This window comes from Ascidia mentula, chromosome 3, assembly GCF_947561715.1.
Source record: "Ascidia mentula chromosome 3, kaAscMent1.1, whole genome shotgun sequence".
NCBI lineage: Eukaryota > Metazoa > Chordata > Ascidiacea > Phlebobranchia > Ascidiidae > Ascidia > Ascidia mentula.
Window position 1 is genome coordinate 7,315,236 of NC_138568.1, and position 67,397 is coordinate 7,382,632.

The 67,397-nt window shown below is 38.8% G+C and overlaps 11 protein-coding genes and 1 pseudogene across 11 annotated transcripts in view; 4 read left to right on the forward strand and 8 right to left on the reverse strand.

The window, feature by feature from the left end:
- The first annotated feature begins 385 nt into the window (after positions 1-385).
- Positions 386-9,043, forward strand: LOC145894816 (follistatin-related protein 5-like). The gene is made up of 17 exons (XM_082983465.1): positions 386-518; positions 1,826-2,023; positions 2,179-2,293; positions 2,386-2,942; positions 3,059-3,176; positions 4,569-4,729; positions 5,048-5,179; positions 5,263-5,404; positions 5,658-5,795; positions 5,943-6,073; positions 6,486-6,692; positions 6,977-7,192; positions 7,366-7,567; positions 7,828-7,952; positions 8,109-8,205; positions 8,323-8,446; positions 8,738-9,043. The coding sequence occupies exons 1-17, from the start codon at positions 396-398 to the stop codon at positions 8,868-8,870; spliced, it is 2,919 nt and encodes a 972-aa protein (XP_082839591.1). The 5' UTR covers positions 386-395; the 3' UTR covers positions 8,871-9,043.
- A 1,912-nt stretch (positions 9,044-10,955) lies between these two features.
- On the reverse strand, positions 10,956-11,992 carry LOC145895345 (uncharacterized). Its single transcript, XM_082984133.1, has 3 exons — positions 11,781-11,992; positions 11,280-11,418; positions 10,956-11,215 (listed from the first exon to the last, which is right to left on the reverse strand). The coding sequence occupies exons 1-3, from the start codon at positions 11,974-11,976 to the stop codon at positions 11,170-11,172; spliced, it is 381 nt and encodes a 126-aa protein (XP_082840259.1). The 5' UTR covers positions 11,977-11,992; the 3' UTR covers positions 10,956-11,169.
- Positions 11,993-12,979: 987 nt separating this feature from the next.
- Positions 12,980-14,620, reverse strand: LOC145895274 (uncharacterized). The gene is made up of 3 exons (XM_082984051.1): positions 14,382-14,620; positions 13,806-13,938; positions 12,980-13,432 (listed from the first exon to the last, which is right to left on the reverse strand). The coding sequence occupies exons 1-3, from the start codon at positions 14,596-14,598 to the stop codon at positions 13,120-13,122; spliced, it is 663 nt and encodes a 220-aa protein (XP_082840177.1). The 5' UTR covers positions 14,599-14,620; the 3' UTR covers positions 12,980-13,119.
- Positions 14,621-17,078: 2,458 nt separating this feature from the next.
- On the reverse strand, positions 17,079-18,267 carry LOC145895324 (uncharacterized). The gene is made up of 3 exons (XM_082984117.1): positions 18,035-18,267; positions 17,576-17,726; positions 17,079-17,372 (listed from the first exon to the last, which is right to left on the reverse strand). The coding sequence occupies exons 1-3, from the start codon at positions 18,243-18,245 to the stop codon at positions 17,126-17,128; spliced, it is 609 nt and encodes a 202-aa protein (XP_082840243.1). The 5' UTR covers positions 18,246-18,267; the 3' UTR covers positions 17,079-17,125.
- A 2,358-nt stretch (positions 18,268-20,625) lies between these two features.
- LOC145895323 (uncharacterized) lies at positions 20,626-21,912 on the reverse strand. Its single transcript, XM_082984115.1, has 3 exons — positions 21,666-21,912; positions 21,338-21,482; positions 20,626-21,064 (listed from the first exon to the last, which is right to left on the reverse strand). Exons 1-3 carry the CDS (start codon positions 21,883-21,885, stop codon positions 20,854-20,856), a joined length of 576 nt encoding a protein of 191 aa, XP_082840241.1. The 5' UTR covers positions 21,886-21,912; the 3' UTR covers positions 20,626-20,853.
- Positions 21,913-22,445: 533 nt separating this feature from the next.
- LOC145895235 (uncharacterized) lies at positions 22,446-23,689 on the reverse strand. Its single transcript, XM_082984006.1, has 3 exons — positions 23,464-23,689; positions 23,254-23,392; positions 22,446-23,109 (listed from the first exon to the last, which is right to left on the reverse strand). Exons 1-3 carry the CDS (start codon positions 23,669-23,671, stop codon positions 22,635-22,637), a joined length of 822 nt encoding a protein of 273 aa, XP_082840132.1. The 5' UTR covers positions 23,672-23,689; the 3' UTR covers positions 22,446-22,634.
- Positions 23,690-24,720: 1,031 nt separating this feature from the next.
- LOC145895289 (uncharacterized) lies at positions 24,721-26,731 on the reverse strand. The gene is made up of 3 exons (XM_082984068.1): positions 26,485-26,731; positions 26,029-26,173; positions 24,721-25,201 (listed from the first exon to the last, which is right to left on the reverse strand). Exons 1-3 carry the CDS (start codon positions 26,693-26,695, stop codon positions 24,961-24,963), a joined length of 597 nt encoding a protein of 198 aa, XP_082840194.1. The 5' UTR covers positions 26,696-26,731; the 3' UTR covers positions 24,721-24,960.
- Positions 26,732-29,234: 2,503 nt separating this feature from the next.
- LOC145894218 (uracil-DNA glycosylase-like) lies at positions 29,235-32,613 on the reverse strand. The gene is made up of 7 exons (XM_082982727.1): positions 32,440-32,613; positions 32,089-32,141; positions 31,920-31,992; positions 31,501-31,671; positions 31,178-31,289; positions 30,810-30,988; positions 29,235-30,634 (listed from the first exon to the last, which is right to left on the reverse strand). The coding sequence occupies exons 1-7, from the start codon at positions 32,515-32,517 to the stop codon at positions 30,491-30,493; spliced, it is 810 nt and encodes a 269-aa protein (XP_082838853.1). The 5' UTR covers positions 32,518-32,613; the 3' UTR covers positions 29,235-30,490.
- Positions 32,614-38,619: 6,006 nt separating this feature from the next.
- Positions 38,620-41,945, forward strand: LOC145895478 (uncharacterized; annotated as a pseudogene).
- A 13,104-nt stretch (positions 41,946-55,049) lies between these two features.
- Positions 55,050-56,515, reverse strand: LOC145895360 (uncharacterized). Its single transcript, XM_082984155.1, has 4 exons — positions 56,195-56,515; positions 55,863-55,994; positions 55,304-55,478; positions 55,050-55,241 (listed from the first exon to the last, which is right to left on the reverse strand). Exons 1-3 carry the CDS (start codon positions 56,508-56,510, stop codon positions 55,459-55,461), a joined length of 468 nt encoding a protein of 155 aa, XP_082840281.1. The 5' UTR covers positions 56,511-56,515; the 3' UTR covers positions 55,050-55,241; positions 55,304-55,458.
- Positions 56,516-59,657: 3,142 nt separating this feature from the next.
- Positions 59,658-61,235, forward strand: LOC145895479 (uncharacterized). The gene is made up of 4 exons (XM_082984286.1): positions 59,658-59,721; positions 59,777-59,943; positions 60,445-60,580; positions 60,928-61,235. Exons 1-4 carry the CDS (start codon positions 59,658-59,660, stop codon positions 61,233-61,235), a joined length of 675 nt encoding a protein of 224 aa, XP_082840412.1.
- Positions 61,236-63,334: 2,099 nt separating this feature from the next.
- Positions 63,335-67,397, forward strand: part of LOC145895480 (allene oxide synthase-lipoxygenase protein-like) — a 4,797-nt gene continuing 734 nt past the window's right edge. The window contains exons 1-12 of the mRNA XM_082984287.1: positions 63,335-63,457; positions 63,671-63,857; positions 64,184-64,318; positions 64,463-64,717; positions 64,988-65,081; positions 65,213-65,369; positions 65,515-65,769; positions 65,867-66,059; positions 66,117-66,197; positions 66,353-66,471; positions 66,703-66,822; positions 67,114-67,248. Of these exons, the coding sequence (XP_082840413.1) occupies positions 63,428-63,457; positions 63,671-63,857; positions 64,184-64,318; positions 64,463-64,717; positions 64,988-65,081; positions 65,213-65,369; positions 65,515-65,769; positions 65,867-66,059; positions 66,117-66,197; positions 66,353-66,471; positions 66,703-66,822; positions 67,114-67,248 (1,761 nt within the window). The 5' untranslated portion in view covers positions 63,335-63,427. The remainder of the gene's footprint in view (positions 63,458-63,670; positions 63,858-64,183; positions 64,319-64,462; positions 64,718-64,987; positions 65,082-65,212; positions 65,370-65,514; positions 65,770-65,866; positions 66,060-66,116; positions 66,198-66,352; positions 66,472-66,702; positions 66,823-67,113; positions 67,249-67,397) is intronic.

The following is a 67,397-nucleotide window of genomic DNA, read 5'->3' on the forward strand; positions in this document are numbered from 1 at the left end:
TGTGGCACTAATTTGGTTGTTTTTGTATGATTTTACACTGAAAAATTAGTTCTTTTTGAAGTTATGAAGCGAATTGGAGGCGTTTTGTTTGCAGGCAATTGCTGTATTTGCGCTGAAACTCGAGTTAGCTTTTTTCTTGTGACGCTGGTGCTAAATAATATTTGCCTGCAAATTAACACAAAAAAGGCTTATGGCTCTTGCAAAAGAAACAATATTCGTATTTTTGAGAACAAGAGCTTTGGGGATAAAAAATGTATGACCAAACAACTTTTTTCGAAGAAAACAAGATTCTAAATGAAGGATTTGCCACGTTTTTACTTGCAAATAGTTTTAACTGGGTTATTCTGTGTTCTGTTTCCCATGCAATTTTACGATTTCAGTTTAGGTATAATAATATGGTTTGTAACGCTTTGTTGAAGTTTCTGGCTCTTCTGGTGACGGTGGTCGCGGTCATCCATGGTCTGCCATCCACGCAAAGAGCCAAAAAGCAAAAGAGCGACGACGATTTTTCGCAGAATGTAAGTATTTAAGTCTTAATGTCTTCCAGTGATGGTTGAGGTTTTTCAAGTAACCTGTTCCTAAACTCGTATTTGTTAGGGTTAATGTGTTTTTGTTATACCTCCGAGGTGCTTGAGCCATTCGTGTATAAGTAGGTTTCAATGCTTCTAATATCGGCATTGCATGGTTGTTAACGAACTGACGATTTTTTTAACCATTGGTTTTGGTATTCCGTGGAATTTTCCGGTTATACGCAACGTGTCTTTCGGCCGTTTATTACAGGATCAAAATGTCGAATAAACAACATCCCTACCTGCAGGAAAACCGAATGCATTTACCTCGCGTTTAAATCGATTAAATGACAAATAATAACTTTCGGCAACATGTTCAAGCACTATATGAGTAAAGGCAATGAAAATAAATTAACGATTCCACGGCATCTGCTGTGCAATACACCAATCCCTTAAAACGATCTCAAAGGCCTCACATCATGCATAATAGAAAGGTGCCCGTATTTCGCTTGGAAGTTCCCTGCATTTTTTATGAAGCCGTCAAAGAATTTACAACCCACCTGATGAGCTCAAGAGGGCAAAAACAGCTGTTGCATGTAGACTGACGAAAGGCGTTCTTTCTGCTAAAGCACAAAGTTGTATGCTTTGCTTAGCACATAGAAAAATGACCTTGAATCTTAGTTACAATAATACAGCAAGATTCGCAAAGGTTTTTACTTAATTTTAAGATTGGTTATTCCCATTGTAGAACGCATAGCTCCAAGTGCGTTTGCGTGTTTCATCTCTTTCATCACTCAAACCTCTTAAAATCGTAACGATTATCCTGACATAATGGGAGGGCCGTGTTTTGCTACGAGACCAATAAATCGATTTTATTTTCTTCGTTGCTGAGTCACCCTTATTTGCCTCCCATTAAAAACCAAAATAATTGTTGTACATGAATGGGAAAACGTTCAACGACAATCACAGGAATGAACAAAACATATTAGAAATAAAAGGACGTCAATAAAACGAACCGCACGCACTTAGGTTTAAGTGCCCAAAACAGACCAAATTAGGTATCCAAAATCGGGGCGTTTCAAACTTTTTTGTTCTGCTACCCCATTTCAAAAGAGTATTTTTAGTGCGACCCCTAGTAAACACCTAAAAGCGTGATATACGGAAATGTCCCTGCAAAAGCCAATGAGCTCCGCAGCCACAAAAAGTTATTTGGGGACACCAAGTGGTGTTACAAGCCAAAGTTTGAGAAGCGCTAACTTGTATCATGTTTTAGTTTTTAAGCAATGTATCTTGTTTTGCTTCTGGACGCGTTTTAGGTACATGTAAGCACAGAGGGACGTCGGAAAACCATTGCCCACCGACAAAGCTTCGCCAAATCACATCACTGGGGAATCTCTCACCAGACAAAGGGCGATCTCTGCCGGTTCAAACGGTGCTTCCCCGGCCAGAAGTGTGTTGTGGAGGGTACCCGAGCGAAATGCGTGTGCAGAGTCCATTGCAAACCTATGAAAAAAGTGAGAACCGGCCTGACTGTCAATAAGAAATATAGGAAATTATATTTGTATCGTGAAAGATGAAATAATTTAATTAGCTTTTGAAAGAGTCGCTGGTAAGAATATTATGAAGTATTAAAAACAACTAGCTTTTAAATTTGTTTTGTTTACAACAGCCTGTGTGCGGAATCGATGGGAACTATTACCCGAACCGATGTGAAATGCACAAAGCTGCGTGCCTCTCGTCACGTGACATCTACGACGCCCGAAACCGCGATTGCTTTTACAAACGTAATGAACTAGTAGGCAACCACGTTAAGAGAATAAACGTCCCGGTCATACCAAGAAAATCACAGATTTTCAGACAAGTTTGTTTTTTGCAGAATCCGAATGTGGAGCTGATGATTTCCGAGAAATGCAAGCGTCCCTTTTGGCAAACGTTGCTGAAAATCAGCCTGTTGGTTCCGTGCGGCGACAGAAGCGCAGTCGGCAGAGCAAACCTCAACACCACCACAAGAAAAATTCGCCTGCGATGAAGGATTTCGCTTCCACCCCTCACCCAATAGACGAGGCTTTCATGCCAAACCTCCAGGCTACGTTGGACGTTGAACGCATTGACAAGATTGACCATTTTGCCGACCAGGACCCATTGGCCAGCTTGGCCTCCGTACCTGCCATATTCGATGAAGTAGTACCGGTTGTCGATGACGCAATACCTGATGACGACACATTTAAGCGCGTGCGCAGTGAGGTAACTTTTGAAACCACGGAGAAAACCGCCTCGAACAGCCTAAACCAAGAAGGAGTTTCAATCCAAAGCAGTCGGGCGCTCTGGGATGATATCATCACCAGTGACGGAAGGGGTGATGACGTCAAGCGCTTATTTCGTTCGTTGGACCTCGACTTGGACGGCTTCATCGGCAGTGAGGAAATTCACGAGGTTTGAGTTGAAGTCTTAGTTTTTTTAATTATTTAATGATGTGCAATATTGTGCTCCATAAGTTTTCACAAAATAATTTAAATTGAAACAAAAATTGAAACGATATTAATTTCCAGGTCACTTTGATGGAAGGAATTGAAGAAGGGAGCACATGTACTCTTTATCATCTTCTCCATTATGCTGATGGAAATGAAGATAAATCGATAGATATCATGGAACTTCTATCCATATTTAGTAAGTGTGGAGCCATAATAAATAACATCAAAATAGGAAAGTCATACTGAAACCCCAGTACTTTTGGAAAACTGTTGAAACATGTACTTCGGGGTTTCAACAAGCTGTTAAATCAATTGCATTTCATATGCAGGCGTTTCGTTCTTGTCAAGAAAATGTCTCAATTTTTGAAGGGTATTGCCTGTATACGACCGATTCAGATGAAACTTTATAAATTCATTTAAAATTGGAAATTGACATGCAAAATTTGCACCTATCATAAGACAAAAGCCATTATTTTAAACGCAATGTTGCACTTACTAAATTTGTTTCACGTAACTCAAAAACTGAACGCAAATCTCAAAAGTGCCAATTACTTCCTATAGTCTCGATAAAAAACCTCACAATAATGTCCGCCCAACCGAATCCAAGTTAATTATTCATAAACATCGGCACCCAAATGAGCTTTCGCCAATCGAATGTATTGATTGTTCGTAAGGGTTCGTCCAATCTTTTCCGCGGATTCATTTCAGGAACAAGATTGCACGGCACAACACATGGCGATGACAAAAAGCGTTAATCAACGCAATTGGTAACGATCGCCGGCATGCCCACATCTGGTTATGAACTTCGAGCCATATTAGGCTTCGGTTTATTAGCATTCTAGCGAAATTAAACCAGACCACCCGTGACTGTAGGCTATACTGATGGAAACAATTGACTAACATTAAGTCAAACTCTACATTTCAGATCAAACGCTTTATTTATAAACAAATAAATTCAGTTGCCCTTGGTAGAATGATTTGTCCTTGATTTGTACAGGTATTTTAAACTTTGCATTAAAGCGTAGTAAAGTTTTTAATTTTTATTTCCCTTCGTAGTGCGAAAACAAATTACATAAAAAAAGACATTCTTAAAGTACAAATGTCTCGGTTTCACTATCAAGTTGCTTGCATTCTCCTGCGCTCGTTCGGTAGGAAGCATTACGTCACGTTTTCGCAAAGCTACGTTCAATTATTCATGGGAAACTAAATAGAGTTTTCCATCGTGACGTCATGCAATCTTTTGCCCTGCCTCCAAGTTCGCGGTTTCGTGTTTCTGGAACCCGAACGTCGAAGCGGAGGTTTTGATGGAGTTTATTAATTTAATTGCTGATCAATCATCTATTTAAATTCGTGGACATGTTGGCATGCGTATTTAGCTTTTTGTCATTCATGAATATCCCTGATATTGTGAAAGAATTTAAAGCCCAAGAAATGATTGCTTCCGTGCAACTTTTAAAATATAAATACGTTGTTGCAACACGATGTGTGATCGACACACCGGACGGCTTGTCTTGGTTTACATTGACATAAATCCGGTATTGCTGTCGTGGTGTTGCTGCATATTACAAGGAGGTTTACGTTCGCGCAGATGTAACGGTTCTACATTTGGATGAAGACAAGCGAGTGTTGGACGTTTGTTCCAATCACGGCGAACGTTTGACTATCCAGTGCGACATTCAAGGCGAGAACAGTCCTGTTTGGAGACGTTACAATTATGACCTGAGACTCTATGGGGATGACGGAATCACTGTGAGTTTATGTTTCAAATCATCCCTATACAGGAAACGAAACTTCGTGTTAATAGCGTTTGGCAAACAGCCCTGAATTGGCTTCGTTGACTGTATAGCGTTATATATCCTTTTTTGCGACTGGTTGCTTGGTTTAGAGAGCATCACGTTACAAATTATTTGACGATAATTTTGTCGCCAGTAAATTTGATTGGATGCAAGTTTTGCAAGCCGGTTTTCACGTTTCTTTGATCAAACGTTATGGTTTTTAAATGATGCTATTACGATTTGAACCGCCTCAATAACGTTGGTGCAGTTATTTACCGTCATTTTGAAATAGGTGGATGGAAGCCTTGTTTACTTTGCATCGGTGAGTTCGTGGGCCGCAGGAAACTACACTTGCAGCGCACGAAACCGTCCGGATATATTCCAAGTCATTCGCATGTCTGTTTTTTCTCCGCCAAATATTCAGGTAAAAATTTTCTCCAGCCTGCTTGGGTTCCAGTATTTTTTTTCCAACTCTCCAAACAGCTACAAAAGTGTGCAACTTCATAGGTGTTTCCCCGAACCCAACACAGGCTTGTGGGCGACAGTGTCACCGTCGCGTGTCACGTGACTGGAATGCCACCGCCTCACATCACGTGGCTCATCAACGGCGAGGGAATGATCGAAAGCAACGATCGATACAAAGTACTAGGTAATGGCATTGGAATTACTGAATCCCTTTTAGGGCTTGATTGACAATAAAGAAGAAAAACGGGGTATTGATTGTACACAATTTGTACAAAAAATGTACATTTTAACAAGATGGAAGTTTGTACTCCCTAAATACTTTCCCAGGTTGAGAATCACTGCTCAAGGAGTATCTGTGGCAATAAATCCAATGCATGTAGAACACATGTGAGTTGAAAATGTTTTGCTTGAATTTACATGGGTTGTTACAATTTTAGGCAACCACACGGAAATGCACATCAACAGCGCCGTGGTGTCGGACAGTGCCGCATACAGCTGTTTCGCGAGCAACGATGCCGGCAACAGCGAAGAGATTGCCGCAGTATTTATTGAAGAAGAAAATGACAGAACTCCAGGTTTGAATGATTTTAAAGTTTTTTTTTAACATTTTTCATGTTGCATTCTGTACCAGTCGTTGCTATGCAAGGTCCTGCAAAGTGCACCAAAATCAATGAAGCACAACCCGATTTACTGCTATAATTTGCAAAAACTATTCTTTGCAGTGATTGGTGCTCACTCAAGCGGAGCTTACTTCATTTTCCATGACGGCGGTTTTCTGATTGTAGCCCCGAGGTCGTGCGATGTCACACGACGTGTTTCGGCTGCTGAAGAAGTCCCAGGCTTGCTAAGACAGGTTGGCTTACTTGCTCATTTGTTAACCATTGCGTGCATGTTAAGTATTTGTTTTTTTATATTTCCTCTACAAAAGCAATTATTTTTAAATAATTTGGGTATTGTGTGTGCGGATATCAAAATCCACAACTGCCAATGATAACCTGAACATCATTGTCCTTTCAACTTTTAACAAATTACCGACGATGTCCATAGGGCGAAATAAACTTTCCTGAACTTAACTGCAGGCCGACCCTGTTTGAACGTGCTTTGCGTGCAATAGTTTTTCATAAACTTTTCCATTAATACTACCGATCAGAAAACTTTTCATAACATGAATGACAGAAGCAACTTGAAACGCATAGACAACCGTTTGGAAGTCAAACATATCCTTAGAATTCACGTCTAACATAAATATATATTCTATTTCTCAGAACAAATTGTGCCGGGCGAGCTTTACGGATGGCACACGGCGATGTAGGTGGTCGTCCGCAGTATCAGTCGGTGCCAGGTTTGTGTACGCAGCCCAACCCTTGGAAAACCGTATTGTGGTCGTTGATGCTGTGCTGCAAAGAGTGGCTGAAGTCATCGCCACCGATCCGTTACCAGTCACGATGCATTATGTTGCTTCAACGGAACAGGTTTGAGGAATAACTGCATTCAACCACTAAGCCAATATACTTTTGTGTTGAAACGAACTGACGTTTGTATATCTTTATTTAATTGATGTACATGAGTACCTACAAAATTTCGATTCACATTTTATCGAGCATAATGGCAACATTTTCTTTAATTCCGTTGACTTATAGGCAACATCTTTTATTGTATCGTACTATACTAATCCAATTAATTCATTTATATTTCCAACTGATATACGTTAGAATGTGGTAGGGCTTCGGTTTAACTGAGTACATATGTTTGTTAGTTATTTGTCCTGTGCTGGGTCGACGAAATGCGCGATCGTTCTGCTCTGCAAGTAATCCACGCAGCAAATGTTCCCGGAACACACTCGGCGACTCAAATCCAACCGCTGGATGGCGGTAGTCGCTCTGATTTCTCCGTCTTTGCTTTTTTCGTGCCGCCAGAGGGCGATTTTAACACCGTTTCGCGACACGGATACGTAGCGCATAAAAATCAACAGGTATTTGATGTTTATTGATATAAATCATAGACTCCAAGTGTGGTCAAAAAACTACAACAACAAATTTAAATGCATATTACCTGAAATTACTATTTATCGACTTCAATCGTTTCGAGAATTTTCTAAAAGATTTTAACTTGGAATCCTATATCAAAATATATCAAACAATTCAGTCAATCCACAAACTGGACCTTTCAACGTTGGTCTACGATACTGATGTCATCGATCTGCAAATATACGGCTGTGTGCCGGATGGATTCTCGTATCAGCCAATCGGCGGCCAGCTCCACGTCACGTGCGCCTGGGGAGAAAATGAAGATCCACGCAGTCTAACAGTCGATCCTTCCACCAACATGGTTGTGGAAATAGATCATGGTAACGTTTCTTTTTCGTATGTTTTTCTTCGCTTTGCATGGGGAGACAGTAACGCAATGCAACTATTTCAATGTTAGACTTCGACAAATCATAAGGGTTTTCTTTTATTTAGATTTGCATTGACATGCGAATAATTTTATATAATTTTATTACAACACTAAACAAAGTATAAAAGTTGTACTGTGGCCTGTAGTCTTGCTAACTACATTTGTTTAAACAATTACTATTCCTTGTAATAACAGAATTCTCTTTGCGTACAGAACTCGGAGATTTCAGTCAGGAATTTGTGTCCAAACATGCCCGTCACGTGGTTCGGGTGTTTCCCCATCAACAGGAACTGATCGTTTTCAACGTCACAGCCGCGGGTGAAATGGTGCAAGATGTGGTAAGTATGGTTATAACTGTACGCGGGTATTAGCGGGGTAGGACCAGGTGTAGAGGTAATTATATGCGGCTGAGGATAACAGTGTATAAGGGACAATAGTTTAAGCATGCTACATTGACCACTGGCATGAAAATAACTTTGCACTGTGACGTACAGGTTCTTCACACAAACTTTCACGTAGCCGACGTGGCTTTCGAAGAAAGTAGCCGAAACGGTAACGCCGCAACTGTGTACGTTTCTTCCAAACATCAAGGTGCGATTTCAAAAGATATTTGCACATAATAATTATTTAGTAAATAACATTTTAGATTAAAATTAAGCGCAAGGTCACGTTTTTAATTTAGTAACGAATTTTATTGATGTACTGCAGCCGATATCATGTACTTGAACGCCGCCACCGGTTCAGTGGAAATTATCGACAACCTTTCGGAACCAGATACTCAGCAAACTCAAGCCTATTTAAACAACATCCGTGCGCTTGTACCTAGTTCTTGGTGAGAACGATACTAATAATCGTGTGTGCATTATATGGGGCTTGTAAAAATATATGGCATTCTCAGCTAATATAAAAAACTGTTGAGTGATTGAAAAGTCCTTCACCGAATCATATTAATGCATAGTTCAAACGACCGAAATGCTAACGAAACCTCAACCTTTTGAATGCCATTAGCTAGCATCTGTTTTGACATTTGAGTAAAGCAATTGTCTGATCGCCACGTGTTCGAATGTCAATGTTGAAACTGTGTTAACGTTGGAACGTTTTTGACACCACAGTTTTCTGACAGGTATAACCGTCACATTGCTGTTGCGGGACGAAACGGTGTCGACATTATAACCGTCGACGGCAATGAAGTAGTTTGTCGTCTCAACGAGGTCGTGGGCACGTCAACAATCGCCTGGAACGCCGGGGAAAATTAAAAGTCTCCGCCGCATAACTGGCAATAGCAAACAATTTACAAGCAAGTGGAAGTCGTTTTGCGAATGTGTTTTTGTTTTGTCGTTCGGTAAATTGATATTGCTCACTTATCCGGTATCACTATTATAATTTTGTACACATCAACTCTAAGTTATCTTTGTTATATGGTTTTAAACGTGCGGCTCACCGCCGAAATCGACGGCAAAGCTATGCTATTGTGAATACAAATGATGTGATGACTGCCGAGTATGGGGCTTTATTGAAAAAGTTTGTGTGCAGGCAATATCTTCTGTGGTTGCTTAAATATCTCAACAACTACTTCTGTTCATTTCGCGTAACTGCGGTCTGAGATAAATCTTATTTTCAACAATCACAAGGTTATTCTAACTTTTAGGCGGGATTTATATTGGTATGTTTCCTGCAAACAATAAAGTAACTTAACTTATTGTCTATGGAACACAACACGATGCACAGTTTGACAAGGAAAATGGAATCGCCTTTTCAAATAACAGCAGTTGTGTATTCTGGACGGGAAACGACCTGCTTTTAATATCCGCTTATATTTTTACACATCACCTTCAGATGTACAGCTGATATATGAAAGCCTTTCAACGTAGTGAATATACGACGAAGTCTGCGGATCAGTTGTTGCACATAGTGCTGTTACAGCAATCAATCGAACAAGACCTACACGGAAACGTAATCCATTCATCAGTCAAGGGAATTATAGTGATCAAGGACGCGATATACTTAAGATATGGTCACGTTGCTGACAGAACGTGACATAAAGTTGTACTTATTGCTGTCCCACAGTTCGTCATAGGAACTATCACACGTTTCATCATCACACTTCATGTCATATCGCTTGCACATGCCAACGTGAAGATCTGCTGGAACTAAAAAAAACAAACGTTTCTGTTTGGGTTCTGCGGACATTTTCCCGTTTATACCGTGTAAGGTCTCACATATCCATATCCCATATTTGTTACTGCATGTCGGAACATTTGTATTGGATTGTAACCTTAGTACCAACTACACCAAGATGTATACTACAATACAATACATGTGAAACTTGTTACTGACGCTGCTAGGTATTCAGTTAACTTAAAAGCTCTTCCAGCAAATACTGTTTGTTGCATATCGACGTGTATATACATACGAGTGAAAACCGACAAGGCAGTCATATAAATTTGATCCACGCCAAGACATTCATGGCTGGTTGTGCATTCCACATTGTACAACTTTTCTTTGCTGTCAAATACGTAGTTGATGCTATGTATAAACCCCACTTTGCACTCAACAGTGAATGCAACGCACATGCTGTTACCAAAACGGGGAGCACTTATGTTCGCATGGTTGTGACTTGAATCGAAAACCTGCTGAAACACCAAACGTTGATAGAGTTTTCGCAAAACTTTACATTTCCTGCCCTTACTAAGAAAACATACAGATTTATTCAAGTTCTTTTGAAGCACATGCACTGCTGGTGCCGAAACAGTTAGTCTTAAATTTTACTTTGTTGATCCATGAAGACTATATGAGAGCACGGTATCTCCAACAAAAAGCGACGTGCTGCAGTGCATGCATACAACTATCCACTTATACGTTCTATTGAGTTGGCCATTTCCGGAAAGGATGCCAACAGTGTATAATTTGCTCTCGGGAAACGCCTTCTCAATCAACGAAAGAGAAGCCATCGAACTGCTTTTTTCTGGGACAGACAAGGCGGTGAAGTAAGAGAACTTCGTCTAAAAAGCCATGTTGTGCTTAAAGACGCAGTTTTGCTGTAAAGTGCATTTACACAGTAATAACTTTTGCAATAGGCCCCAACACGTTACTGTGATGAAGTATGCCAGTTCTTTTTGGGGGGCTTTGGATAGGATACGTATGGTTTGTATGCATGCAAAATCTCCTGCGAATGTTTATATGAAAGATTTTTTTTTGATTATATAATCCGATCAGGCTTTTATTTGGTTCATGGTTTGTGTGGTTTTCGCGTGAAAGCCCTCAGAGATAAATTTTCGACAATCTCCTAACCTACACAGTGATATTCCAACGTTTTGGTGACATTTATTAGCATTGCCTTTTTTGCAACAATAAAAAAACTCAAGCGAGTCTATGGAACACAGCACGATACACGTTTGGCAAGGAAATGGAAACGCCATTTCAAATAACAATTGTGTGTTCTGGACAGGGAACGGCCGGTAGTGAATATCCGATTATATTTTCACACGTCTCTTTTTTATATACAGCGGAGAAATGAAAACCTCCTAATGAACGATTGAACGGCGAAGCCAGGCATCAGTTGTTGCACATGGTCGTGTTGCAACATTCAAACGAACAGGACCTACACGGATACGAAATCCATCGTTAAAGCGGGATGCACAAATTAAGGGACGCGATATACTTACGACACACTCAAGCTGTTGACTCCATGTGACGTAAACTTCGACTTGTATTTGTTCCACAGTTCGTCGTACAAACTATCACACGTTTCATCACTGCACTGGTCGTTTCTTTTGCACATGCCAACGTGAAGATCAGCTGGAACTGGAATGCAAATATATTTTATTTCAATTTGATTCTGATTACATATTTCCGTTTGTATCGAATATGGTCCCTTATGTGACATATCCCATATTAGTCAAACATATATTCCAATGCCGAATTGTAATATTTTCGGTTTGAACTGGCTTAAAGCCTTACTGCTATAACACATGAAAATGCAGGGGTGCAGTGCTGGCGAAGCTTGCCGCAGCTCCGTTTCGGTATCTCTAACAAGTGGATGATTGCTCATAAGCATGGCGCACTTCGTTTATTCATACAGTTTTTTTATGGCGCGGCACTCGGACATGTATAAAATTACCACTACACCACTGCTAAGATGTATACAATACGACACATATTCTTACGAGTTATAAACGACCAGACAGTCATGTCAATTTCAGCTTCCCCGCCAAGACATTCAGAGTTGCTTGTGCATTCCACATTGTACCATTTTTCGCTTTTGCCAAATACATAGCTGATACTATAGCCCACTTTGCATTCAACACTGAATGCCACTGACACACATGCCAGGATAAAAGCAAGGAAAACTAGTGTTGTCATAGTTGAACCTTGTATCGAAAACCTGCTTATAAAAGTTGAGTTTCGCAAGACAGTAAATTTCCTCTTTTTTAAGAACAAAACTAACACCTTACATGAGTTTAATAAAGTTTTGTTATGCAATAAATCGCCAACTAAACACTAAGCTTAAATTTACATTTCTTTTTCACATCCTTGCTAACAAGCTTGAAGCCAGGCTTGCGTAGACTTTGTGGGTTCAAAGAAGACAATGAATGCAACGTATCTCCGACATAAGTATAGGCGTGCTGCAGTGAATACCATTATCCACTTTTAAGTTCTATTGAGTTGGCTGTTTGCGGAAAGGATGCCAACAGTGTATGAATTGCTCTCGGGAAACGCCTGCTCAATCAACGCAAGAGAAGCTGTCGCGAACTGCTGTTTCTGGGACAGACGAGGCGGAAAAGTAAGAGAACTTCGTGTAGGAAGCCCTGCTGGTGGCTAAAATGCGCAGTTTTGATGTAACGAGCTTTTGCATGCAGTAAACTCAGTGCTTTCAATCAAGGTGTTTTTTAAAGGATCCTAAAATGTTACTATAATGAAGCACGTTAATTGTTTCCTATGTTAGCATGCAACCACACGAAATTTCATTGCTTTCTAATGATGTCAACCGCTACTTGTAATCTGCTTGGAGCTATTCCTCACATCAGATGTAGTTGTAAAGCCTTATACTATGCTGCATTTCCACCAACAAAATATCGTGCACTGTAAGCTTAGACTAATCTACAACGCGGTTAAATATGAAGCAGCCCCATGGTAATGTATCCAAAATGTCCCACAAGATTCTCGTTAAACCGTTTCTTGAATGTTATTATTTTAATGAGACAGTCACATTTAACTAGAACTTGTCAAGCTAATGAGTTGTGGCTCAAAGCATACCAACGATAAACTTTAACTAGGCACACAAAACCGGCAATAAAGCATGTTTTATTGTCCCAAAACTAATACAGTATCATGTTGGTGAAATGCATACTATGTTTATGTACAGTATAATGAAAGGTAAACAAGAGTCAGTATAGAAATACATTCGAATACAGTGAATCATACGCAAATTCACCCAATATTACACAACAGTTTTATATTTGGCAAAAGGTCTTGAATTCAGATTTTGAAACTGTGTTGAATGCGTTACAATATCCACCAGAAAATTGCAAGACTCCATACGGAACTGGCAAACGTTGCACGACATGAGAAAGATGTCCCAGATGTTGTACTTGGGACTTTTTGAATGGGCGTTGGCGTAGGAGTGGATGAACTGATATTGTAAGTTACAGCATTTGGTGACGTTATGATGTTTCCATTAGTGCTAGATTGAGTTGATGAAGCACGGTTCGTGTTCGTGAAGCACGGTTCGTGTCCTTTCTTGGAAACGATGACGGCAAAGTCATCTAAATTGCAGAAGTCCGAGCTACAGCTGGTTATGTTGCACTCCGAGGCAGAACTGTACAAGTGAAGGAATTTACGATACACAAGTTTATAGTCTCGTCGTTAAGGGTGACGAAGGGCTGTTAAATGAAAACACTAACAGCAGAATCAATGACCTTCATAAACTCGGGTGTAACAATATACATGTATGATGAGAAAGTGGCCGCATAGCTTAACATAATTAAAGTAGAAAAACTTAACTCTAAATGCGTTAGGTGAATAAAGGAATTTATTTTTAGATTCGGAATCAAGAAAATCCTTAATTAAAGCCATCATAACTTCCGAAGACGTGTTTGTGTGACGTAATGCAGTTTTGAGTGACAGTTTGACAAATTTCGACATTTTGTTGTGTTCCAGGCTTATTTTTGAATTTCCTTGCATAAACTTACCTAATTTCCAAGCTATCAAGTATTCCGGACGAATCATTTTTTAATCCCGATTTCCTGAAAAGATCTGTGCAGGTTAGTGAGGAACATAAGTGGGCGTCAGCGCACGATGACAGGACGACTTTACTTTTTCCACCTTAAAAAAAGTATTGTTACGTTCGTTTCAAGCACTATTAAAATCGGGTTCGCGATGGTTTTTCGAGATGTACGCTTGCATAAGGAATATCAAATTTACAGTGATCGCTATTTTTTATGTCTGGTCTGCTATACGTGTAGATGGGTACAAAATGCCCAGAGCATTAATGAGTTTGACATCCCGCTACAAAGCATTATGTACATTGTAAAACTCAACAAAAATAATGTCATTAGCTCAAAGTTTTTTAGCTTATCGGTGGACTGTCATTTTTTGGTATAAATTGTCCATGAAGCTTTTCATTTAGATATAATCCTGGGTGTGATCACCAAAATTGCGCCGCCACCCAATTGCGCTAGGGGTCATTGGAATTTCTTAGTCAAATTTATGTCTGTATGGTTATGTATATTGCAGCGCAAGCATTAGATCTGAGCATTTCAACATACTTATTGTTCGCCCAAACGACACAAGAGAGTAATTAAGATTCGTCTCGGCCTTGATACAAATTTGATTGCTTCCGCATTCGTTGCTTTCCAAAGTATCATAGCTGAATTGGATGTGTGCCTCGTAGCCGGTCTGGCAAGTTAGATTGGCCGCTTTGCAGGCAAGGAAGGCGCCGTTAAGTGAAAAAAACAGAAACCACATTAGGTTAGGAAGTTTCATTGTTACTGAAGTTAGTTAATTGCAACCTGTACCGATAAAAACATATCCTTGTCTTTGCATGCTGTGATATCAAATTCTGCACATAATTTTGTTCCTAAAATTTAGGTACCAAGATTGCCTTTAATGGTACTTATGGATTCTGTAAAGAAGTCCAACCGTACTGTTCCGTGAGTATCTTTTATTATACTGGTATCTGCTGTACGTTAACACCAGCGTGACGACCAGACGGACGTAGCTTAGGGTTTATTAATCACTTTACTATAATGTAAGTTACTTCCCTTAGATTTGATCTCAGATGCCAACAGAAACTGCCTGGTTCTTCACTGACCATTAACAAACTGCTCGTTTCGGTCTTTAATCTCAGTACCTATGGAGCTCTTGCTCTTGCTTGAAATACGCTTTTGAACCGGCCATGAACGTATGGAATTTTTTTTCTGATATGGACGTTTACATCTACCCGAGAAAGCAGTGATGTTACGCACGTTTCCATTTTTCTTCGAGATCGGTCGGAAATAGCGTCATAACATGGGGGGGGGAATTTGCGCAGTACTTTTCTGTCTGCAATGCACGAGTTGTTTCGGTTTGATCTTCCTTTCACGGGGTAACTTTAGGGCACCAGATTTTCGGCCACTCTTCATTGAGAGTGTTAAATCCATGGCCAACGGTCAAGTTTTAAGTGGCCCAAAGGACAATTTCCGAAATGACTCGAAACGTATTCATCAACGGTGTTTATATTTACACGGAATTGCACTGCGTGAAATTAGCAACTGATTTCTATGGGGTTTAAAACCCGCACTTGACAGTATTTAGGCTCTGTGCATAAACATTCATACTTTATCACTGCATGGTCACAAACCCAAATAATCCACTCCGGGCTGGGCACGATCAGATTCTCATTTTACAACAGGCGACAAAATCTTTCCATTCCATGTTTGGTCAGAGATAAGGTAAGTAAATCGGTGAGCGAACTCCATTGCCGTAGCAAAATGCTTGGTTTAATCCACAATTAGTCAACCGCTCCAACGTTTCCCACCTTCTGTTTCAGTTTTAAATTAGTGCCAACGACCAGCACACACAGTCAGGAAGTGACTTTACAATATGACAAATCACAAGGCACGCATAATTATAACAAATAAAATTTAACCGCAGTGTTAGGTATATCTTAGGCATAAATTCTCACTCACAAGACGGTTTTTCGGTCACGTCACTATACTCTGGTGTTGTCATGGCGAGGGCATAAACGATTGATCACATTCGGGATTTACCAGATAGGCCCACAATGATGATACTAAACCACCACACGACCATGGCAATAACTTCACGGTGAACTACAGGTAAACCCCTGGTCACGAATTCCTTGATACAGGAAACATGCGGATCATCGAGATACTTCCACACAGGTCAAACGTTGGACACGATAAAAATAAAAATTACGATTGCGCCACCGGGAAGTATCGCGGAAACAAGCGCGGTCCAATTAAATACGTTTGCTGCGCGTCATCGGTTTCTAGCTGCCTTCTCTGATGCAAAAAATAAGCACAAAAGCAAAATTTACAACGTCGGTTTGACATATTTCTGCTTGGAATGAATTTAGATATTGTATTTTTTGTTTATACACCTTCACACGCTACCATAACAGCCTTTAAAACGGTATTGTGCAATAAATTTAAGAGCAGCCTTTTTTTATTTTTTTTTATGAATTTGTAAGGTGTCTTATGGCGAAGGTCACGGTGGCATTGTCGCAGAAGGGTGAAGCACGGCCATCAAATCTTCAGCTTCACTTACAAAATAAACATAGTATCAGTTTTGGCTTCGTATTGAAAGGTTATATTAATATGATGCTGCTTGTGAGAGCAAAACCCATTAAATTAGCTTGCTAGTGTTTAGTATTGCGACAGCAGTGTCTTTATAAGCCGAAAGTCACAGCCATTTGTATCATATTACGTGGATAATCCACTGATCTAAACTTACCTTCCATTCCTGCTTCCATAAGGGCGTAGTCCAGCTTCGCCTCCACTCGAACGCATACGTTATCGTATAGATTAATGAACATGGACGTTGTCTTATCTTGAAACGTTAACTTATACCAAGTTAAAGTTAAAGAGTCTATCACGACTGATCCAGTAAACACAAAAGCAAAAATACTTATTACAGGAACAGCACAACTCGGCAAGCTTCCATTCTATTGCTAACTTGTCCTGTTCATGCACACACACTGTATATCACCGATGCACAGCAGTAGCTAAGATTGGTTTTAGCTATGTCGCAAATTTCAGTGGATTGCAACATTCTGTCGACTACATTTGTAATCTTCTTACCTTGCCACAGATTAACACGGTTTCTACGCTTGTGCTGTAGTATAGTCTAAAGTTTTGTCGAAAGGCATCATCTAGATTTGATGTTTGTCATCGTGTGAATTCGTTTCAGCGTAATGAGATTTAAAACTTTCACTTGATTAACTTTGACCAAGGTGCTGGGTATGCAAGAATTGTTTATTTATTTGCAAGGAATCGAAAGCTTTCATTGTTTATCCCATCCTGGAAACAGCAAAATGCCTCAAAACATTTAAAGTAGACACAAGCAGCAAAAACAGGTTGATGGAATTGCTTTCGGTTGATCCGCTTGTCGTACTCGGTAACGCGGTTTGTGTCAACGTCGGGTTGTTGGTCGAAGGGTTGTCGTACGGCGAGGTTGTGTCATTTGGAAGACTTCTGATCACCTCCACTGTGTTGTTATTGCAGTTGCTCCATCCACAACAAGTCGCCCGGCAGTTCCTGCAAGCGGAAGGCGGTGCTTCAGGTTTATTGGAATTAACCTTGAATAATTGGATATTTGGGGATGTCATATTGTATGGCGTTTTTACGAAACCGGGGAGTGGTAGCCAAGCCCGTGTAAAAGTTGTTGCCTATTTTCACTGTTATATTGCATGTTTCCCTGGGGAAATTTTCTGATGATTCGCACTATACAATACACTTACCTAACTGTAACGTTTGTGTAGGGACTGCCGACCTCTAAAAGATTTGCAATCTGAACACGGAACTGATTGTAAACGTACGGACAGGATTCCGAGCATACCTTTGGATCCTTCGCACAATTTGCAACCATAGCAGTGCCATTTTTAGTTAGATCTGCAAGGCAACTCGTTTAAATTAGCTTGTCAGCGCACAAGTGATTTGCAAACACAAAGCTTATTTTGCTGACGAAATAAAAAACGTCAACAAGTAGAAATCAAAAGTACAATAGCATGTGATTATTAGAGGTGTGATGATTATAGTAAGGTTATAATCTGTACTTTAATTTAATATTTAACTTAAGGCTGGCGACTACAAAGACTCATATAAAATGCTACCAGCATCTCAATGTAAATGCTACTATATGTTTTTCAAAGCAGACATCTGTTTGTACCTAAACCAACTTCCAAAGCATTAAAACTTACTGTTGGGTCCAGTGTAGGTCGCATCGATTTCAAGACGGATGCACTTAGTAATTTCAGCACTACACGTCCGCGTGTTGTCAAAACCCATTCCTTCTACAAGAGCGGAATTAATGCATTTTAAGCAGCTACCATGCTCCATGAATGCAAACAAGGCAAGAAACAGAAAAAGGCCACTACTGATGTTCATCATCAAATCCCTCTTATACAGCATGCAACCCAGACTGTAATGTTTAGTTCCTGAATAATGCATGGTAAACAGTGTAAGCAATTCTGAACACACTCGCCTGACGCCTAACAAACGTGCTTCCGTTGTTGGTACGCCAGGCGCAACACGAAAAGTTGTATGTCTCTGAACTACCATCTTGTCTGGAAAAGTTTTTTGTTGGTGCTTTCTCTAGCATTATATGCTTATAAAGTTGCATTACATAACAGAGATACAGACCATCGCTGCTGTCGGGAGCACTTAACGCAATTCATAATAACTATGATGTAAGCACTTGCTTGAAACAATGGCAAATCACTTCGATTTATCAGCTTTGAAGCTCTCATATTTTGCCTGTCTGCTATGATGTAAACTGTAGGCAATGGACACACAGTTACATTCCAACCAACCTTCGAGCTCGTGACTAGTCGCCGGAAGGCGTATTGCCTTGACACAAGTGACGCGAGGGAAAGTTATGTACGTTTTGGCCCAACGGCGTTATGAAATTTTTGGCATCACTCTTGCTGTATGAGAAGCACAACAAAGCAGACACATAAGTTCACTTTTTTGTAATATATTTGAACAAGGTTTCATTCCGTTGTTCTACTGTATAGCAATAGTGCTACAAACAAAGGTTGGCAAAAATTATTGATAAAAAAACCATACTTTTAAAAAATGATCCACAAATTTTCGAGCAGTGTTTTTGGAGTTTAGTAACCTTATGTAACGCCTCGTTTCCACACTTTTTATTGTCTGTAAATCGTCCCATCCACATTTCTCTTGAAACACAACCACCCCATATGCGCGAAAAAAATATCTTGATTTGAAGTAGTATAGCTACACAAAAAATAAATATGCTGCGCGTATTGTCTCAATGCTTCATAGAGAGCTTCGATAGTCATTCAGTTAAGAGCAGAGAGGTGGATATGGACCAACCGCTTGTGTGGTTCTCTGGAAGTGTGTTGTGGGTTTGTAAACCACTTCCGTTTGCATTAATCTTTGTCGCTTAATCGTCGGCCAAATTGGGGATTAATTTAATTTCCTCACGTGCAATGGATCACGATTTATGTTGTCTAAACAAACGATACATCAAAGACAACATGGCAATATGGAACACACAAAACATACAACGAAACACCACGCCTGTATATATTGCATAATAAGGTTTAGAAAATACACCGATTGGAACACAGAAAAAGCTATGCTGTGCTAGCATAGCGGACACACTGAGTAATTTCGGCACTGCATGTCTAAATGCTTCCATGCCAACCAATACCGTCATGTATAATAGCGGAATTTATGCATTCCAAGCAGTTACCAGAAAAAGGGCAGACGGCAAGAAAGGCCACTTCGAATATGCATCCTAAAGACTTTCTTACACAGCAATCATCACAGAATGACCAGTTCCTGAATTATGCTCGGTAGAAAGGTGTTCTAAACAATTTCGAACACGTTCGACTTCCGCCCAAAAACGTGCTTCCGTTGTTGTTACTTCACCAACAAACTGCTTCTGCAGACGTCTATCTTGTCTGAAAATAGATTTTATCAATTCGATTCTCATTCTGTTGACACTTCCCCAGAAAGCGTGCTGTTGCCTTGGTGATAAGTGACGTCTAATTTGAAATAGTTATTTGACAAGTGTTCGACAATTTAGGGATAATTTGCACAAGACAAACTCTTAAGCGAAAGAAAAACGCCAGAACTAATATGCAATTCTGATCGGTATTAATAAAACACAGTAGTTGTTCAAAAAGTTTGCTCTTATCATAGATAACATATTAGTTCTGGTGTTTCTCTTCTGCGTAATTAACTCCAAGCTCCCTAAATGCAGCAATAGTATTTTGAGACAAACATTGGGTCAAGGGTTAATTAACAAAAATATTGGTAAAATAAAAAAAGATTTTAAATCGGTTTACAAATGATTTTGTAATTATTACATAACACCCCATCTGTGCAAGTTCCAATGCTTGGAACTTCCCAAATTCCCTTCAAAGCAACCGAATGTTTTCCATTTAGATAAACCAACTCTGAGTTGATAAATGTAACCAATCACCGAGAACTAAACAAAATTCGCTGTGTGGAAATGTGCAATCGATTAAATTACATATTCAATTAAAAACGGAACTCTTTAGGAGACAATGTAACAAAAGCGCAAAACTTCGTGCTTTAGAATCAGGATACAGTTGCGTGTTCGGTGTCTGTATTATGAGCCACTTCCGTTATAATAAACTTTATTGCACTTTAAACCTGTCCAAGGGGAGATTAACTTCATTTCCTTACATCCCCACGTGCAATGGATCACTATTACATAAACTAGCGATGCGTGAGCACAACACGTCACTTGGTAACACAACACACGTATACACCAATATCCTGAGTGTATTGCGGAAATAAGGTTTAAAAAATATACCAATTGGCACATCAAGAATGCTTTCAATGTACAACGCTATACATTTCATGCTGCGCGTACCATTTTTGTGGACCATTGGTTGTATAGTTATTCAGGTAAATCTTTGAAAGAAACTTGCTTGACAAGGCGTTGCTGATGGCATAGTTTGTAGTTGTACCGTAAAACCAATCACGCCGTGTTACAGTGTCAATTGTTTTTCACCAATTCCTAATTAGCGCATATAAGCATCCGAACCGTGATCGCAACGCCAGCAAACCACACCCACATTCCAGTCAAAGCGTGTTCTGGGGAATTTGATGTCGACTTAATGGTCATCGGAGTCACGTTTTCGATCGATTTCAGAAAATCTCCACTGCGGATGTCTTCAACTGTGTTGTTGTTACACCAGTTCCAATCGCAGCAAGTTGAAGTACAGTTTCTGCGAACGATAAGGAAAGTTTGAGGTATACAAACCATATAGTACAGAGCTTCAAACAGTGCACACTATTTGCAGCTTTAAAGAATATAGTCCAACTTGCAGCGGTCTTGTTTTGCACAATTCTCCCGAGGTTGCTAGGAAAGTGAATTGTACACGTAATGCAACATTTTCACCAAATGCTCCCACATTTTTTCAAGTTTACACAACTCAAAAAATGTTGTTAACGTTTCATAAAGTTTATTAAATCATGCTTAATGGAAAGGTTGCTTTTACGTGAGAAGGAATTCGTCGAAGATGCCGGCAGTGGCCCCCTGGAGTTTCGTGTTGAATGAGTTGAAGACTGCCTCGCAAGTACCCGAGCAAAGTTTGGACGAAATGCTGACGCACTGACCTAACACGGCTGTGCCATTATCTCGTTCTGTAACAGAAAACAAATTTTTTCAATGCATTCTCTGCAAAGCTTTTAGTGACACAAAACTAAGCTAAAAATCTTTTGAAAATCAAGACCTACACACCGTAGGTCTTTTAACACGTTCACTCGCATAAGGAATTACATAAGCCTACAACATCAAGCTTTGCGCATATACAACGCATTACTTACCCATAAAAAAATTGTAACTGACATTGACCTCAAGTCGAATGCATTGTTGCTCTGGTAAACAAGTCTGGTAGGTTGTATACCCAAAGCCAGACAGACTGACCATGTCCGTGCAATTCAAAGGCCGCGCAATCGCACTAGTATTTCCTTTTCCGAAAACACAGAGCAACAGAATAATCTCAACCAAGGTGCATAAACTCATGGTACTACCGTATCTATGCATTTGGAGTAAACAAAGGCCTAGCAAGACAATCACTCAAACTAAGGCTCTGCTGTCGTGATAAATGTAAGCGAGTTTGAGTAACTTCGGCGCGTGTAGGTTGAAAATTGACACATCATTGAGGATGTGGACGTAAACGTGCTTCCGGCGTTTTTCCTCAGATCCTGACAGGAATCTGTCTGCTGTTGCCAAACACGCTTCGTCAAGTGAAGCTTGCTAAGACAACGCACAGGTGGTTTTTCTAATAAACCGCAGCAATCGTTACACGACGAACACGTTATTTTTATTTCGGCGTATTTTTTCGGCAACCAAAAAAACGTGATCATCTATAGCTTAGCAGGGTTTTTTAAATCGTTTGAGTCCGTGGGTCAGTGTGGACCCAATTATCTTTGAATTGGTTTAATCTGGCACCCACGAGAGGGAGATGCAGACGGGTTGTTTCGAAGGGTCACTGTGGATCCCTAGAGTCCAACATGGACCCTCAGATGAGAAACCCTTCAGTCCACTACAAATATTTTGTTGTTTAAAGCCAAACATTTTATAGCACACTCGAAAACTCCCATAGACATTCTGTTTATTACATAAGCTGCATAAAAAAAGCAAAGTAACGTTCACAAGCGTTTTCCTCTGTGAATTGGAATTATTTTACACAATTCCAAATCAATCAACGGGAGAGCGGTTGCAGTGGGTATACTGTAAAATTATTTTTGCACATTTCGAAGTCAGTGAATTATTAACGCGGTACCATATGTTTATTGTTGGAAACAAACCAACGCTGCCAAAAGAAAACAAAGAAGAAATCTTGGGCATATCATGGTCGGGTCGGTTCCGCTTGTTGTCGGTATGCTGCCGAGGGTTGTCTTTACCAAAGGTACAGTAGTGCTATTGGTCCCATTGCCACCAACCGTTGCAGGCCTTATGGTAGTTCCCATGGAAACAACAGGAAGCGTGCTTGGAGATTGGGTGGTGACGCCGGATGGAGTCGACGAGCTAGTGGGGGAGTTGTTTAGTGTTGAAACGGTCGGGGTAGCTGTGGCGCCAGCCTGGGTAGACGTTGAACCTCCGGAAGTGCTGCTTGATGCGGAATTAGGCAGAGGAGTGATATCGCTGGTTGTGGATTGAACCCCGGTAGACAACGTTAGGTTTCTAATCTTCTTTTCCTCGATAATGAGCGAGATCGGGTTTAATCCGCAGTTATCCCACGAGCAACATGTAACCCGGCACGCTCTGCGACAAAGTATTGATAGACAGCTTAGAAGAGTGCTCGTGGTCAGTGGGGATTCCGAAAACAAATTATTTAGCAGCAGTATTACATTTGCAGCAAACGCTGTGGTTAGAAATAAACGTCGAGCTTTAAATAATAGAACTTACGTCATGTTCAACTGGGTAATTGGCAAGTTGTTCACGATTGCCATTTTCTGTTGCAAAAAATCGTTGTAGGTAGTCTCACACGGCTGGCTACACAGACTCTGGTTGGTGCAACTCCCAAAGTAAACATCCCCACGCTGAACTGAAAAAAGAAAAAAGCTTCCCGTTGTGGAAACGAAAATCTCTAACAATTTTCCATGTGATAAAACCCACCAACGCCTGTAAACTGAGGTACGTAGTTCACGTCTGCTTCGAGTCGAAAGCATTGCTCCATAGGTGCACATTTCTGTTCAACTCGTGATCCTGCAAAAGCAATGGAGTAGACATTCGAGCAGGTGAGTTCCGTGGTCCCTGCTTGGGTTACTTGGCACGACGCCACGTGCAACAGGAAAATAAAACAAAATCCAATCTTTACTTCCATTTTTACGTTATCTAGTAAATATCTATTATAATAATAATGTGAATTTTTATATTGAAAATATGGCTCGCTTGAAATATTTGTTTCATTGAATTATTAATGACGTCCAAACACAAATTAGACGATTTTTATTTTGCCTGATATGAACATGAAATTCCATTTTGCAAAAACCACAAGGGTTATCGAGTCATTCGTAATGTGCAGATAGGAAACAAAAAATATGCAAATCTTTCCAAACATCCACCAGAAAGTAAAAAAAAAATTTGTTACCAACGACAAAGATACTATGAGTGTTTACATCAATCGTGCGCGGGGTTAACAGACAAATACAGTTTTTTTCTTTCCGAGTTTCTTACTATAACCACCGTGTAAATTGTCTGACTGACACAACAACATATCTGTGAAACTAAGACAACCCACAAATCTTACTAATAAACACCAAGCTCAAAGCGTTTCCGATGAAAGCTAAAAAATCGTTAAAGTTTTTAATGTAGTACTAATATGGGGAGCATTCCAAAATACACAACTTTTTTTGTCATCGAACACATTTAAGTTACTATCTGAGTTAGCTCTCACATCACTGTCAAAATACAACGCTCTTGCTCACTTTGTATTGCAACTGGCAACTCCACCCCTTTTTTCGTCGGCTTGTTTAGACTAAAGTTTCAAGCTTTCCTATTTCATGAGTCCTTGGTTTCGCATCAACAGAAGCCGTCATTTTGCAAAACGTGCTTCCGTTATTGCGACTCCAGTCACTTAATCGTGATATTGGTGAACATAAAACGTGTTTGTTTTTTAAACAAACCCTTCTGTGAGAGGAAAGTGAAATAAGATTGGGAAATATTTGATATATTTGTATAGTTTTGCGCTTGTAATACTTTCACATGGGTTTTCCAACGTGACTCCCAATTTGTTTGTTTTGTTTAATATGTATTTGATAATTACCTTGCCATCCTGTCTTGTTATAATAACTTTAGTAATTTTCTTTGATTTTTTTGCACTGTATCTATGCTGTTATTCTGAACACACAGAGTAAAAAGCTTTTTCTGGTTGACGCAATTTAATATCGATGCGAAGCATTCAGTGCATACTGTGTTTATTTTTCACAAAGAACCTTCGAACACATTCTATTGAAAGTATTTTCTGTTTTAGATTGAGATAAAAGCTTGCAATGTGTCTATAGTGATGAATAAATGCATAAAAATAATTATAATCTATAGCTCGTTTTACATGCTGTCAGCAAGGAACAGAAGCAGTGTTTGCTGCTACGGTCTTTCTTGCGAAACCATAAATCATACTTGGAAACGGGTCAATGCGGCCATAAAAGCACCAAAAAGCAAACTTTGACTTGCGAGGGCACTCGCAGCAACTCCGCTAGTAGACGATATTCCAACCACAGTGGCATTTGCCTGATTCCGCGGCGTGCTGCTTTGGGGGCCAATCGTGGGGTTTCTAACCATCTTCTCCGCGTTAATGGAAGAGATCGGGTTACCATTGCAACGATTCCACTTGCAACACGTCGTCTTACATGATCTGAAATTGTAATATCATAAGTTGTTACATTTATTTCCCAGTCATTTGAAAGGTTTACTTGACTGTGTAGTCGTCATACGAGATTGTGTGGAATTGGGGCATGTTACTCGTTGATACACGATTTCCGGACAGGCATCAGACTTTGGGGTTTAGGTACGAATTGAACACTAATTCAAACTCTTTCAAATGTGGTTTACAGACTTGGCAGCCCAGGCATTGTGGCCTAGCTGGATCAGGCATTTTTTCCTGACAAGTCGGAGCGAGATTTGAAAAATCATGCTCCCGGTGAGGTTTGAACTCACGACCCTGAGCTAAATAGGCCAAACGCTCTACCAACTGAGCTATATATGGTTTCACGGGGTATATTATGGTGCACAAGCGAACAGCTTACCAAGCAACGTTCACATATACGTAGGGGATCTCTACCACCATAATCTTTCATGCAATGGTATGATTGGAAGGATCGCCACACTGCACAGGTCCTAGCTATCATAGCTGTGATCTCCAAGCAAAGACCTGCGCAGTGGGGCGATCCTGCCAATCATGCCATGGCATGAAATATTACTGCGTTTTCTTTGAAATGTGAATCGTAATTTCACTTTAATGAATTTGTGTTGATAGTAGCGTCAACCCGACAACCCCCTATGTAAATACAGCGTTTCTTTACTTCACAGCTTCTCTTAACCACTAAATCCGCAATTGCGTTACAACATGATTGGGCCCAAAATATAGCACTGGATCAAAAAGTTGAAATGACGTAAGCATCACCGACAACGGATTATATGGGGGGCCCTTTATTTATGACAAAATAGAACATCTTTACTTACGTCATGCTCACGTTCGAGAATGGTGAATTGGCTAAAAGATCGATGTTCTGTTGCAAAAGGTCATGGAAGTCATTGTTGCACAGGCGATTGCATTGAGTCTCGTTGGCGCATTGTGTGAAGACAACTGACCCGTTGTTGGTTTGAACTGAGATGGCAAAACCACAATGAGTTGCGAAATCAAAATCGGTAAATTTCTGTCTTTATTTCAATCAAAAGTCACAGCAAAAAAAAACAACCACAATTCTGTAACATTTAAGCACTCCGAACCCACATGGGCTTGGGTTCCTAATGGAAATACTATTTCGCTTAAAAGTTACAAAGAACTTTAATAATCCGCCCCTCCCCAACTATACTCATTTGGGCTCTGGTGCACGGTATATAGGCTACCGGTTGCCTCTCGTTTGTTCTGTCCCTTCCTACAGACACCATATATTACATTACCTGTGTTTCACTTACCGATAGTAGTACCAAAAAATGCCACAAAGTTAACATCAGCTTCGAAGCGATAACACTGCTGCTGTGGTGCACATTTTTCTTCACCAAGTTTTCCTGATGCAATAACTTCGACGATTTTGAAACAAGTAAGACCTGTGGATTCTGTTGTGTTCACTTGGCTCAACGCCGTATGAAGTAAGAGAACAAGGCAGAAAAGAACTCGAATGTTCATTTCAGATTTAAGTATTGATTAAAAAAGTTGCAAAGATATTCTAAGAATAAATGGACAAACATTTTGTACTCGAAGGATAAGATTATTAGGACTGGGGGTAAACAGAGGTAAGATGGCCCCTTGATACATTCTGTTGATTTAATAAATAATTAGCGCCACTTTAAATGTGAAACTTCGCCATGTTGTTTACGTTGTTTCACACCTAACCTCACAAAAAACATTCGTTTTCGCTGATTGTAAGCGACAATATGTTTACGGACTGAAAATCAACAACAGAAAATAGTAGTGATGTAGTTTAGTGAAAACCAATTTTGCAAATTATTGAACGTAAACAAAGTCCTTGTCCTCAATCTAATTGGCGTTTTGATTCTAAATGTGCAGTAAAAATAATAAAATAACGTTTTTTTTACTTTAGGGGGTCCATCCTACCCAAGTCTACGTACTTAAAATTCCTTTTTTCAAACATCTAATTAATTTTATTACTATTACGATCAATAATTTTAAGCCTGTTTTCAATATTGCTTGAAAGAGCCAAAGACAATAAACCTGCCAGTTACTTGCTGCCTGGTGAGAAATAAAAAACTTACATCCATCGCACCGCAATTTGGTTACATACATTTTCTCTCTGTTGCTGCAGTCTGTACGATCAAAAAAAGGCTCAGGCCGACTTGTTTTTAAGGAAAGGGCGACTAATTAATCAAATTAAGCTTGGCATGTTTTGGCGCTCGACCGTACAGTGACGCAATGGCGGATGTTGATTCACATCACAAAATCGTGGTGTTGTAAGTCTTGGCAACAATAATTCGCTAAAAGTTGGAAAAACTTTAAACAGGCGTAACTTCGTCGCTTTTCTTCATGAGTTGATATTGTCATCAATCGCAGTTGTAATGTACGTGCTCCCTACACCCATTATTTAATTAGATATATGTATATTTCTACCATACCTTGAGAAGCTTTTCGTGAAAATATTACCTGCCTTAATCAAAGAAGGTTCTATGTGCCAGCAGGAGTTGGATGACCCGAATGTTAGTTTTTGTACAAGGTTTTCGTGTAAGATTACTACAAAACCATCCAGTAATTTCACGCCAATCTTTTTTTCTAGTTACTGATATTCTTTAGTTTAAGAAAACCACACAAAAAAAATTGCAAATGCAAGCGTCTTCGATTTATTCACAATGCTGAAAAGAATTGAACACAAATGTGGGAGCAAGAAATTGCAATAATGAATTGATAAAATAATGAAAAAAATTTACATGTACTGAGTATGGCAGCATTTCTTAATGGTTTTTCTGAAATAAAACATTCTTTGCAACAAACTAACGTCGCTAAACATGAGGGAAAAATCACGCTTGGCTGAACAGCCTTGAAGCTGAATCCACAAGTTGTCGGAATGACAGCCAAGGTGATATTGCCAAGCGCGGTGGTGGCATTGAAACTGAACATTACTGATCTATTGCAACCGTATATGGACACAACATGAAATAAGGAACATAACTGACGGTTTAATATATCTTTAGTTCAAACAAAATAGCCAACACAATGGTTGAGAACCTTACGCTAAAGACGTTTCGATTGTTTTCTACAATCATTTTTAGCGTAAAATGAAGGCGAACTGGTAAAATGGTACGAAGTTGCGATAAGTAAAAAAGGCGGGGAGTTGAAAAAGCGCAATTGTTAAGATTAGAAGCCGAACAGAGTTGCCTGTGGTAGTGATAAAAACAAAGGGTAAAAAACAAATTAAATGCACTGTGCACGATAAAAAATTAGAAATATTATAAAAAAAGCGGCGAACAAGGGATGTTTACATGTTAAAAAGTCGCAATTGCACAGAGAATTCGTTGCAGTGCCTTAATGCAAACAACCACTAATTAAAAACCACATAACGTAAACTTACCCAAAAAACTGTAACAAGTAAACATCAGCTTCCAGGCGAAAGCATTGCTGAGATGGGGCAAAAAGTTCTTCCGACACATACTTCCTGATGTTATGATATTAACGATATTCACGCAAGTGAGTTCTGTGGACTCGGTTAGTGTGGCGAAGCTCGGTCGTGGGTGCAACAGGAAAACAAAACAGAATCCAGCAACTATTGACATTTTTACGAACCTGAACAATTTTAAAATATTGTGGGGTCATGTGACAATATTGGTGTTCCTATGGCAGAAAATTTGATCCTCATAAAATCACATTGGGAAACAGAGAAATCCTTTTGTCAGCCATGAAAAAACGTGTTACGTACTCACAATTTCTTTTTCTGTCTAGGTGTTACATTAGCTTGTGGAAATTTAAGTGACGTCATACAGCTGTGGTTGGCCTCAACAACAATCATGGCCAGTGGTCTGATGTACTGCTTGGCTGCTTAAAGGTTTTCAGATAAAAGTGTTATCGTGCAAGTGGCATTCTGATGGTTCGCGCGAATCATTTCTTAGAATTTGCGAATCGGTTGTCAAACATAGGAACCCAGAAAACCTTTTAAAAGTTTTTGAATGCCACCATCTGTGTAGTCTACCGTTGGGGTTTTGGGCAACCAAACAAAATATCTCTTTCCCCTTTTATTGAAACGAAACGAGGCAGTGAACGAAAATCAAAACAACGAACTTTGAACGAATATGAAGGAAAAATGAACACAGTCCGGGGCAATTCCACATTCTTGGTGCAATTCTGAAAGTTTTGTTCGACAGACTGTTATGATTGTAGGGCGAAAGGGCGTTGCGACTTGAAAACGAAACAACATTTATACAAGGAAATAAAGGAATGGTGCTTTAGATAACATAATTTGCTTATTAGGTGATGGTAGTAAAGTCAAGTTTCTACCCAGAAATAAAAAACGCACTGTTTCTATGCTTTCATTAAAACCGAAGTGGTAGAAGTGTCTAAATTAATTAAGTAGGTTAACAATTATTTTTGTCAATAGTTCCAATAAATTAACTGGAGGGTCAGCATTAAAACCAGGCAGAAGACTGAATATCAAAATAAAAAAGCTATGTACAGTATGTATATACAAAGTAATGTGTAGCAGCACATGTAAAACTATCATATTGGCAGTGAAGGTCGACTACCAGGCAGGTGAACAGAAACAGCAAATCCAAGAAGCAAAACTATTTACAACATATTTACAAATTGTCCCACACTTTACAACAACACTCTAACCAAAATAATACACATGCAAAATATTTATAAAACCTCCCTTTGAAATACTACGTGTGTGGTGTTTTCAATACTACTACAGTATTGCCAAAAAAAACTATTTTGAAATTGAATCATGAGCATTGCAGACAAACTAAAAAAAGTATTGTTGGTGTTGGAACAAACCTAGTATACAGACATTATATTACACAGAAAAAAAAAGCGTATATACAAGCTGAGATGAATAGTTTAGCATTTCTCATGGGCACTTACAATTGGCCAAAAAGCTACTTTAGAAAAGGGAAATTGAATCATGAGCATTGCAGACAAACTAAAAAAAGTATTGTTGGTGTTGGAACAAACCTAGTATACAGACATTATATTACACAGAAAAAAAAAGCGTATATACAAGCTGAGATGAATAGTTTAGCATTTCTCATGGGCACTTACAATTGGCCAAAAAGCTACTTTAGAAAAGGCAGATTGATAGCAGCCATTAGAGCAATTACCAATAATATGTACAACGTGCATGGTTTTTGAAGATGTTTTTTGCCTCACACAAAACCTAAAATGAACATATTTACAAAGTTTATGTACATATCTACACAGAACAGGAATGATTGAATGATATGGCTCATAGTTCTTTTTCAGCAGCACAATTACTTTCAACTACTCCAGTGCACCCCAGTCTATTGGCTTACGGCCATTTTTTTTCAGGTATTCGTTGGCTTTCGAAAAGTGTTTGCATCCAAAGAATCCACGATATGCAGATAATGGGGATGGATGCACGGACTTCAACACAAGATGAGATTTCTATGGCAGTAAAAAAAGTGTTATGAATTAATGCTGTGGTATGTGTTCAGTTTGCACCAATTGTTTTCCATCACCCCCAATAATGGATTTACTGTGTTTATAACAATTGACATAACGTTAAATCTATGATAAAGAACAATTCGGAGACTTAAAAAACATCCATATTATTGCTTACAGGATTTATTTTTGATCCCTTTTTCTGTGCATAAGAACCCCAGAGCATGAAAACAATTCCAGAACAGTTCTCGTTCAAATATGTTATGACCGCATCTGTGAACTTTTCCCATCCTTTGTCCTTGTGTGAATTTGCGTTTGACGCTTGCACAGTCAGCACTGCATTGAGCAACAGGACTCCTGGAACAAATACATGTTTAATTCCTTGTGTGCCTCTCTATTCTTTCATGAACTTTGATAAAACCAATAAGAATTGCTTTATTTGCTACCATAAGGCTCACTGCCAACCTGCATTACAATTATTCAGTTGCCAGCCTTTGCTAATTAGATTCATGCAAATGAAATTTAAAAAAAAGCTGATATAAATACCCTGTTTTGCCCAACCAGTAAGGTCTCCATGGGATGGTTTTGTAAAGTCCTTTACATCATTTTGAAGTTCCTTAAATATGTTGACCAGACTAGGAGGGGGTTGAACACCTTTCTGAAACATTTCAATTAGAAACTAAATAACTCTCTTCCACCGCATTGGAAATTTTTAATGTACATGAACATTATTTTGCCACTGTTGTGCAATTGGCAAACAATTTTCCTATAATTCCTACATAAAGTTTTACACGAATTACCGATAAAATTGTGACTCTTATTATTCCAATGAGGTGAATCCAAAGAACTTTTTTACCAACCACGCTTACCTGAACACTGAAGCAAAGACCATGAGCTTGCTTTGGGCCATGATATGGGTCCTGGCCCAGGATGACAACTTTCACATCTTTTATTGAACAATTTTGCGTCCATGAAAACACCTGGGAGTCTGGGGGATAGATGGTGTGAGTCTTTCGCTCTTTTTCAACAAACGCTTGCACCTTTACCAAAAATGTTTTAATAAATAGACTTTAAGACGGTTATTTCGCTTTGCATTGAATCCCAATTGGACAAAAATATTTTGCACAGAGAATATTAACGTTGCAAAATTTTACCAATAACCTGCTAATGCATTACCATACGAAAAATGTTTTGATCAACCACAAAATCAGCAATTGGCAAAAAAATCATTAATGCAACATTCCAATCTTGCATTCCTTGAGCATGGAAGCAAACCTAAGCTCAATACCTGCAAGAAATAAGGTTTTTGAAATTCTTGTCTCAGCGCCTGCCTCCACGATGAGCCGATTAGTTTGTCCATTCTAAATTGGAAAGTCATTGATTAAAAAAATATATGCTATAGCCTACAATAACATAGGCTAGGGCTAGGCTATATAGGCTACACTTTCTAGACTCACTTGCTTTTATAATCTGAATTCGGGTGTTTTGCTGGGGGTGCATCTGCTTGTAACTACAATACATAAGAGTTAGTAAAAGAGCCATAACTGTGGTAACATCAGGACATTTTTCCAATCTAGTGCACACCGTCATATTCCCAGATTGGAAAGTTTGTTTTTTGCGCGGAGGATTTCGTTACGGCGATCGTTAATTGCGCGGACGATCACAACGTTTTTTCGTATGTTGATGCATTAGCTCATTGATATCACGCGGATTATCGGTAAATTTTCGCAAAAGTGCGCGCGCGCACGACATTTTTTCCAATCTGGTCATATTATAAGTCACACATCACAGCACAAACACTATCATACCTCAGTTAGAGCTGTTCGCTTTAGTTGATCTTTTTCTTTTCTTTTAAAAAAGGACGATATTTTTTTTTGTTTTTCCATGTTTCTTGAGCAAAATTTTTACATTACTTTACATTGCTTTTTTTTCGATTTGTTTTGCCTACGACTTGGGAATCAGGATCTCTGTCTTCCATTGCCACTTGTTATGGACAGATGAGCGGAAAATTACGTTCCGTTGGTAAGTTCGCTGGATAAATTTGTCGTATGCGTCGTGTATATACAATCAATGAAGGAACATTCTCACGAAGGTTGTTGGGTTTTAATTGGAACATATGTGATTATTTTGTCATGCAAAAATTCAAATTAAAAATACTTGTAAATTATCCATTTTTATTGGATGATCGAAACGATTCAACACGAAAATACCATGCTGTGCAACTGGCGCGAAAGTGGTGAAAACTTTTGGAAAATGTAAAAAAGTCAAAAATGTCAACATTCAAACGTTTTCATACAAGGAATATTTTTGTGTCTTTCAATGAAGGCAAGTTGTTTCGACTGCTGCCCCTCTGTATGTGACGTGTGGTAAAACATTGTTTTTTTGCAAGCCGTTTGATTGCACGAATGCCCCTGTTTACACTGGATAAAAGTAAAGACCTAGCACGGAATTCGACTTGTCATAATTCGAAACATTTTAATATTTTGTTCAAACTTGGTCTTTTCTACTCTTTTAAATTTACATCCTTTCTGACGCCTTCGCTATATGTTATCTCGGTTGCGTTACATCTTTCAACTTGCGCTACTTCTTCTTAGTCTCCTTTGTCGCGTAATCGCAGCAATTATCTCTTTGTTTCTGCCTCAATTTTGATATCTCCCTACATATTTGCGACTCTTTTCACAAATAAAGACCACCACCCCCCTTTTCCAAATTTTTTGTCTGTGTCAATAGCTAAATAAACGCCACTGTAATTTTTTTTGTCAAAATCACCGTGAAAACCTGAAACTTTCTATAGCGTTGACCTAAAAACCACATTCAAAATCTCGGATTAATTTTTGTCATTTTCCCTGACCTATCTTCCCAGCTAACACACAACGTAGTTTCGACATTCACAACGTCGCAGCAAGGTCGTAAACACGTGTCACACTTAGATTTTATCAAAGTAAATGTTGCAAAACAGTTTTCAAGTTAACGTTGGAAAGCAACGTTTTGAAAAACTTTATTTCTACGTTGTGGATGCGTAAATTATAACGCAATGGCAACTTTGCCACGGAACGTTGGTAAATACCATTTTTTGACCAAAAAATTACGTAACAAATAACGTAATTCAAACGTTGTCTGTGTACGTTGGAAAAAAACCTATATGTCACTGCTTTACAACGTTGCAAGTGACGTAAACAAAACGTTGCCATTGTACGTTAGGAAAATACCTATATGACACTGCTTTACAACGTTGCAAGTGACCTAAACAAAACGTTGCCAGTGTACGTTAGGAAAATACCTATATGACACTGCTTTACAACGTTGCTAGTGACGTAAACAAAACGTTGCCATTGTACGTTAGGAAAATACCTATATGACACTGCTTTACAACGTTGCAAGTGACGTACACAAAACGTTGCCATTGTACGTTAGGAAAATACCTATATGAAACTGCTTTACAACGTTGCAAGTGACGTAAACAAAACGTTGTCTGTGTACGTTGGAAAAAAACCTATATGACACTGCTTTACAACGTTGCAAGTGACGTAAACAAAACGTTGCCAGTGTACGTTAGGAAAATACCTATATGACACTGCTTTACAACGTTGCAAGTGACGTAAACAAAACGTTGTCTGTGTACGTTAGGAAAATACCTATATGAAACTGCTTTACAACGTTGCAAGTGACGTAAACAAAACGTTGTTTGTGTACGTTAGGAAAATACCTATATGAAACTGCTTTACAACGTTGCAAGTGACGTAAACAAAACGTTGCCATTGTACGTTAGGAAAATACCTATATGAAACTGCTTTACAACGTTGCAAGTGACGTAAACAAAACGTTGCCATTGTACGTTAGGAAAATACCTATATGAAACTGCTTTACAACGTTGCAAGTGACGTAAACAAAACGTTGTTTGTGTACGTTAGGAAAATACCTATATGAAACTGCTTTACAACGTTGCAAGTGACGTAAACAAAACGTTGCCAGTGTACGTTAGGAAAATACCTATATGACACTGCTTTACAACGTTGCAAGTGACGTAAACAAAACGTTGTCTGTGTACGTTAGGAAAATACCTATATGAAACTGCTTTACAACGTTGCAAGTGACGTAAACAAAACGTTGTTTGTGTACGTTAGGAAAATACCTATATGAAACTGCTTTACAACGTTGCAAGTGACGTAAACAAAACGTTGCCATTGTACGTTAGGAAAATACCTATATGAAACTGCTTTACAACGTTGCAAGTGACGTAAACAAAACGTTGTCATTGTACGTTAGGAAAATACCTATATGACACTGCTTTACAACGTTGCAAGTGACGTAAACAAAACGTTGCCATTGTACGTTAGGAAAATACCTATATGACACTGCTTTACAACGTTGCAAGTGACGTAAACAAAACGTTGTCTGTGTACGTTGGAAAAAAACCTATATGACACTGCTTTACAACGTTGCAAGTGACGTAAACAAAACGTTGCCATTGTACGTTAGGAAAATACCTATATGACACTGCTTTACAACGTTGCAAGTGACGTAAACAAAACGTTGCCATTGTACGTTAGGAAAATACCTATATGACACTGCTTTACAACGTTGCTAGTGACCTAAACAAAACGTTGCCAGTGTACGTTAGGAAAATACCTATATGACACTGCTTTACAACGTTGCAAGTGACCTAAACAAAACGTTGCCAGTGTACGTTAGGAAAATACCTATATGACACTGCTTTACAACGTTGCAAGTGACCTAAACAAAACGTTGCCAGTGTACGTTAGGAAAATACCTACATGACACTGCTTTACAACGTTGCAAGTGACGTAAACAAAACGTTGCCATTGTACGTTAGGAAAATACCTATATGAAACAGAAGTATGTCGGTATTTTTCTTATTGTTTCTCACAATGTATTGAAATTTTGCACACATAAACTACATGACATATCGAAACGGCTTGTCGCATTAAGTTTTTATTAAATGTTGCCCAATTTTCGCTAGAATAGTTTGCGCGCTAACGCCATTTCACGGCCGCCGTACGGTCGTGCCTCTGTAGTTTGTGATGATGCGCGTCGGTATTTTTCTTATTGTTTCTCACAATGTAATGAAATTCTGCACACATAAACTACATGACATATCGAAACGGCTTGTCGCATTAAGTTTTTATTGAATGTTGCCCAATTTTCGCTAGAATAGTTTGCGCGCTAACGCCATTTCACGACCGTCGCACGGTCGTGCCTCTGCAATTTGTGATGATGCACGTCGGTATTTTTCTTAGTGTTTCCCACAATGTGATGAAATTTTGCAAACATAAACTACATGACATATCGAAACGGCTTGTCGCATTAAGTTTTTATTGAATGTTGCCCAATTTTCGCTAGAATATTTTGCGCGCTAACGCCATTTCACGACCGCCGCACGGTCGTGCCTCTGTAGTTTGTGATGATGCGCGTCGGTATTTTTCTTATTGTTTCTCACAATGTAATGAAATTTTGCACACATAAACTACATGACATATCGAAACGGCTTGTCGCATTAAGTTTTAATTGAATGTTGCCCAATTTTCGCTAGAATAGTTTGCGCGCTAACGCCATTTCACGACCGCCGCACGGTCGTGCCTCTGCAATTTGTGATGATGCACGTCGGTATTTTTCTTAGTGTTTCCCACAATGTGATGAAATTTTGCAAACATAAACTACATGACATATCGAAACGGCTTGTCGCATTAAGTTTTTATTGAATGTTGCCCAATTTTCGCTAGAATAGTTTGCGCGCTAACGCCATTTCACGGCCGCCGTACGGTCGTGCCTCTGTAGTTTGTGATGATGCGCGTCGGTATTTTTCTTATTGTTTCTCACAATGTAATGAAACTTTGCACACATAAACTACATGACATATCGAAACGGCTTGTCGCATTAAGTTTTTATTGAATGTTGCCCAATTTTCGCTAGAATATTTTGCGCGCTAACGCCATTTCACGACCGCCGCACGGTCGTGCCTCTGTAGTTTGTGATGATGCGCGTCGGTATTTTTCTTATTATTTCTCACAATGTAATGAAATTTTGCACACATAAACTACTTGACATATCGAAACGGCTTGTCGCATTAAGTTTTTATTGAATGTTGCCCAATTTTCGCTAGAATAGTTTGCGCGCTAACGCCATTTCACGACCGCCGCACGGTCGTGCCTCTGTAGTTTGTGATGATGCGCGTCGGTATTTTTCTTATTGTTTCTCACAATGTAATGAAATTTTGCACACATAAACTACTTGACATATCGAAACGGCTTGTCGCATTAAGTTTTAATTAAATGTTGCCCAATTTTCGCTAAAATAGTTTGCACGCTAACGCCATTTCACAGCCGTCAGAAGGTGTTGTGGGAAAATAGTCAGCATTCATGTCGAGGCAAAGGGCGATACGAAATCGCTATATTGTGTACAAATCGTGTTTGGAAAGAAAGGCTACAGTTTGCCGCCATCTTCGAGTATAATTATCCAGTATTGTCCAAATCTGTCAGGCCCTGTGCTGGAAATGTTTACTGGTACTGTAAAAATGCATATATTCATCCGCCAGCAATTTGTGCAGCCCGCCTCGGCTTTGGGTTCTTTGCTGCAGAAAGTGGTACCGTTGTTTGGTTTCTGAAAGATACATTTTGTTTTTATTTGTGTTTTTTGTTTTGTAGAAGCTCAGTGTGTTAATAGAGTAGTAGGAATTTGTCTTTCCGCAAGATTTCAGCCAAACTATAAATGCATATGTACTCCTCCGCTAGGCCTATTTGGTGTGCCAGTGTATTGTATTCATCCGCCAGTTAACAGTGTAGTCTACCTCGTGGTCGTGGTGGACGTCTTCGACTTCGACTTGTGACCAATGGAATTTTGAACATTGTAAGTTTAAAGTTGAGTTCACTAATGCGTGCTTGGCCAAAGGTTTTATGAAAATATTTTTGCCAATAGTTCTGCATGTGAAAATAGGTGCAACCCATATGCAAAACAATTGGGATTTGGTTTTGGGTTCTTTCCCTGTAGAAAGTGGTACAGTAATTTGTTTTCCGAAAGATACTTTTTTGTTACTTGTTTTGTAGAGGACCAAAGCGTTACTAGAGTAGTAGAAATTTGTCTTTCCTCCGCAAGATATTATTCAAACTATCAATGTATGTATTCATTCGCAAGGTCTGTTTCGCGTGCCAGGGTATTGTATTCATCCGCCAGGCATATATGGCTTACCAAAGCATTGTGTTCATCCGCCAGGTAACAGTTGTCTGTCTCGTGGTAGACGTCTTTGGTTTGATAAATGGAATTTTAAACTTTCGAGTAGAGTTTATTACTGCGTGTTTTGTCACGTGTCGGTTGTTTAATTTTACATAAAATAGTCGTCTGATTTGTAGTTAACTTAGTTTGTAGGGTAAAAACCGTTGACATTCGGGTTTCTCGCGCAAAATAGTACAATATTTTTTATCTGTATGAATCCTTTTTATCTTAAATGATTTGTGTGTAATTTCTGTTGTCTAGACACTGAAAAACAAAGTTTTTTAAAAATGAATAAAGATAGGAAACGTTACAAACGTTTGTGGATGAAAAGCAAACGTTCTGAAATTAAGCGAAAAAAAACAGAAGCTTATCATAAACTTTTCGATTGTTCTGATAGTGATGAAAATGACGATTCTGTTGGGTTATATGCTGGTAGTAATGAGACAAATGCAATTGCTAACGACCCGTTTTCTAAATGTAGTTCTCAGACAGTGGAAATGACAGAAGACATTTCATCACATGGTGAGGTACATGGTAATTCTAAGGTTGTTAATGACAGCAAAACATGTGACTTTTCTGTTACTTTAGCCGATGATTTAAAAAAGTGGGCTGTTGATTTTAATATCAAACAAAATGCAGTTGACCATCTTTTGAAGATACTTAAAAATCATGGATTCAAAAATGATGTCAACGACCTTCCCTTGTGCTCACGAACACTTCTTGCAACTCCAAAACTTGTTAACATTACAAATAAGTCTGGAATGCAATACTATCATTTTGGCTTGCAAAATCAGATTCTGAATCATTTGCAAAAGTTGAAAAAAGAAAATATAACAGTGAGACATTTGGATCTTTCTTTTAACATTGACGGCCTGCCATTGTTTAAAAGTTCAAAGTCCTGTTTTTGGCCTGTGGTTTGCAGCATTGTAAATTTGAAATATATTTTTTTAGTGTCTCTTACATACGGATTGTCTAAACCTATAAATTATGATTTTCTGGATGATTTAATTCAAGAACTTAGTGACATTTTGAAATATGGTATTGTGTTTGATGGCCTGACATTGCCCTGTAAAATCCACAGTATTGTCTGTGATGCTCCTGCACGTTCCATGGTCAAAGGGACAAAACTGTTTTCTGGCTACTATGGCTGTGATAAATGCTCGCAAAAAGGCATTTGGATTGGTCGTATAACATACCAAGAAACATGCAACTATGTGGTGCGCACGGATGAATCTTTTAGGAGCCAAGTAAACAAAGAACATCACAACAAAATCTCTCCATTTTGTAACATACCTATTGACATGGTTAGACATTTCCCACTTGATTACATGCACCAAGTGTGTCTTGGTGTTATGAAAAAGCTTTTGCTAACTTGGATTAAAGGTCCAAAAAATGTTAGACTCAGTGTTCAACATATCAATATAGTTTCGGATAAGCTGCTTCAGCTAAGATCCTGTGTGCCCTATGTGTTTGCCAGAAAACCAAGAACATTAAAAGAAATTGAATACTGGAAAGCCACAGAGTTGCGGCAGTTTCTGTTATACACAGGAAAAATTGTCCTTCGTAAGGTCTTGCCAGAAAATTTGTATTCACATTTTCTTACTCTCAATGTTGCAATGTCATTTCTGATATCACCAGTATTAGTATCGTTACATTCATCGGTAGCTCATTCACTGTTGAAGAAGTTTGTTACTGATTGTGGCAAGTTATATGGAAAAGAGTTTATGGTGTACAATGTACATAGTTTACTCCATTTGTCTGCTGATGCTATCCAGTTTTGTGGTCTTGACGCATGTAGTGGTTTTAGGTTTGAAAATTTTTTGCAAGTGTTAAAAAAAATGGTAAGATCTGGAAATAATCCAATTGCACAAGTTGTGAAACGAGTGCAAGAAAAAAGTTATGTTTTTCAGAGTACAGTGAAAGATTCAAATACTGACATTTCTACCAAGGAGCCTAACAATAGTTTTATTATTAACTGTGGAAAAAGTGATTTGATGTGTGTAGAGGCAGTTGAGAAACTTTGTAATGGTGGCTGTGTGCAGTATTTATGCCGAGTGTATCTTAATTCAAAGAGTTTATTTATGAATCCATGTGACTCTAAAATGCTTGGCGTGATTGTTGTAAATCCAAAGCATACAAAAATGAAAGTTATTTCTTTTAACCAAAATTCTGTTCAAGCATTTTGCATCAAATGTGAAAAAAAGAGTGTTTTTATGGCTGTATTACATGAGATATAATCTTTTATGTGCATGGTTACTTATGCCTTCCAAAACATGTTTACCAACTGGTTTGCAGGTTCGGTTAAAAAATGTATTTGATAGTTGAATTTATAGAAGAAAAAAGTGTGGAAGTGGTACATTTATCATGGGTCGCTTCACAAGGGGTAAGTTTTGTGTTTTAAAATTATCATGGTGGTAAATTTGTTGGCAGTTATTTTAGTTTGTTCCTTTTAGAAGTGTTTTTGGCCAAAAAATGGGGCCAGGCAGAAAGCGAAAAAACAAGAATTACCAGACAAAAGCACATGGACCTTGCATAAATTTCGGGAATTAGGCCGAACTGGTAAATTTGTATGTAGAATCTGTGTCAGGTTAATATGGTGACAGGTTAACAGCATAGGCAATTTATTTTATAAGATAACTATGAAAAGGCAATACGCAAGTGCATTTTGGCAATGGATACTTCAAATGTAGACAGTGAAGATGGCGAAACTCCATCAAAAAGAAAAGCAGCAGTTGATTTCTGGGGTAAGAATTTGTTCCTTTTTTGTTTTAAGTACATGAAATATACTTCTGTAAAAATAAAGTTGTTTGAGCATTGTTTTCCACCAAAATTGCCAATGTATGTTTTTGTAGATGAAAATATCACCTCCAATAACTTGTCACCTCCAACTGAAGTGCTTGGTATGATTTGTAGATAACTTAATCACAAAATCTACTTGGATGTTGAACTCAATAACATACTTTACACAGAGAGCAGATCAAATGTTGCTGATTCGGACCAGCCAAGAAGACGAAGTGATTCAGAAGCAATTGGTGGTAAGTTATTTCGCCTTGCGTCATTGTGGTTGGTAATGATAGTAAATATACTCTTATTGGTTTGACTCTCGTGTTTTTATGTATTGCAGAACATAACGATTCAGCTGAGAACATGTTGGACCGAACAGAAAGCCAAGGTAATTTTCACTAATTTTTTTATGCATTGTTTATTTACCAAACTTACCTACAGTTGCAATGTTGAGAAAGATAGTACAAGACATGAGCAGTATCAAAGATGAGTTGGGCTGCATAAAAGAAATGTTAGGAAAAGGAGCGGAAGATGAAAGTTTAGAATTTTTAAACACTCCATTGGAGACATTAGATGAGATGGAAATTAAACTGATCGAAAAAACATTCAAAAAATCATTTGTAGGTAACACCTGTTGGTAGTTTTTCAAATTTTGCTATAAAACATAATTTTTAGATTTCATTCTTGCAAAGTCTTGGGGGATCATCAGTCGGAGATGTAGTGAGGCGCATGATGAAATCTACAGGGTCGAACAAGCTGTGGTCTAATTACAGTTACAAGGGGAGAAAGGGGAAAATGGCATTCTGCACAACGAATACCAACAAAGCAATAATAAGTATGTGCTAGCTGTGTATATGCCAACTTGTGTTTTTGGTTACTTTTTCTCAAAGAGAAATGGTTGCAAATTTAAACCAATTTGTGTTTTAATATGATGTAGAAGCTTGTTTAAGAAGTAAGGCAGCAGACCTGAAACAGATAGAAAAGGAGGTGGCGGAATTTCTAAAACATGCACCCAGGAGGCGTGGTGGAGACTTTTACAAGGTATGTGTATCATGGCTATTTTCATTTAAAGCCATAAATGCTGAAAACTGATACATTGTTGCGTGGCTTCGCCCCTTATCCTAAAAAGTTTCCAAACTATTATGATTCTGTGGACAGCCAGGCCTAAAAATTAAACTAGATGGTGTCACTAGAAACTTCTTTTGCAACACTTATTCCGTGTTTACTTTTTTTGCAGTCTCTTAATTCAAGCACCAGCAGCTCGTGTGATACCATGGTACTGTTATCCTCTGATTCTGAGTAGTTTGCTGGCATTTTAATAAAGTACTCTATACTGACATACTTCGTGTATTTTATATTGCAGGCATAATTTATAGGTGACTAACTTAGTTCGCGTGAACGTTTTGGAAACGAAACGAATAACGTAAAAACAACACGTGGTATAAATATTCTCTAATGACGTGATTAGAAACGTTATAAGAACGTCGACACTTGCAGGTAGAAAACAAACGTTGGTTTTTAACGTTGTGTGCATCACGTTGGCGCCACGTGTGCTGATAACGTTCTCAAAACGTATTCTAAACGTAATTTGGAGTCAATATTTTCACGTAAAAATAACGTTCGGGCGAACGTAAAATAAGCGTTGCTTTCAACGTTACTTTATATCACGTTGCTGCCACGTGTGTTGATAACGTTCCTCAAAACGTATTTTAAACGTAGTTTGGAGTCCACGTTTTGACGTAAAAAAAACGTTAGGGCGAACGTAAAATAAGCGTTGGTTTTCAACGTTACTTTACATCACGTTGCTGCCACGTGTGTTGATAACGTTCCTCAAAACGTATTTTAAACGTAGTTTGCAGTCCACGTTTTGACGTAAAAATATGGTTGGGGCGAACGTAAAATAAACGTTCGTTTTCAACGTTACTTTGCATCACGTTGCCGCCACGTGTGCTGATGACGTTCCTCAAAACGTATTTTAAACGTAGTTTGGAGTCCACGTTTTTACGCAGAACAAACGTACAGACAGAACGTATTTTTGACCAAAACATGACCTGATATCAACGTTAAAAATACGTCGAATTGTTAGCTGGGTTATCTGAACACCATTGTATTCCAAAAACATAGCATTCTGCATGCTAAAATGACTTTGCTTGGACAAACCCAAATTCAATAAAACTGTGTTGGATTGATTTCAGTTCGTATTGCGTTTAGTTTTATTACTGTTTGTTTTAATTTCTGATATTTTTGCCTTTCTTATATGTTAACGGGGTAGGACGAATACTTGTGGAGGATCCAAAGGGTTCGACGAGTTTAAAGGTTAAGAACCACTGGGTTAAGATATGTCTGAAAGGCAATTACGGCGAGCGTTATTGCTTTAGAAGTCGTTATCACTATTCAGGGCGCATTGTTTTAGAGGTCCTAATCGTTTATGATGCGTAACTTGACGTGACTTGTGGCATATAAACGCATTGTTTCGTAGTATTATAGGGTTTTCTTTTCGTTTGGGAGTGATTTACGCAGACCAAAGTTGTTTTTTGAAATTTAAATTACTGCAATGCGCTACGCTTTTCAAGGACGAAAATAAAAACGTTTCAAAATAAAGACTTAACTTCATGGTATACAACATATCGGGTTATTTCTTCTCGCCTTTCTTCTTCAAACACATGCTCCAGGTGCAGAACTATTTGCATAACAAAAGACTTGGACATATAAAAACAAGCGATGACATGCAAACTTGCGATGCGATCCTCATTAGTGAAATATAAATTCAAGCGATCACGAGCAAAATAAGACTGGACAAAGCAAACGACGAGGTAATGAGTGCCGAAAAAGCCTTTGTTGTGTTTTTCTGATATTCTGTGAATATACTTAATTTTTGAGCGTAGGCTAATAAAAGAAACTGCACGAGGATTTCTTTACATTTGTATTTGCAAGTCTTTTCATTACACGATTTATTTCTACACAAACAATATCCATTTCTTCATACCAAAAGTAACTAATAAATCAAGGTGCGGAGAAGTACGTAAGGATAACCCACAAGTCGGTGGGTATTGTGTTTTATCGATTGCAAATATCAAGGTATTGTCCACGTAATAGCTATCAAGGGGACCATCCCAGCTTTTGAAGTACCAACAGATCGTAATTATTTCCCTCTTCCGCATTTTGAAATCCTTTAAAAGAGGCTATTAAAATTGTCCAAACTTTACACCAGACTTAACTAAAATATATACGGAAGCTTGCTCACAGATGTCCAACTGCACACAGCACTCATCATTGTGAAAATACCTGATGCAAAATTAACTGAAAGCGTTCACTCAGACGTCGCTTTGGTCTCATCCCTAAACGTTACATACGTGAAAGGCCGACTAGCATAATAAGACGCGTGGTTTGAATGAACACGGCGATAAATAGTCGCGTGAAAAAAGGCAAAAAGGCGAAAGAAGGACAAAAGGGTATAAAAACGGGCAGGGGAGCACAAAGAAATGAAAATGTGCGCCAACAAGGAACGATACCAGGGTCTATTGCATACTGCCCTGAGGTGCGTAGAGCATGCACCAGGTTTAATTTAGGGGCGTGTCGCGCAGGCGGGTGGAAAAAAGGTTTCCCTCTTATCATTCAGTGCAGATTCATGTGCATTTATATGCACAGACTCAATGAACATTCTCTTGTACCTGTCCTTTTCCCGGTCAAGAATTATTGCATCTTCAAATTAACTGTATGTCCTGTTGCTAACACATGTTACGACAGTGCAGTCCCTGCAACCGAATTGGCCTTGAGGACATCCCGTTGATGTTCCTTTACTCCTGTTCGCAGAGCGCGACCCGTCTCACCAATATACACCTTCTCACACTATCCACAGGGGATGCCTCTAGCATCTATTGCACCTCTAGCGCGATCTTTTGGATGTGAGACCAAGGAGCGTAGTGTAACTGAAGGACGCTCATACACCAGGATGAAAAAGTTCTCCATTACCTTAATTAAGGTCTCGGAAAGTCCTGGAAAATATGGCAAACAACCACACCCGCGGAGGGACTTTTGTTGCACTTAGGCAGGGATGCAAGCATTCGGCACACAAAGGAGCTTGGGTAACCATTTCTTAACAGCGCCTCCAGCACATTACCGACCTCTTGTTATCGGGCCTCTTCCTCTGTAACAAGATTTTCCGTTCTATATAGTGCATAGTGCTCGCACTACAGCCCGCTTGTGGGATATAGGGTGCGCTGACCGCCACAATTCAGCTCAAGGGATGAATATTGATGTTGGATAAAACTGCACATAATTCGACGTAACATCTTTTAACCCAATACAGTCGTTTACAATTTGCATTACCGATACCTTATATCCCGGTGATTTGCTGCAACATGAAATCAGGTTTGCGTGGACCCTATGATATTTATTTTTTAGTCTATGCTGCTTTAGCAAAAGCTGGCCAAGAATAGTTCTGCCAATAAAAATTCACAAAACGGGCGGTATAAGTAAGTGGCAATGAATAGCTGATGTTCGCTGTTTATGAAATGCTCGCAGCTGTTGCTGTTTCTTTGGACGTCATCCGTGAAAACTAATTGAAAAGCCCGTGGAAGGAACTTAACCCGGTTCTTTACACGGCAATGAAGCAGAAATTTGGAATGGTTTAGCATATGGAAGCAGTTTATATACAAGAGTGGGGGTTTGAGTACAACACAAAGTGGGATATGTTATTGCCCCGCCTCCATTCAACTTTTAAATAAAACGTTTTAATGATAACTGTCAGTGGATTCGCGTTAAAGTTAATTACGTTGTGAACGCTGGTTTAGCATTAGATTTTATGTGGATATCGCGGATGGTTTAGGTTTGCAGTTTTACTTAAAATTTGTGGTAGAATGCCACAATAGTCATTATTTTTGTTGTGCTCCGTGAAACGGAACGCAAACAGCTTAACACCTTAAATTTTATTTCTATTAACGAGTGAAGTCATTAAGTGTAGCAGTAAGAAACAGCCATGAGCACAAGCAGTGAAATTGATCAGATTGAACTAGAGAGATATCAGGAGCGACCCGGACCCCCGACAACACGGTCCCATGATAGCAATAATCCTGCAATGCCCAGAGATGTGGAAGCAAGTGAAATTGATCAGATTAAAATAGGGAGATATCAGGAGCTACCCGGACCCCCGACAACACGGTCCCATGATAGCAATAATCCTGCAATGCCCATAGATGTGGAAGCAAGTGAAATTGATCAGATTGAACCAGAGAGATATCAGGAGCTACCCGTACCCCCGACAACACGGTCCCATGATAGAAATAATCCTGCAATGCCCATAGATGTGGAAGCAAGTGAAATTGATCAGATTGAACCAGAGAGATATCAGGAGCGACCCGGACCCTCAACAACGCGGTCCCGTGATAGCAATAATCCTGCAATGCCCATAGATGTGGAAGCAAGTGAAATTGATCAGATTGAACCAGAGAGATATCAGGAGCGACCCGGACCCTCAACAACGCGGTCCCGTGATAGCAATAATCCTGCAATGCCCATAGATGTGGAAGCAAGTACTGCGCACGGAACGTCAGATGATGTTGAGCCACCGACCGTAAGCATCCGAGCAACAAAACGTCCAACTTTGAAGAAATGGTTTAAAAGGTTTAACATGGTTCTTACGGGAGTCGCGATTGCTTTGTTTGTTCTCGGATTTCTGGTTCCTGCAAACCAGGGCAAAGACAAGAAACCTCTTAGTATGTTCTACACCGTGTTTGGCATATTTCAACACAGTGCTGCCAAGCATGATCGCTGTAAGTTACTGCAACTTGTCTTAAAATTTTGAATGAAGGTAAGTAAAACGTATAGCAGAATATTGGATAACAATTGTGTTGGTTTCTGGTCTTGGCAGATGGTACTATGGGGGTTCATTTACAAAGTACAAAATTGTCAGTCTAATGCAAATGATTGCATTTGCAGATATACTATTGGAAGACCAAGGTGCGTTCTCTGCAATTGGAATAACTTACTGCATCGCCAACTTTCTGTCCATTTTCTTAATCGGATGTGACTACATAGCTGCATCCGCTTTGGTGAAGTTTTTAGCTGGTAGGATAAAATCTTTTCTACTACATTTTAGACAGGATCTTTCCATTGATTATAAATTTAGTTTTATTACAAAACATTTTTCTATGTTTTGCAACAAATTCTTCATTAACAGTTATTTTCAACAGATCTTTAATTTACAATTAGAAATGTACTGCTTCTGGCATAAACGTACGCAATATGCCTGGCAGCAACAGGAACTTTAATTTACAGGTGCGTGGATGAGTTTTGTTTTCCTTTTTCAGGTTTGCTCATGCAGATCAGTGTGTTCGTTTACGCTGTGCTGGGTGATGATACCAGAAGCGACATAAAATGGCCTTTAGCTGTTAACTTTGTGTCTGGAATGTGTGCAACTTACGGTGCCGTGTGTATGTGGGCAGCGGTAAGCTTATACCTGCTATAACCGCACAGAAAAAAAATCTTTCATTTACTTGTTAGAAATATCAAAGCGATGATCAAGAAGGCAGTAAAAATGGTGGAGGGGCGAATGATTCTAACAAGATAGATACGTTTGTCGAGTTTATGCAAACATGGCATAGTAAAGCTGATTTTGCTTCGCTTGTGTTATTGGTGGTTACGATCAGTTTAACCATTTTGACTGCAAGTGTATCTGGCTGGAATAGAGAACCTACTATGGTGTGGAATGTCGGTGAGTATTGAACTGTATACAATGAATATTATGCATGATAGCGATCATTTATGCTACAGCTTAGTAGTTGGCGAAGTATTTGCATTTCGTTACAGCATATCAGAATGGAACCACAAAAGTATTTTCAACGATTGTGATTGTATCGTTCACCCTATCGCTTGTTGCTGTTTTGCTTAAAATCGGAGCTGGAATAATTTTATGTTTATTTGATGAATGGCCCAAGAAGGCCTCTGCGTGGATATCACGAACTTTTAAAATTTTGATTTTGGTGGCAGGTATGTATAGTTATCTTGTATAATTGTAAATAATTTATCTTTATAATCTTCGTCATTCTTTTCTTTGCAACTGCAAACATCACACATTTTTCGGACAATTGCCAACATGGACTGAAAATGTTTAAATGTGTATTTTTGGAAGTGAATAAAAACGAATATTGGAACTTACAAAACACACTTATATGAATAGATTTCTGTACATTTTAACTTGCATGTTTACGAACATTTTTACAGGAATTAGCTACATTTTTGGGATCCTTGCGTTTACGTCCGACATGTACAAACAAGTTGATGACGATCTTCTTGTGCCTGGCCCCGCATTTTCCCTTGGATGGGTCATTGCTCTGTTTTACATTTGGATCATTGGCGTGCAGATCGTAGTATTTTTAAAAGTGAAGTTTAAAAAACAAAATGAGGAAGATATTGTCACATACGTGGCCTATGTTTTTGAAATATTTTTTTTTGTGGGTATTTTCTTTGTTTACATTGAGCAAAAGGACGAACCAATCAGCATGCTCTATGTTGTTTTCGGAAATTCACCTTGTCGAAGTAAGTAAAATTAAATGTTTAAAGTTAAAATTTCTTAGTTTGAAACAAATTTAATCAGAAAACCTTTTTTTTTAAGAATGTCACTCCGTTGTGGATGTGGTCATAACTGAAAGTCACTTTGAAGTAGTATTTTTCACGATTACTGTTTCCTGATTATAAAGTTAATAAAGAAACTAAGTTATTTGTTGCTATTTCCTTGGTAGCGACGAAACATTAGGCGTTTTTATGAGCAGTACCTTCGGAAAAAAGTTTTTGTGTTTATAAAAGCAGTAATGTTCTAACAGCTTATTTAATTTTTTCAAGGTATCAATCGAGGAGCCAAAACATTTTTGCAAGTTTTGGTTTTAGCCCAATTTGTATTGCATGTCATATATTACCTGGCTATTTACATCATTTGTGTTTGTTTTAGTAAGGTAAGGAGAAATTCATTTTACTGCAATATGTATTTTCAGGCTGAGTATGAGTGTGTATAAGTCTACGTTTATTAGACCACGACCTAAATGCAAACGTAACATTTTGTCAGAGTTTTGTCAAGAAGGAAGCAATTAGCTTCACATACTTATTGATTTTACGATCACATAAGCGAAATTTTGAAATAAAAATAATACAGCGTTAAAACAATAATTTTATGTTTTTGTAGCACAACGAAGCTGTAAAAATTGTGATAGCAGTCCTAAAACTTATTTCAGGTAAATAACGATTTTTTTTGTCATCATGGTTACATATGAGTATGTGCGTTATTCAACTTTCCTTCTGACTTACACAGCGGCAATCCTTCTGATTTGCACAATTATTTATTGGAGCGTTCATAATCTGGAAAACATTGATGTGACAATGGTCATGGCATGTCTTTTGGGAGCTGTTGTGGCTTCTGCAGTTGGATCCGTTGCAGTAATTTATCAGGTCTAAAATTGATTTTCATTCTTCATGATTATTCAAAAATGTGTTACCAGATACCTATCGACAGATAGAATAAGACAAATTTCGATTTTTTTGACGTACACAGTAAATATTTTTTTGCGATGGGAATCTTTTGACGACAATAGTGCTTCCTAAAAATATTATAAGTATATATATCTCAGAAATGGCCTGACTGGTTCTATTTCGTCGACAAAGTGTTGGCATTGGTACAAAAGTTGACAAACTGGATGAGCAAATGTCCGTGTTTCCCCTGTCTTCCGCCTGACGCGCACAAACACGAAGTACAGTATATTATTGGTATATAACTATTGATTTGTTGTTTTTGGAAAATATTGGACATATTAAAAACATTCATCTTGGTCTTGGCTTTCGGATTTCTTTTTATTCCGACACAACACTTCTAATGGAGACTTTTGACAGCTATTAAGTTAAATCTAAACCAACATGTACTCGGTTGTTTTGAGGTGCATTTGCCAACAGTAACGTTGTAACAATTGCAGGATGATTGTCCGATGTATAGAGAAATGAAAAGAATAATTGCATCGTGTTTTTCACACATGAGTCGTTGCTGCTGTTTAAAGGATGCGATGATTTGTTTGATGTTTTTCGTGGCACTGGGTTTCCAAGTACCTGGAATGTTTGTATCCGGATGGAAGTTACAACAACCAGTTGTTCTGTTTTCACTCCGTGAGTAAATCAAATAGTAGATCGAGATACTTTGTATGAAGTTTGCAAAATATTTCAATGTTCTGTATGCACGCGTGTTCCTATTAAAAAAAATCAAACAAAGTTTTCCAACATTTTGTCTCAACAAACAGAGACCGTGTGCCATACGTTAGAAGGCTTCCGAATTTTGGCGGCGATTTCCGCAGCTTTCCTGTCGTTCGCCATCATTTCTCTTGTTGGGGAGGTGGCATACTGGTGCTATAAGAAAGATCCGTGGGTTTTTGCAACAAAACCGCTATTTTTAATCGGAGGTAATCAAGTAGAAATAGATTTTAACCACCTTGTAATTGCTTCTTTTGTTTGTACGGAAAAGTGAATTTAATGGGGTTTATGCATCGATATGAAAACGCAGTACATTTGTTTTGAAGTGGTTAATAATGCTGCTTTAAGGGGTTAATCGATTCATTGCATCGGTAATTTTAAAAAAATACTGATGTGTCCTTTCCTCATAGAAGCAAATACCGAAAGCTTTCGGACAGGCGAAACGTGGAAAATTTTAAATAATTTTCGCCGAAAACAAACAGATTAGTAACTTGTTGTGCTTTCCGGTGGCCAAAGCATATTTTCAATTTTGAAACAATACCATGGATTAATTCACTAACGCATGCTTCCGATTGTCAGGTTTTTTATTTAGTTTTGCAACCGGGGCACTGCTGGTAAACGTATTGACTGGAGTTGATACCGAAACCTGGTCCATTGATGTTCCTGTTGTTTTTTCAATAATTGCATCACTTGCTCACGCTTTCGAAATATTGATTGAAATTTTAAATTTTTTTGGCAAACTTTCTGAGGAAGAAAAGAAAGAAGCGCCTCAAACGGGATATACTGACATGGATAACGAAGTTGAAACGTAATAGACGTAAACTGAATTTATGTAAATAGATATAGATTTGTTACCTTGCACAAAAAAGTAGGCTCTGTCCTTTTTGTCTGTGCACGTCATCTCTGTGGGTCTTTACATCTTTTCCTTTCTTCTGTTTCCATATGAAATTCATTTAAATTTGAACCAAGCCACAAGGTGTTACAATATATCTGCACAATTGGGCAACCAATTCATACAATAGCATGGTTGGTTCCTCGAAATTCACCTACAACTGGGGAGTTTATAAACCGCTTGCATTTTTCAAGACTTTCGACCAAACCAGAGAACAGTAACTTTGACCGATGACTATGCTAATGACTAGCCCACAGTTCACAGCCAAAGTAGCTATTCGTCATGTACTTTATTTTCCGTGTCGTTTTAGTCACTTATTTTGTGTAATTAAACTGCACCGTTTGGTATAACGGATTATGAAGGAGCGGATTTCATCCCTCTCCAGTAGTTAGTGCTCTACATCTCCAATAAATTGATAAAAGAAACGCAAAAAAAACTCTTCATTCAGTTTATAATCTTGGATTTAGTTTTGTTTACTGTCAAACGTATATTTTTATCGTTATAATCCCTGAGTGTGTGTTGGAATAACAGTGATCACCAGAAAATACGTACAAATGCACATCTGCCTATGATACGAGTCTGCTCGATTAAGCAACCACACACATCCTGTTTATCCTTAAATTATGCAATTAGTTGATTAGCTTCGTGTTTTGTCCTTTTGAAAAATCATACAGTGAAATCTTTGAGGTCAAGTTAGTCCGAATAAATATTTATTGACAAGCATCTGATCGTTTAATATAATTCAACAATGCTCCCTCGGTATATTTAGTCAAGCATTTACCTTATGTGACTCGTATACTCGTGTGTGTCGAACCGCAAAAACAAGAGAAACCTGGTGTAACATTCACAATCGCTATTGCATTCGCAAAAGTATCCACACAAAATAAATTCATAAGTACACGCATACAATGATAACAACAAAATCAAATATTGCAATAGATAACGCAAATACATGACCAAAATCACTCGTCATTTTCTTGTGGTTGGTATGCCTGTCCATGAGGCAACATGTTAAATACATGAAGAAAGCCAATGGAAAATACAATGAGATACACGACTGAGGCTGCTAAAGACAAATTCATAGGAGTGTCTCTTGACCACGTTCCCGCATCCACTCCGGTGAAAATATCCAACTGCAAGGCTCCATTTGCAAACATAAACGCAATCTCTGAAAACTTGATTTCATTAGTTTCTGCTTCTCTGACATAAACCTAGAAGTATTTACCTCCCAGAAGCAGCCAAAGTTTTGGAGCTATGGCTTGTTTGATACTGCTGGGTAAAACTGATGCACAGTATTTGAAACAAATGGTGCAAGGAACCAGTATTAAACCAGTACAAACAAATGGGTAAGAAAGTCGGGACAAAACCAGAAAAGCTTCCAAGGTGTGACATTGTGTTTCGTCTGTTCAACAAAATGTTGTTGAAAAATAAATCGAAAAAGTTGGGTGAATAAAGATAGGCATCATTGGTAGTTTAGTTTTGCCACAAAAGTTATTAACATTACCCTTGTCAAACAAGATAGTTGGTTTGCCGTTCTTCCACCCTGATAAAAACATGGAGCACAATTGAAGCACAAAGCCCAGCAGGCTCAGCAGAAAAACCAGTGAATCGTACGCGCAAACTGAATTTCCTAAATACTCGTGACATCTTTTTCCAAAACATGTAGCAACATCATGAAGCTCTGGGTTGAATAAACGTTCAAAGCAATCTCTGAAACACTAACACACATCCAACCGTTAGCGCATCCACATAATTCAACATGTGTTTGAGTAATTTTGTTCTTTTTTTCATTAATACTAGTTTCTTGGGGTATGGCGTACTGTGATGGACCTATCCGCAATGTAACCTTTTCGTGGATTATGCGATACCGGTATAATACACAAACAAATACCCAACTAAAAATTGAACCCAATACTAAAAAAATAAAATGTTTTTAAGGTACATGCCCTCTTGATATAATAATAGTAAAACTACTCAAATCACAACTTCAACTATTATTAGATATTTATTCACTCTTTAACCTTTTTCCTGAAACAACCCACGAAGTATGAACTCGTTAATCACTTGGCGTGTTGTATGTACAATTATCTTTTTTCTTAAATTTTCTAAAATGTTCTAATGGCCTAACAGAAAAAAAACCTTGTAACACTTGGTTTTAAAAACAGTTTAAAAGCAATAACTTCTTTCATGAAAAACCCATAACCTTAACTTTTTACATGAAACCCTTGTCACCTCACCTTCGTTTCACTTCCTTCCTTTGTCACCTTCGTTTCACTTTCTTCTATTGTCACCACCGTTCCACTTTCTTCTATTGTCACCACCGTTTCACTTTCTTCTATTGTCACCACCGTTCCACTTTCTTCCTTTGTCACCACCGTTCCACTTTCTTCCTTTGTCACCACCGTTCCACTTTCTTCCTTTGTCACCACCGTTCCACTTTCTTCCTTTGTCACCACCGTTCCACTTTCTTCCTTTGTCACCACCGTTCCACTTTCTTCCTTTGTCACCACCGTTCCACTTTCTTCCTTTGTCACCACCGTTCCACTTTCTTCCTTTGTCACCACCGTTCCACTTTCTTCCTTTGTCACCACCGTTCCACTTTCTTCCTTTGTCACCACCGTTCCACTTTCTTCTATTGTCACCACCGTTCCACTTTCTTCTATTGTCACCACCGTTTCACTTGCTTCCTTTGTCACCACCGTTTTACTTGCTTTCTTTGTTTTACATTCATTTATCACTTCCATTACTAAACTTGTAATAGAAGCAAAACTGACACCGACAAAACATGTCATCACCAATGCCATGTCTGTTTTGTTTACGTTGTGCAGGACCCAGAATATAACTGTACAAATTAGAAGACCTAATGCTAAAAACAAGTGTATATTTTGCAGGAACACGTGGCAATATGGTAACAAAATGCTTACCCAAAATTAATTTCACAACACAATAAAAAATGAAACAAATCATTTTGCATTTCCTTCATCCATTATTTTCATAATTCTGAAATTTGCACAGAGACACACTGTTTATTTAACAAGAACCAGGCCCAACGCTCTACCAACTGAGTTACAGGACCTCAGTGGTTTCACGGGGTATATTGTGGCCAAGGTGAACTGCCAGGAAACCGTATCAGATAACGCAGTAATATTACATACAATGGCATGATCGGCAGGATCGCCCCACTGCGCAGGTCCTTGCTTGGCGATCATAGCTAACGTATCGCGATCATGAAGTTAGCAGGCTATTGCCTGGGCTAGGGCGATCCTGCCTATCATGCCATTGCATGTAATATTGCTGCGTTACTTTATTCTAATGTCGATGTAAAACTGGTACACGGTAATAGTTCTGGCGAAATTTTGCAGGCTTGACTGATTTGTGTTTCTTGTTATTATAATAATTGATGATAACACAAGCAATAATTGTGTGTAGTTCAATAGATGGGATTTGTATTTTAAGGGATTTGTATTTTTTTTTCCAAAGCTGTTCCTAAAAGCGATATTCTATGAAACTAGTATGAAACCAAAAACAATAGTTAAAATTTAATAAGAAAATTCCTTGCTGTTTAAATACCTCCTGGTTGTTTTGTTTGTATACCTCCAAGTAAAATCCAAGTATAACAAAGATTATTTTTGAACCTACATAAATGTATATTGGCAACTGAAGCAAGTTTTTAGCCGGTGGTTCTATATCTGCAACAATCAATCAAAAACAATAGCAAGTAGAAGAAACAATCTTTTTTGACTATCGAATAATAACTTACATTCGGATAGGCTGCTGTTTATGCAAGGTCGTCCACCGAAAACAGTGAAAAATAGACTGACTGGTTCATCATTTCTTTGAATGTACACAAAAAAGGACCCAATGAAAAATAACAACTCCACAACATAGGCAACATATCTCCCCAGATTAAACACGTTTTCTTGTGGATAGGTCGTTTTTAAATATTCAACGGTTTGTGCACAGAAACTGTATACATAGAGTAGGGATGTCATCCACCCAAATGGTAACGCCACGCCAGGTACTAGATCGTCATCAACTCCTTTGTACATGTCAGCAGTAAACGCCAACATAGCAAAGATATGACAAGACCCTGTTTTTTACCAGTGAAATAAAAACATCAAAAAGTCATTTTGTTTAGAACAAAAGCATAGAAAAGGAATATTTTTTTATTGTGGAATCAACGTATATCAAATGATATTAAACGGGAATTTTAAATAATGATGTGAATTGAATTGGATTCTGTTGTAAAGTTTTCAAATCTAAGGTAAATTTATGTGTACTTGCCTGATATGGAAACACATATTTTGAAAAGTAATGGAAACCATTGCGTAAAAGGTTTAATTTTGTCTTCCACTTTATCTTTACATTTGTCACACGCGAAGAGACATGTCAAGGCCAGCAAGAAAATCGCAGCCAAACTTAGGATTGCAAATGAAGTCAGTAGAAGTGCCGACAAAACCTTGGTTGTGCCTTCCTGATGTTCTGTTCAAACGTGCATGAAAACGGAAATGATAAAAATAAATTACAGGTGACAAAATATTTACCAACACTCCATATCATGGTCGGAATTTTATTCCAACCAGGAACACTTGCGGTAATGACCGTAAACGTCCAGGTTACTAGGACCAAAACCAATGAGAAGTAATTATAGTAGGTATTAAAATAATGCGTGTTTGCGTTCAAGTTCGCCTTCGGGCGTTTATCGTCGGTATCGTAGCTCTGGTAATAACACGTTAGTAAATATAGATTTTGGAATAAGGAACAAAATAATGACAGTTAGACAGTACTGTAATTAAAGTCATGTCGATGAGGACGAGAACCATACGAATAGCAAAAACATGCAAGTTTGCTGGAAAGATATGTCATACTTTTTGTATGCAACTATGTGTAAATCATAAGTTACCGATGTCCACAAGAACAATGCACTAAACGTTGCACAAATTCCAGAAGCAAAGTTAACAGCTAATGTTCCCTTGATATCTCGTTTCGAATCAGTGGCCAACAAAGCGTACGCAAAAACGCTTACTTCCATCAAAAGACCTGTGCAATTCTTTTATTTACAACATCTATATTAAACACGGAAAAAGTAACGAAAGTCAGAACCTGCCAGAAACTTGAAGACCGCTGACGAAACTGGACATCTGAATGCTTGTAGTAGAACAAAAGAAAAGGCGTTTATCCCAAAATACAAGATTCCGATTATTGCGAATGCCATTTGGTCTTCACGACATATACCTACATAAATGTAATATACGAAATGTATTAGGTAATAACTAACATAATGCACATTATTTTAATGTCCACTAGGCCACACTTGATTATTACACTTTACAAGCTGCTTTATTTCAGTTTTTCAGTGCATTCCCTGTGGTTACATGATGCAAATACGCAGATTCATAGTCATAAGCAATTTCCCTTATATCTCGTAAACTTACAGGGATCATGCTTGGCCGCACACTCCTGATAAATACTGAACACCACGTAGAACATACTAAGTGGTTTCTTCTTGCGACATTTTCCCTCAAATGCTGGAACTACAAAACCGATGACAAACAAAACAATTGAAAAAAAAGTGAAAACACCATGCAGTCGACGAAATTTTGTCAGACTGGGACGTAGGTTGATAGCTTGTTGGCTTTTGTTGACAGAATTGTCTTTGGCCTGTGGATTTTGGTCTACTTTATTAACCCTGTCGTTTTGGGGTTGTTGTTCATGGTTTTTCATAGCCATAGGTTTATTTTGTACAGACATGATCAACAATAAATTGCCCTAAAAAAAATTCAACGATAACATAACATTGGCATAACCACCCTCAGCCACATTTAAAAAAAACACTCTTGTTTAAACATAGGCTTTTTGTTTCTCCTTGAACGGATAGAGTGCTAAAAGCTATAATAAAACCGTTAAAAAAGCTCTAGTCCATGCAGTACCGTTTGCCCTTGCCTGGAAATATACCTCTACTAAAAATATTTTTTGTTTGTCCCGACCATAGCGTCAAAGCGGTTAAGCAATCGGTACTTCCGCGTTATTTTCACAGCTACAAACGATTCATCAAGTTAAGGACCCAAACAGAACCCCATCAAGAGGAGTTTGAATCTTGATTCATAACATGTTGTCATACAGCCATATACCGCCGCAATTCGATAATGCGTTTCTGCGTACTACTAAGTGATTTGTAATTATCAAATATTTTTACAATCACAAAGCTGCCCTACTGTGAACGAAGGGAACATATATGTGCACAAAAATAAATTATCGTCTCTTGTTCAAATTTATCGCTCACCAAAAGCAGTAAAGGCAAATTATTTTATCAATGTTAAATTATACATGAGGTTGCATTTGGTTTTGAATATTCAGTGTTTCCTTAAACTTTTGGCTTTTGTCCCAATGAATACGATTTCGTTTAGGTTGAATACTACCTAAACCGTTGCTCTAAACGTCTGGTGATTCATAACGCGAATGTGCCTAATGACTCAAACTTTCAATTGAAAAAAGATTTTTGGACATACTTATGACGTCATAATAAAGACTTAACAAAACCTTGTTTGTCCTGACTGCAAATAGCGTCGAAGTGGTTAAGCAGTCAGTACTTCCGCGTTATTTGCACACCTATAAACGATTTATCAATGAGAGCTGCAGACAGGGTGTATACACGCACTGTTTCGACCTGTAAGGTCTCATCAGTGCAGCTGTTGATGTGGCACTGTGCTAGCTGGTAGACTAGCAGGCACACAGATTTCCACTTTGTGGTACCTTTCGGTCAATCGTCGAAATGTTGGTTACCAAACTAGGTAACAATCAACACAGACGAACCACGTGGAGCGCACTATGGCCAAAACAACTGTTTGGGATCAAATAGCGCTATCGACTCGGCTTTCACCCAAATCATATTATATGCGCAAAATAGCCATAATAATCCCCTATTGTCGACAAATGGGAACATATACGTGCCCAAAATAAACTTCGAGTTAAACAATCGTCCCTGGTGCAAATTTATTGGCAAATGGGTCATCAAACACAGTGAAGACAAGTTATTTTAATAATGCTAAATTTTACATGGGGTTGTATTTGACTTTTTCGAGTTCTCCTTAAACTGTTTCTTTAAACTTTTGGCTTTTGTCCAAATGAATACGATTTCGTTTAGGTTGGACACCACCTAAACCGTTGCTCTAAACGTCTGGTGATCCATAACGCGATTGTGCCTAATGACTCAAACTTTCGTCATAATAAAGACCTAACCAAACCCCGCACATATTTTATTTTTGAAACTTTCCACATCCCGACTGCTACAATATAATGGAATCAAAATCTGCTTGTACGCTTTGATTAAACCTGCTTGTTCTGGAAATCGGTAACCTATCTGGGCTTTAAAATGTAAGACCGGAATCAACTTTCAGTCAAAACTTGGAAACTGGTTTGTTTATTTTTGAGCTGCTGTGGTCCTTAGACAAACTGTGTACAAGACCTTCTATTTCGAAGATCTTGTGATGCCAAAAGTGCAGGCTAAGTACGGTGAAAATTGGTGCCTGAAGTAGTGGTGAATTTTATTTAAAGTAACTCGAATGAAGCGCGTTGAAACAGTTACTTTTGGAAGCCAAATACTAGTTTTTGGCACATCACATGCGAGACATGTATTTCACCTAAAAAGAGATTATCAGAAAGGCATTAAAAATAAGCAATGACACAGGCTTGTTTGATGTATTTGCTACAATGAATAAATCTCATAAAACGAAGTTGTCCAAACTGGAAATGACCCCAACTCATCCCGAACCTGAAACAGTTCCGTTTCAGTAAAATTGGTATAACGTGAGTGGTGTCAGCAAATTCTATGCTTAGTAAAGGTTTGCTCCTTGTTGGACATTTGTTACACCTACAGTACGTTAGTTATACACATATTAGATGCAACTTAGAAAGCTTTGTTTGTGGTTTTGCAACTCAAAACTGTACTATACTTCTCAAGAGCCAAGCTCAGGGTTATAGTCCATACATTATAGCATGGCGCAACCAAACCGCGCGACTAACAGTTAAACAAAAGTCTGTCTTGTTTCAGTTTGGCAAACATTGCAAACTTTTCCAGCTCCTTTTCAACAAGTGTTGAGTTGCGTCATAGTTGTACTTGACTGACAGTCTTGACGTCAATGGTTAAATATACGCAACAAGTGGGCAATGTCGCACGAAGCAACTTATTTTTGTCAAGATGTATTTGACACTGCTGTCACGTATCTGTGAGGACCATGACACGTAGGCGCCTTTTTAACCAATATTAACGGGCGGCCGAAGCAGTTTGAACATTCCTTTTGACAAAGAAGCAATTCCTTTTAACTGGTTTCCATCAATGGAATATAGCTGACGTCCAATGAAAAATCATGTACGATATACAAAAATCATTTAAAATTATTTTTTCATTTAATTTCGTTACCAACCGAAAAAGGGCAACTACAGTGTGGTAAACAAGCAAATACGTGAATTTACTGGACAGTTGACACTAGCAAGACAATTGCAAACTGTAGTGAGGATGAAGAAATTGTTCAACATTCTGGCACTGTATTACTTTTATTGATATCGTTTTGTACTTCGTTCAAACCGTTTTAAAGCAGGGAGTCTGCGGTATCATTGTGTAATTTCAAATGTCTGATCAATTGCGACACACTCACTGAGAGCGTAAAGATAACCTTTTGTTTGCTTTCCAGGTAATATAACGTCACAGTGTTCGTCACTGATATTAATGCAGCACAGGTCTCTGGAAGCAAGTCTACATAAATGGTCGCTATCGTAATATTGTATCATTGTGCAAGCAAGTTCATAGGCAATGCTAGTTGTATGTGGCAATACCTATATTGAATTAGCAAATTTTAGGTGAAAGAAATAAACACAAAACAACATTTACAGAAACGAAAAATGAAGTTCATAGGTCTGGCTTTCATGCTTGTCGTTTCCGTCAGCTCCACACGGTTTTATCCAGGTAAGCCCAAAAATAAGGCAATACTTTAATATTAAATGTTAACGATTTTTCTCAGTGAAGTACAGCGATCTTGGATGCTGGAAAGACACCGAATACAGGGCAATACCTACCAGAGAGGGAGACCCGATTCTCGGTGATAGTAATTATGGCAACAGAGTTAATGCAATGACAAAATGTGCAAGAGTTGCGCACAACAATGGCGACGACGTGTTTGCTCTCCAAGTAAGTTATCTATAGATAGCTGGGACATTGTACAAATATCAAGTATAATTGATAGGCGAGAGCGTTTTATGTAATCGCATGACAGGACAGGATCGCCCCACTGCACAGGTCCTTTAAACCAGTGCGCCCCAACCAGTGGGTCGCGACCCATTGGTGGGTCGCTAAGCTATTTCAGGTGGGTCGCAAGCATTTCTAAATGTTACTTCACGAAATTATTTCTTTCAGATCACGAAATTATTGCATTATAATTGTTTTTTATTCGTTTGGTCATATCTCATTGTGGGTCGCACAATCAAACTTGCATTAAAAGTGGGTCGCGAACTAAAAAAGGGGGGGAAGTGCTTTAGACAATCCCAACTATGCCGCATTTTCATCGATTTCCGTCAAAAGGTTTGCTGGCATCGCAGACAAGGCCATACAGGCAATTTAACTGACAATTATGTTAATGTACAAACAACAACTGATGTGTGAAACTTGTTTCACAATTAAGTTTGCCCATAGGCTGGAGGTTGGTGTGCCAGTTCTTACAATGCGAGAAGCACTTACAGGATGTACGGAGAAAGCGACAAGTGCAAATCCGACGGAAAAGGAGGTAGTTGGGGCAATCAAGTTTACGAACTTGTAAGCATTTCACAAGGTATATGCATTTGATTGTTCTAAACAAGTTCTAACATAATCTCTGCAGCTGTTTGAGTAAGGGTGGGCAACTTTTTCGACTTGGGGGCCAGAAATTATCAAAAATTTAACAGGTGGGCCGATGGGCCGCTTGGGTCAAAAACATGACAAAGAGGTGTATACAGTTCAGTTTCAAAAACCAATCTACTTTCAAATAAACACCAAGCAATAAAATCACGTTTATGTACAGAGTTAAAAAATGTAACACCGATTTCGACCATCCCCTGGCCTGCCAGAATAAAAACCCAACCGGTCAGATTACGTCCGCAGGTCCTGTGCGCAACATAATCATCTTGGATTTCATTTTAGTATCACTGGTTTCTCTTGGCTGCTGGAAGGACACAAGCTATCGAGCCATAACTTTAATCGAAGGCTTGGACAGAATTCTTGACGGAGATTACAAAGATCGCCAAGAGGCGATCGAGAAATGCGTGCAGGCTGCCTACGTCAGAGGATACAATGTCATATCCCTGCAAGACGGTGGCCAGTGCGCCGGGTCCCGTGATGCAGAGGAGACCTTCATGATGTATGGACCGAGCACTAATTGCGACGCTTCTGGAAAGGGAGGTTCATGGGCTAACGAAGTTTATCGAATCGACATCGAGGTTACAACGTAAGTTAGGAGAATGTGGTTTGTTATTGACTTGTGTCGCAGTTGCGTGAAAGACAAAGTTCTGCTATACGTGACGTCAAATAGGCGTGTCAATAACAAAGCGGTGACAAAATGTTAAGCATGTATATTATTTTCACATGTTTTGCTTCAGAACCTACTAGGACGATTCCATTCATTGCGGATCCCCAGCAAACGTGAGCGATCGGATTGGAAAAAATATTAGTTGTTGGTTTTGATTAATTTGTGTGTTGGATCTAATCTGGTGGTAATTAGGTAAACTTTCAAATAAATTTAAAACTATTGATAAAGCTTCCTTGTTCCATGTTGTCAGAAAATGTTGAGCGTGTGTCGTTTGTATGGTGTGTGGAGCTTAAACCAAAACAACCCAAGGGGTGGGGAAGGGTATGTCAGTGAGGAGAAAACATGTATTGAACAACCTTGTCATCAACAGCGTTAAAAACGAATCAAGTTTATCCTGGCCACGTTTACTACATATAGCATTCCCCCAAACATTCAGTACATTCTGTGGTGGCACTGATGATCATTTGAACTAAAGTCATTTATCTCAAAGTTAGGTGAAATAACACTTAAGAGAACGGATAACAATACCTAGGAGTTTGTATCGAGGACAGACTTAAATGGACAACTTAGCTTCATCAGCTAGAGATAAAGAAACGTTAAAAGCTTGCATTAATTTTATGGGCGGATGTTGGTAGAAAAGTGATGATACTGCTCTCTTTTATAATACACGCCGTCTTTTCATACTCTACGCCAGTGGTTCCCAAAGTGGGCGCCAGCGCCCCCCCCCCCCCCCGTCCCCCCCCCCCCCCAGGGGCGTTTGCATTTGGACGGAGGGGGGGGGGGCGCTGGAGACTAAATGGGCGATTGGGGGGCGCTTGGTGACATGGCAAATTTTCTCTTACAGCGTAAGTCTGTGTTTCACAACCGGTGGTACGTTTACCACTAGTGGTATGCGACCGCATTACAGGTAATACGCGAGCACTATTCCGTAATTATCGTAGCTTATAGTTGGTGGAACGTGCGTTCAGCGCATTCACACACTCTTTTAGATGGAAAAAGAAATCGTCTTGTCCGACATGAAACCTGAAATTCGTTGTGTTTTTTGTCTGTTCTGTTGGGTGTTGTTAAATGACTAAGGTGTTTGGGGGGGTGAGAAACACTGTTCTACGCAAACAAACGGTATGTTTAGTTTCATTGCCGTGATTTTATCTAACAAGATGCCCCGATAAGAAGATTACCCAACAGATTATTTTCAAGCGAGCCGTAGGTCTTTTTATTTACCCGGTAAATCTTGTTAAACACAGTAGTCTGTACACAGATGGCCGCTTAGTATTAGCATGCACACAATAGATATACCTAGAGTGATATTTTTGTCATTTACTTAGACAACTAACATTATTAATTACGTTTTCAACTGATAACATGATAGTTTCAGAGCACAGCGCAGAGTATTTGTTAGAGTAATGTTGTTGCTCGTGAAATGCATTCTATCAGGAGACCTTTATGCATATATAAGATATAAATAGCTACCACCTGAAATATTTTACCATTTTCAAATTATAAACAATGTGGTTAATCGCTTCATTCCATCGCATATCGGAAATGACGTATAAAACTGCGTAGCTAATTTTCGGCGTACTGACGCATCTGAAAACATGCCCTCAACATGCATGGCTCAGGCGTTTGCACATTGCCAGAAAACAGTGCTAGCAAAACACAGTGCAAAACACAGTGTTAGCCTTATGGAAGATTATAATCACATGCATTGGTCAGTTATTTGTTTGTTCGCCTTTTTGTAGTTAGTGTAGTTAAAATATGATTAATTCAATAGCTGATGAATTATGTTTCAGCTTAAAGGACGCTATCAGTAAATTGCGGTACGGAACAGTTATATAAAACACCGTTATTTACATGCTGAAGTGTTTACTGCAATTGCAATGCTAAAACAAAAGCGTATCAAACATTTACAATAAAACATTTTATGCTCAGTTTGGTTGTAGCACATAGTTTTCGTGTACATAATACGGAAGTGCGCCAGTTTAGGGTTGTTTTAAATTATTCATTGGCAACAATTATCTGTGCAGGCATAAATCACCACTTTGTTGTTACTGCCGATTCGCGAGTAATTTTGGTGTTGCTGTTAAGGTTTTGTATTAAGAACAGCAAATACCCAAGATGGGAGTTGAATATGAAGTGACGATACTGGTAAGTTTTAAGGCATCCACTGTTATTGATGCAATATTATAACCTGCCAGTTTCTTAATCAAACTTCAGAAAAAAACGGCTTAACGTTACAAAAATATTAAAACAACATACGAGGCTCTGAAGAAAAGGGAATTTTAAAAACTGGTTAACGCATTCATTTCAATGCATTTTAGGATGTGGGTTTAGTTCTAAAAGTCACGTGCTTTTCAACAGACTTCCAGGGCTATATTTGATCGCAATCACGACACTTCTATTGCGATTGAACTGGTTGGTGAAAATGGTGAATCAAGTGGTCTACTAACACTGGATGACTTTCCATCTTTAGTGGGAAGTCAAAGCGCAAATTCGTATCACGTGACTTGCGATGCTGACGTCGGCCAGCCAATCATCGTTCGTTTGAGTAAGAACACAGTGTATCGTACAAATGTGTGGGACAAGGTAGTTAAGCACGATTAGTGGGACTAAACTGCTAGAAATTTGATGTAATTAGTTGCATGCTTGATGATCAAGTTTAAGGAAAATGATTTAGATGCCGATAATGTTAGTTAGACTGCTTAACGCTTTTACAAACCGCCCCTCGACCTACTAAAAACCTAACGGGGAAATGCTTACTAAATATATGATCGTGGAATATTACACCATACCCAACCTCCAACAAAAATATGACACAACAACCCTTTGTAAAGATAAAGTGAATAAAAATACGTTTCAATGTTTGTGACGCAGAACTGAAGAACTGGTCACCGGCAAATGAGTGGTTGTGTGATGCTGTGGTCATTATCGGGTGCAACTCAAAGATTACAACAGAGTTTCCTGTAAATGACTGGATATCGGCCGACGTGGAAGTTACAAGGGGAGACGGTGGGTAATTTTGCAATATAAATATGTACACTGATATTTGGCATTCAACATACTGTGTATAAAAAGTGGGAGTTTCGTTGAGAGACGTGAAACTTTACAAAAATCAGCCCTAATTTACAAAAAAGTGCCCTTGCTGTCCTAAAGCTTTTATACCACAACACGTAACCAACAACGATGTGAAACGCCTGCGACTGAGCGAAGTCGTCGAAAACCGCGGCAAGTTCGTGTGGATCGCACAGCAAAGACCGACCGAAACCGGGTGGGGATTTCCCCGTTACGTCAATGCTTCCACTTATCAACAACTGCCGAAGATATTCCAGCGAAATGAAGTGAGGGCAAACCATTTTGTCGGATCCGGCTTCGCACTGGGACTGAACTCTGTGTTTCAAGCCATTGGAAGTAAGTGAAAAGATAAATTATCAGCATGGAAAGCATTCATTAGGCAAATCAAAAGTTACGTGTAAAATATAAGTGCGCATACAGCGGCGCCTTTGTTCTATAAATAATACTTGGGATTTCCTGTCCTAAAACACTAAGTGTTTGTTGATGATTTAAGAAGACCAAAAAGTTTAATCTGATCTCAAAATTATGTCTGACTTAAGTAGAACCACTTTCGGGGCACAAATCACACAAATTGATGTGGATTTAAACTTTTTCCGTTGCTTTAAGAATCGTACGAACCGGTTGAAAAGTTGGATGACTTTCATAATCTTTACGAGCACGCCAAATTAAGACGAGAAAAGTCATGGACAGACATGGACCAGTGAGTTGACTTGCAGGTTTTCCAAACAAAACTCCAGCAAAACTAACGACAGAAATATTCCTATTGTATCAGCATTTCAAACCAGCCAAATCCTTTCTTCGATTCTAATAACCCTCAAAACATTTTTGTAGTTGGAACACAGATGAAAGCTTCGGAAGACAAGTTTTCAACGGTATGACCCCACATAGCATTAAGCGTTGCACGACTTTGCCAAGCGACATAAAGATAACGAATGGAGACGCGATGGAAACAATCGGACAATACAAAACCTTGTTCGGCGAAATGAAGGTCTGTTACTAGGGCCAACACATTTCCCAAATGCCTCCATTGTAAACTACAATGCCTCGTTTACGAGAAAGTATAAACCTGTGCTAGAAATTAAACCAACCAGAACTTAAGTCACTGAAAATTTGCTTACGATTTTTTTCTTCAGGCAGGCAGAGTCTACATTGTGGACTTTCGCGAAATACTCAAGGGAGCTCCCCGGGTAAGCCATTACGCCACGGGAAAACCCCTTCACTGTCCGGAGTGCGTTGCCATGTTCTACGTCAACGATCACGGCCAGTTTATGCCCATGGCTATCCAGCTTGGACCAAGCCGGGATCAGGTTTTTACCCCCACAGACAACCCAGACGATTGGCTGTTGGCGAAGATGTTCTTCAGATGCGCACAGGGAAACGTTCATCAGGTGGTTGAAATAGTTTGTCCAAACGGGGGATATGCATAACGTGATACAATTTCCTGCAAATCTGTTATAATTGGTTAACCACTTGTCTTGCTTTCAGTGGATCTCCTATTATCTCAACACTGTTCAAGTCTTGGAACCTTTTGCCGTGGGACTCTTCCGAAATTTCCCGCGATCTCATCCGATATACAAGTTGCTGCATCCCCATCTCCGCACGGTGGCAGCAAAAAACACCGACGCCCGGTCGAGTTTTTTACCAACGTCTTCCATCCTTTCTCAGGGAATAGCAACAGGTTTGCTGGTTTTCATGTGTTGTTGTCATATTTGTAATTTGGCGTTGATTCTTTCAGCGGCGATACCAGTGGTGAGAAAGTGCTACAAAATGTTCAAAATGTCGGAATTAAACGTGCCTTTCGTACTGAGAATAAATGGTACGTTCATAAACGGTTACTTGTATTGTTTAATTACTTTTGATTGTACAGAAACAGATGATCAGTAAAAAAAATTTTTGCAATGTGCAAAGTGCTGATGACAATAGAACATAAACCAAAATAATGGTTGCATGAATGTTCTTTTGATGTGGCAGGAACAACTGATCGACAACTGTTGCCTGGGTATTACTACAGAGACGATGCGCTGGCTCACTGGAAAGCGATGGAAAAATACGTTGGTGGAGTTATTCGGCACTACTACATGAGCGATGCGGTAAGTTAAATAGAAATAGAATAGTTTTAATTTTAGCTACTTCATTTTCAAAAGCACTATTTAAGTTCAAGTGTGATTGAAAATTTTAAGCAACAAGTGTTTTCTGCTTTCGCAAGGTAAGGAAAAATCTTCCCACTGAGCAAAAATTTTGCGAAAATGAAGTTGTGGCTAAATTCACTTTTATTCTGTTTCACAAGAGAGGTGGTTTTACCTACATACACGTTTTGATAGAATGTAGTTCGAGATTTCGAGTTACAAGGCTGGGCAAAAGATGTTGCAAAGGACGGACTTGGATGGCAAGGCAGCGACACCAAGGGGATGCCTGAAAAGTTTTCCTCGGTCCAACAACTGGTAACCTTGCTTATATTGTAATCCTAATGACAAGATGTCTCTATCGGTTGACATATCACTAAGAAAACAAAACCGTTTTTTTGGGGGGTGCAGGATACCCTGGCTAGGTTCTTGAATCTTAAGTCAGCATTTACACAGATCACTTTTGGATATGCATACATAAAATGAAAACATTTCCAATTGGTATCAAAATTAAGCTTTCACGTTTGTGCATACATGAACACAACGACAACGACAATAACAAGTACAATATGAGCATTTAGTCGCAATTAATAGACTGTTTTAACACAGATTGACATCCTAGTGTCGTTGATATTCACAAGTTCGGTGCAACACGCAGCAGTCAGTATGGGTCAGTTCGAGAACTACAAGTTCGTACCGAATTCTCCGTTGGGAATGAGGCTTCCACCACACAAGAAAGGAGAGGTGCTATTTTAATGCCAGTTTAAACAAAACTTGGTTCGTCTCTGTTGATTGGTACCTAGTTTGGTACCCAATATATCGACGATTGACGAAAAGGTACCGCAAAGTGTTAATCTGTGTGCCTGCTAGCCTACCAGCTAGCCCTGTGCCAC

Excerpts from the sequence above, each read along its gene's own strand:
- LOC145894816 (XM_082983465.1), top strand. The coding sequence starts at position 396 with ATGGTTTGTAACGCTTTGTTGAAGTTTCTGGCTCTTCTGGTGACGGTG. Across the intron at positions 5,796-5,942 it reads AGAAAATGACAGAACTCCAG|TGATTGGTGCTCACTCAAGC; the intron begins GTTTGAATGATT and ends TATTCTTTGCAG. Across the intron at positions 6,074-6,485 it reads TCCCAGGCTTGCTAAGACAG|AACAAATTGTGCCGGGCGAG; the intron begins GTTGGCTTACTT and ends TCTATTTCTCAG.
- LOC145895345 (XM_082984133.1), bottom strand. The coding sequence starts at position 11,976 with ATGACAACACTAGTTTTCCTTGCTTTTATCCTGGCATGTGTGTCAGTG. Across the intron at positions 11,419-11,780 it reads TGTCTGGTCGTTTATAACTC|TTCCAGCTGATCTTCACGTT; the intron begins GTAAGAATATGT and ends TTTGCATTCCAG. Across the intron at positions 11,216-11,279 it reads GTCAACAGCTTGAGTGTGTC|GTCCTGTTCGTTTGAATGTT; the intron begins GTAAGTATATCG and ends GTATCCGTGTAG.
- LOC145895274 (XM_082984051.1), bottom strand. The coding sequence starts at position 14,598 with ATGAAACTTCCTAACCTAATGTGGTTTCTGTTTTTTTCACTTAACGGC. Across the intron at positions 13,939-14,381 it reads GTCGTTTGGGCGAACAATAA|GTGGAAAAAGTAAAGTCGTC; the intron begins GTATGTTGAAAT and ends ACTTTTTTTAAG. Across the intron at positions 13,433-13,805 it reads CTTGATAGCTTGGAAATTAG|TTCTGCCTCGGAGTGCAACA; the intron begins GTAAGTTTATGC and ends TCACTTGTACAG.
- LOC145895324 (XM_082984117.1), bottom strand. The coding sequence starts at position 18,245 with ATGCTGTATAAGAGGGATTTGATGATGAACATCAGTAGTGGCCTTTTT. Across the intron at positions 17,727-18,034 it reads GACCTACACTGGACCCAACA|ATCTAACTAAAAATGGCACT; the intron begins GTAAGTTTTAAT and ends GTTGCCTTGCAG. Across the intron at positions 17,373-17,575 it reads TACACAAACGTTACAGTTAG|GAACTGCCGGGCGACTTGTT; the intron begins GTAAGTGTATTG and ends TTCCGCTTGCAG.
- LOC145895323 (XM_082984115.1), bottom strand. The coding sequence starts at position 21,885 with ATGCATAGATACGGTAGTACCATGAGTTTATGCACCTTGGTTGAGATT. Across the intron at positions 21,483-21,665 it reads CAGTTACAATTTTTTTATGG|AACGAGATAATGGCACAGCC; the intron begins GTAAGTAATGCG and ends TTTCTGTTACAG. Across the intron at positions 21,065-21,337 it reads TTCGACGAATTCCTTCTCAC|AAACTGTACTTCAACTTGCT; the intron begins GTAAAAGCAACC and ends TATCGTTCGCAG.
- LOC145895235 (XM_082984006.1), bottom strand. The coding sequence starts at position 23,671 with ATGGAAGTAAAGATTGGATTTTGTTTTATTTTCCTGTTGCACGTGGCG. Across the intron at positions 23,393-23,463 it reads ACCTCAGTTTACAGGCGTTG|TTCAGCGTGGGGATGTTTAC; the intron begins GTGGGTTTTATC and ends TTCTTTTTTCAG. Across the intron at positions 23,110-23,253 it reads ATTACCCAGTTGAACATGAC|AGCGTGCCGGGTTACATGTT; the intron begins GTAAGTTCTATT and ends ACTTTGTCGCAG.
- LOC145895289 (XM_082984068.1), bottom strand. The coding sequence starts at position 26,695 with ATGAACATTCGAGTTCTTTTCTGCCTTGTTCTCTTACTTCATACGGCG. Across the intron at positions 26,174-26,484 it reads ATTTTTTGGTACTACTATCG|TTCAAACCAACAACGGGTCA; the intron begins GTAAGTGAAACA and ends TTGCCATCTCAG. Across the intron at positions 25,202-26,028 it reads TTCTCGAACGTGAGCATGAC|ATCATGTAAGACGACGTGTT; the intron begins GTAAGTAAAGAT and ends TTACAATTTCAG.
- LOC145894218 (XM_082982727.1), bottom strand. The coding sequence starts at position 32,517 with ATGGAAAAACAAAAAAAAATATCGTCCTTTTTTAAAAGAAAAGAAAAA. Across the intron at positions 31,290-31,500 it reads GTCTTTGCTTCAGTGTTCAG|AAAGGTGTTCAACCCCCTCC; the intron begins GTAAGCGTGGTT and ends GAAATGTTTCAG. Across the intron at positions 30,989-31,177 it reads TACTGGTTGGGCAAAACAGG|GAGTCCTGTTGCTCAATGCA; the intron begins GTATTTATATCA and ends TATTTGTTCCAG.
- LOC145895360 (XM_082984155.1), bottom strand. The coding sequence starts at position 56,510 with ATGTCTGTACAAAATAAACCTATGGCTATGAAAAACCATGAACAACAA. Across the intron at positions 55,995-56,194 it reads TGCGGCCAAGCATGATCCCT|GTATATGTCGTGAAGACCAA; the intron begins GTAAGTTTACGA and ends ACATTTATGTAG. Across the intron at positions 55,479-55,862 it reads GGTCTTCAAGTTTCTGGCAG|AGCTACGATACCGACGATAA; the intron begins GTTCTGACTTTC and ends TGTTATTACCAG.
- LOC145895479 (XM_082984286.1), top strand. The coding sequence starts at position 59,658 with ATGAAGTTCATAGGTCTGGCTTTCATGCTTGTCGTTTCCGTCAGCTCC. Across the intron at positions 59,944-60,444 it reads ACGACGTGTTTGCTCTCCAA|GCTGGAGGTTGGTGTGCCAG; the intron begins GTAAGTTATCTA and ends GTTTGCCCATAG. Across the intron at positions 60,581-60,927 it reads ACTTGTAAGCATTTCACAAG|TATCACTGGTTTCTCTTGGC; the intron begins GTATATGCATTT and ends ATTTCATTTTAG.